This window comes from Alosa pseudoharengus, unplaced genomic scaffold, assembly GCF_046254945.1.
Source record: "Alosa pseudoharengus isolate Yale_2024_CS ecotype anadromous, Long Island Sound unplaced genomic scaffold, YU_APseudo_1.1 YU_APseudo_1.1_scf_12, whole genome shotgun sequence".
Taxonomy (NCBI): Eukaryota; Metazoa; Chordata; class Actinopteri; order Clupeiformes; family Clupeidae; genus Alosa; species Alosa pseudoharengus.
The window spans coordinates 29255943-29328031 of NW_027468587.1; the positions used below are offsets into that span (position 1 = coordinate 29255943).

The window sequence follows — 72089 nt, forward strand, 5'->3', positions numbered from 1 at the left end:
TCTAATATTTTGAGATGCTGATTTTTGGTTTTCATGACCTTTAAGATGTAATAATCTAGATTAAAACAAAAAATGGCCTTGAAATATTTCACTTTAATATCTAATGAATCTAGCATATATAAGAGTCACTTTCTGAAATAAAAATTGACCACACAACCTTGAGTACCTCATCAGTTCATCGGGCCCTAATAGTGAGTAAGTATTCTAAGTTTGATAAATGTCCTTCAAACAGCTTTGATTCATTGAGATAACTATGTTTTTTCCATTAACGATTGGCATAGAGGCAATAGGACTGGTTGGCTTTGGGGGTGCCTTTTGCTCAATCAACTTGCACTGGTAAACTTGCTTGTCTTTACCTGCATAAGGCTTCGCACGAGGGCTGACGCTTCCGTAATAGCCTTCACTGAAATACTGTGAAAACCAAGTATTCTTCATACTACACTTGTGTGTAGTATCTACTATTTTTCAGTGTGCCCACACTCCACTCACATCTACATTCATTTTTCAAACAATAATAGTATGAGTATTATGATTGGAGTAGGCTATTACGGTATTGGATGCATGAATATATTAAATTGAATAATTATACAATTTAACATAAATATCAATGTTTTTCATGTTTTTATTTGAATGAATTTCATCGATCTAGGTAAAATATGTAACTGTATTAGTAATTAGTTTGTTTTCATTCCTTTCCCACTTAACAAAATCCATATTTGTCGGTCATTTTGAAAAATGTCGGGGCAAATCTGAGGCGCCTACAATCCTAAATCCTATCGGACCCCCTTTGTAAGTTTCTCTACCAAATTGGATGCTTTTATGATTAAATTATCCATTGTTTTGAACATTTGAGCTCAACTGCTCCACTGTAAGGATCTGTTTGGAAGTGTAAAGTATTAGATCATAATTAACATAGTTCTAGGCAAAAATACAAAGGCATTTTTTTCCAGACAGTGTTCAACATAGATGAAATACTTTTGGAATAGAAAAAGCCATTTAACCTCGGCACTAAATTAACCAAATCCTCCCCATGCTACCCATACATCACAGTAAGACTGGGACTGGTTGATTATTCGTTTTATTAATCATTATAATAAGGCAACTCTGGACTGTGCAGACTCTGATGAGAGGACAAAAACAAACATAGCATAAAGTGAGACGTTGCATTCTGCTGCATACAAATGTTTAGCACGGTTCTGCTAGAACCTCCTTTTGGGTGCTGAGGCCAAATGGAACGAAATGGAACAGACAGACACTGGCGACTACTAATGCTGACTGAGAAATGCTGCAATAAATCTGTCGTTTTCACACACAAATGGCCAAGAGTACGTTGGGATAAAAATTGTGGCCGGCGCATCGGATTCCCAAAAGTGCTTAAAAACAGCGGTCTATATTCATACGAAACATAATGTACAACATTTCATCCAGCCATGAGGTCCTGCATAGTTTGACCTTCTCTCCTTCCATCACACACACACACACATAGTGAATTGTCTTTATGTGTGCAGCGAATGGGTAAAGCTATAACGCCTCAGCACCCAACAGATCTGAGATCAGTCTCGTGAGCTGTGTGTTGATTTATCTCTTAACCCCCATCCTTCTTAGGATATAGTTCCAGTTTCCCGCTCCTCCTTTAGACCAATGAGCGAAGCATGAAATAATGACACCAGAGGGACGTCTGCAGTGCGTCACCTGCAACTATCTATTAACCTTTTTTTTTTTATATACAAATGTGATACATCAGACATCCAAGTTTTAGAGAGAGGAAGGAAAAAAGACAAAAACATGCCCAAGAAGAAAGGACAGGATATTAAGCTCATAGCATGGGCTGCTTGTCTCTAAAAAAAGCTTTGAGTGTAATGGATGACCCATGTGAGACAAAAACGTACCACCACCACCTCTCAATTTCCATACCATAAACAGCAGCATGTGAAACCACCATAAACTGTAAAAATACACACACACACACACACACACACAATTATCTCTCTTTCTCTCTCTCACACACACACACACACACACACACACACACACACACACAATTATCTCTCTTTCTCTCTCTCACACACACACACACACACTCACTTACACTTTTATCATACGCAATTTCATTTCATTTCATTTTGTACAAGACCCTCACTGGTCCAACAATTTAAACATTAGCTCAGAAGCTGCCTGCCAGACTCCTATCTTTGGTTTCAGCCCAGTAATAGTCTAGGCTCTCTGCTAAGACACACACGTTTGCATGAAGAACATGTTAATGCTGCAAATAAAAATAAAAAACGAACAGGTCTCTCCAGCTGGCGGAGTGAGGAGAGAAGCTCGCCTGAGAAGAGGCAGAAGGTATGAAGAACTCCAAGCCACATACGGAGTTATAACAAAGCGTGTGGATTACCGTGAAGCCTGCTCTCCACAGCCCCTAGAGGCCCTGGGCCACACAAGCACTGCTGAATGTGCTACAGTCACAAAAGTGAAATCTGTAACAGATGATTTCAACAAAGAAAGATCTCAACCCATCAGACAATCACATCAACTAATTCCTCACAAGTTGTAAGTTGTAGTGCTGAATTAAAAAGTAGTATTATGAAACTTGGTCACACACTATTCCGGATAACGGAGTAATCCTGCTTAGTGAAATGGCCTCCTGATCTTTGTGTTCCTTGGGTGACTATTTTTTTTAATTCAGGTTAAGCACAAACTATTATTTTCCTCCTCTTTCTTTATATATTTTTTCATGGCTACAGTATGAAAAAGGACTCACGACAGAACCATGCTCTCTATGCTAAACATGTTGTCACCTATGAATTTACCTTGGCTTCAGAAGGGTAGCTTTGACAAATAATTAAACAATCTGAACTACATAGGCAACTACATTGCTTAACCTACTCAGACAAATCCAGATTTTAGAAAATGCAACCTGTGGATACCTGTATATATAAAATAACGATACGCCCATATATCAGGTCCAAATGTAAAGGTCCAAACTGGCCCAGAGTTACTGCAATAGAAACGTGCAGTTGAAACATCACAAAGGCACAACCGTCAGGGCGTACTTAATATTTGAATAGCCAAAGTGTGGCCGCACTCTAAATCACAAAGCACTATTCTGGTGTTGCCCTCCAGGCTACAACACCGGATCAGGGAACTGAGGAACAGAGAGGGAGAATGGGATGAATGTCAGCTCGACACCTGATATGATCTCAAAGAGAAACAAACATGGTCCTCCCTCTAGGCTGCTCACCAGGAAAGGCTATTACGAGAAAAACGTCCAGGATATCTGTGAGAGACATTGTGAGGCTATGCATTTGATTATGTGAAGTTGATTATCTTCCTCCACTGCTAGTAACCACAGTAGTAGGTATCAGGTTGATATGCATGTAAGCGAGGGCTGGACATGTGAGTGAGTGTGAAACTAAACTATGTGGCCTGCGCTCAGCAGCACCCAGCTTCAATCTCTGTTTAAACTATGTGGCCTCTTTCTGTCTTCTGTCTCTCTCACACACACACACACACACACACACACACATACACACACATAGCTTTAAACACACAGAGTGTAAGATCAAAATGAGCACAACAGTATGCTAAGGCAACAGGTTTAAAATCCAAGTCCAAACTGCTTTCCTTGCTGTGATGACACAGCAGGTCCCATCTCTTGTTGTCACCGCAAACACAGCAAACAAAGGTCAAGTGTCACGTGCAGGGAGCGTCCGGGGGGGGGGGGGGGTAACAATGATGTTGTTGTAAATCACACACCGAGAGATACATTCAATGGTCTAATTTTCTTTTTTTTCCACCACAGTCTTTCTCTGCTAAGAGTATATGTGCCCCAGAGAAAAAAGTAACCCCCCCCCCAAAAAAAAAAAACTAAACAGTGACACTCAGGCAAACCCCCACACAGTTTGTTTTCTTCTTTTTGCTTTAGTGACAGGGGCCATGGTGATTGCTGCAGTCGCTTTTCCCTTCAGAGGCTAGCAGAAGGGTGGATGGACAAGGCAGTAGCGTGAAAGAGATTGGTCCTGGAATGGCTCTGCCAGTGGTCCCCCAAGATGTGGGAGGCGATGGACAATGCTGGGAGGCTTACAGGAGGACAGAGACACGTGGCCATTTGATAGGACTCATCCTCCTCGCTACCCAGCACCACCGACCACACTCCCGCTGCTACTACACACAGACACACAGACACACACACACAGACACACACACACACACACACACGCTGACTCCTCAGTGGTCTGGCGTGTCCTTGCTCACTATGTTCGTCTGCTTGTCCTTTTTGGCATGGGCAGAAGTGGGGGTGTGGCCCTCAACTGGGGCATCAGCGGTTTTTGGGGGCGGGTCGAGGCCCTCCTCTGTCCCGATGTTGACCGTAATGTTGGTGTAGAGCGGCTGGTAGTCCCGCGAGACGAGCTCGTACTCCAGTGAGTTCATGCCGTCCTGTTTCCACGTCTGCCGGGTCTTGGCCAGCATGTTGAACCTTTAGAGAAGACAGACAGAAGAGATTGAGCAGGAAAACAAAAAGGACAGACAAAAACAACAGGGAACACAATGAAACACATTTACTCTCCATTCATTTATGTACTGTACATGTTAACAGAGACATAAAAAAAACGAAGACAGTAAACAGACTTTAACTAACTACAGAACATTTCAGACTCTTCTTCAGAACATTTCAGACTTTTCAGAGACCTGAAATCCTCCACATATTGTGCTGCTGAACTCCCCTCCCCACTAACCACACCACGAGTTCCACTATGTGCTCATGGCATGAGTCACGGGGAAAAAACCCGAGAGCCGGACCGTACCTCTCAGGGTTGCGCTCGTTCCCCTCGTCCAGCTTGTGCTTGATCATTTTGTACCGGCCTACGTTCAGCGACGGGCGAGAGATCGCCATACCTGCCAGAGACACTCTGAGAAGAGGAGAGAAGAGAAGAGGAGAGAGGAGGAGAGAGGAGAGGGTGATGCAGAGGAGGAGAAGATAAAGGCAACAGGAGAGGCTGATTGAGAGAACAGTCCGAGTATAGACATGCTATGATATGAAAGGGACTCTGAAACATCAAACTGGGAGTAGCAAGCTGATGTCTCAGTGGGTCTGATGTGAACATGGGCGATAGCTTCTCACAAGGATTTGAAAATGAAGAGGTCTTTTTGGAGAGAAGAATCATTACTGTTTTGTTTGATTGAACAATTTGGGTTAAACATTTCCTAAATTTGCCTATACTTTCAGCTTCCACAAAGGCTTCATCTGTAATGTGAATGTGAAAAGCTCTCCTGCTCAGACACATGGCAAGCCAACAAAAAGGAACTGACAGCTGTTCATTCATAACTGCTCAACTCTATATTTTAACATAAGCCAAGCCAAACCAATGGGTGAGCTGGATTCTCTCAGAACCTTTACATGGATGCCCTTTTACATGATGAAACTAGAGAAGCAGGAAGTAATCATGTGATCATTAGCCAACTCTGCTAAAATAACATTCCCAGCTGACCCTGCAGTTGTTTATGGTTGGACATGGGCAAATGACCTTGAGTAGGGGGTAGTGGTAGGGGCGGGGACGCAGAGTTGGGTGTGTTGATGTGGGCACTCCATTCCACACACACACACACACACACACACACACACACTTCCTCACTCACCTGATCCCGATGTCGTCGTCCTCGCCTCCCCAGCCCCAGTAGTTGTTGGGGAAACCGTTCATCTTGAGGTACTGCTGAGGAGTCAGCGCAGACACGCCCCCAAAATACATCTTATATGGCAGCCTGCCCAGAAAAAGTGTACAGAGAGAGAGAGAGAGAGAGAGAGAGAGAGAGAGAGAGAGAGAGAGGGAGAGGGGGAGAGAGAGAGAAAGAGAGAGAGAGAGGTGAAGGAGAGAGGAAGGGAAAACAAGTAGAGTATACACAAATATAAGAAAAGGGCAAGGTAAAGAGTGTGGATGCGTGTGTGTGTGTAGGGGGATGGAGAATACACAAAGGGGCTAGGCAATGAGGTATGATGTGTGCATGATTACGCCATATCAAACAAAGGGAGGCCTACACCTTCTCCAGGACAGATGACTTGTTAAATAGACATGTACACGAAAAGAACATGACACAGGCCCTCCTGTACACAGACAAACCCCAGCAGACAAACAGGACAGAATCCTTAAGAAGGATTAGTCCTGTTTATATAAGGAGGCTCCACATACAGTTCAAACAGGAAAACAAAAAACACTTAGATACAGGTTCTTATTTATATAAAAGGACTGCTAGTTGTCAATTAAAAGAGAGCTAAAGTGAGATTTCTTACGGCTGAAGTGAAAACATTCCTGCTCGATTTACGAACAGGATAATCAGTTTGAATCATTCCTGCTCGATTTACAATGCAATCAGTTCGAATCATTCGTGCCATGACTGAGACAGAGTACACAAAGGCTGCATTCAGATTACAACTTAATGTGCGATTCTGATATCCCACACCGATTCCATTTTTTCGCCTACGTGGACAACCCACACTGATGCTGGTAACTGACGTCCATCAGAGACGTTATAATGGACACATCCATCACGGCTGTGAATGGAACGCATACGTCATCACATGTGCCTTCAACAGTACGGTCAACAAAGCTTGTGCATTCCAAGGCCACACAAAACACATCTGATCACATTCAGTCAGGTGGCATGTATCTTACCTATAATCTATATAGCGCTACACGTAGGACTGTATTCCATAACTGGGGACTTAGATATGCTAATTGAGCTGGGTTCGGAAATCAAGTCTGTGTCATAAAGATGTCTGCTAAATATCAGTCAGCTTTATCTTTATGAACAACTTATGACCCCTGCCAAATAAATAAATAAATAAATAAATAAATAAAACAAAAAAAACCTGTGTCCCATGTTGGCAAAAAAACCAAAATAACCTGGGTCTCACATGGGCAGAGTCTAATGCCCTGTGAGGTGGAGGGGATATCAAGCAGGTAGAAGCACAATGTATATAGACTAATGGTCTGTGTAGATTAAACATTTTTTTGTCTTCCACGATGGTCTTGACCATGATTGACCATGTCAGATTTGGCGATCAGAGAACCCAAAATTGCCACGTCTTGGTCGTAAGATTGGCCACATTACAAGGTCATGTAGCCTATCTACTGTAGCCTTCTCGTCGCGTGTCGTCATAATCTCAGTGTCAACACGGGAGTCATAGGAGATTCCCCAAAAATTCTGACATGCTAGTCTTTTGGTTGTGGAGTCGTGGAACCTCTCAGACAATAAATTGCGGGTCGTTGAATATGTCACATTACAAGTTGCTTTCCTCCTTCGGCGTCGTTCTCAACTTTTCATATTCGGGCATGACACTTGAAATTTGTCGGCTACGACAAAATCAGGCTGAAATCGTGTAGTCTGCATAGGGCATAACAAATGATAGGACAAGAGACACACTGACTTGTAGCCGAATTTGTCCATGGCTATGGCGGCGTGCTTGGGGTAGACGTCGCAGGTGTAGGTGTTGCGGTCATCCTCGGGGATGAGGTCCACATCGTGGAAGAACAGACAGTCCCAGTCCTCCTCGCGCATGGCCTCCCGTAAGCCGATGTTCATCAGCTTGGCCCGATTAAACGTGTAGTCCCCCGCCTGTCCAAACACAGTCATGGTCACGCATTAACACATCTATCTGTCCATACACTGACTCATCCATACATATGCTGCAATACATACATCATACATACTGTATAACAAGTTGTTAATGTCAACCTAATGAAATACAAACCCTTAACTAAATAGTGAATAACTGTGGTCACAGATATCACAATCTGTGATCACAAATATATGTCGAGATTAAATTTGATCACATACTTATCGATTTACGGATGCGAACCTACACACTAATTCCTTGCAATATTCCTGTAAATCCGAGCGAGCTCAGATGTGGTCGGTACTTGAGGCTGAAAAGCCTGGGGATTAGCAAGTCTAATCCCAGCAAGGCTGATGAGAGGTAGCCACCCCTGAGAGAGGAGACATGACAGAAAAGCCAAGGGTTTTGCCCCTGATCTTTGTTGGCTGTTTACTGACACTGAGTCCAACTCTCACATGTGGCCTTGGTAATACGTCCGAGCACACATCATGCTAGGGCTGGGCTCTGGCGAGTGCGGTGTTCAAACAATATTGTGCTGATGTCATGCACCAGGATACAAAACACTTACGCTAACATGCCTGATAATAGGCTAGTGATCGCAGGCTAGTGATCGCAGGCTAGTGATCAGAGGCCTATGCCTATTCTCTGTTGACACTTCATTTGGCTGAAATGTCATACATCAATTATTACGAGGGCCATTCTCGCCAGTGCAAGTTGGGTTAAAGTGAGTGTTGTGCTCAAGGGCACAACAGTGGCAGCCATGAATCGAACCCACAACTTCTTCTGGGCACTGTACTAGCCCAGGTCTTCATCCACTACGCTAGTAAAAAAATCCTCCTCCATGTAAAGTGAGTAAAAGTAGTAGACCAACGGCCAACACTGTAAAGCGAGAGATGAAGTGTGTACTTTACCAAAGCAGGGGCCGTTGTAAGTGGATAAGGAGATTTGGAATTATGGCTGAACACAACAGGCATGACATGTGTCTATTTGCTGCAGTACCATTGGCTGGTGCCAGGAAGCGCTGTTGAGTGACTTGTGACGCAGTGTTAGAGCTCACAGCCCATAGACTTGCAGCCCTAATTCCCCCTTACTATTTCATCACTGCAGCGTGCCTCATGGGCTAGCTGCAACACGCCTTTCATCTGACTAGCTTAATGTGTTCCTCTAGCAAGCAGTGAGGGCATTAGGAAAAACCACCACACAGAAATCAAGATTGCGACATGGCCCTGATATGAGCATGGGAAAGACTGAATTGGGTTGGAGAGGTGTCTGTCTGTCTGTCTGTGTGTGTTAAAGGGACAACTCTCACAACAGGGCTCTCACCTGGTGAATGACGTAGATACCATAATTGAGCTGTTGCCTCTGCAAGAATGGGTGTAGGTAGTAGAGGAGGAACTTCAAGTGGTGTTCTCGGTTTCTGTGGGGTACAATTATGGCGGTGCGATGCCTGGCCTCACAGTTCGGAGGCTGGTAACGACCTCCCCGAGTAACAAGTGGGTTCCTTCGTTCGACTTCAGCAAACGTCAAGCCCATGGGGAAAGTGACGCGGATTGGTCCGCCTACACACACACACACACACACACACACACACACAACCACAAGTAAGGGAGAAAGGGAAAAAAAAGAACACAACATTAAGCAAAGCACAAGCTGGAAATAGACCAGGGTTGGCTTAAGGGAATCATAGAACATTAAGACTAAATGATGTAATATGAAGCAAATTCAGTGTAGAGCGACTGCTGACTGCTTGCAGAAAGGCACAGCTCAGGATAAAATGAGTCTTAAATAATAACAAGAAAAGCGCTAGCATGACTTAAGACATGCTAATGATTAGGGCTGTCACTTTACGTTCGAAAATCGATTGCACAATCGATTGGACGATTTTTGGTATATCAAACTATGAAGAAGAACAAAGCGGTTGAATGAAGGGAGTTTGCAAAAAATTAGCGTATGAATGTCTTTGTCAGGGAACATTTGACTTTTCAAAACCATAGGCCTGGTAGTCGCTCAGACAAGGAGTTATAAGATAAAGGCAATACCATTTGTGTCACCTAATGCAAGACAAAATGTTGCTTGCGTGGTTAATTATTAGGTGATTTGATGACGGTTTTCAGCGAATTGGAGTGGCTCAAAGAGATAATGCGCTGATCGGTCGGTCTGGTTCATAGGTGTGCGTATTTATTGCAGGTTCGAATCCATTTTAATGCTATAAAGTGTGCAAAATTATAGCCTTTATTTTACATGTATTTTGTACGAGTGTTTGTAGGGTAATGATCATGGGATAGATATGAAATGCGACTTCAAATAAAAACAAGTACTTGTTTGTGAATGTTTGACAACTCCTGCAGCTGTGGTGAGAAACGCGAGCATGCACAAGGAAACCAGTAGGTGGGAAAAACCAGAAGGCACACAACACCTGCAGCAGTAGCCTGCAGGCACGAAACTTCACGCCAATAAATCATCAGAAATATTGCTGGCTTGCGTCTACAAGTGTCCTCTTTACGTTCGTCCAAATGCCTGTTAGTTGTTTGTGAATTGGCCTAGACCTATATTTGCCGTTGAAAATGGAAATGTCTGTAGATTTTACAATCGATTCAATGAACACTTATGTCTCAAAAATCGAACAGGATTTTTTTTACAAAAGTGACATCCCTACTAATGATCCGGGTCTGCAGTAAGCCAGTGATCCTTCAGAGGAAGACATGGACATATTCACAACTGTAAAAGCCAAGTCACATAGTACACAGTATCTATGGGAGAGGAGAAAGGCAACCTCTCGTGTAAACTCATTTGTTAGCAATACCATGGATGTTTTCAGCTTCAACTGGCTCACTTGAAAATGGCATTTTAACCTTTTTTCATCCTCTCTCAAGTCTTATCTAAAAGATTGTTCCTTCCCAACAACAGCCTCCTTTATCCAACTCAGGAAACATGCTCCAAACGTGCAGAAGGGTGGTGCAACCTCTCGTAAATCAACACTACACTCCGGTGGCACTGAGAAACCTTAGAAACAGGAAACGCAGCGTGGACAGTCGCAGCGTGGAGTGGACAGTCGGAGCTGGATTAGAGAGAGGGCGCAAGCATTGGTAATCTAGTTGCATTTTCTTGAACCCAGAAATGTTGAGTACCCTAAAGTTTTATTGCAGAAATGTTATCTATAGGCCTAGTGGATGGAATTCAACTTGGTTGCTAAAAGTTGCACTTAAGATAATTAAAAGGGGTAGCCGTGGCCTACAGGTTAGCACTTGTAACAGGAGGGTTGCCGGTTCGAACCCCGACCAGTAGGCGCGGCTGAAGTGCCCTTGAGCAAGGCACCTAACCCCTCACTGCTCCCCGAGCGCCGCTGTTGTTGCAGGCAGCGCACTGCGCCGGGATTAGTGTGTGCTTCCCCTCACTGTGTGTTCACTGTGTGTTGAGTGTGTTTCACTAATTCACGGATAGGGATAAATGCAGAGACCAAATTTCCCTCACGGGATCAAAAGAGTATATATACTTATACTTACTTATAAAAGGTAAATAGGGTAAACTTTTTAAATAATATATATCACCATGAAACTTTCTCAGTTGATTACTTATGTTAAGATGAGAAAAAAAATGTATTGCAAGTTTTTTTCTATTTTAATGCGTGGCTGAGAATGATGACGATGAGGTCGTGCGAAGACAAAACCGAAACTTATGTTGATAAACAGAAGTAGCAACGCCTGCAAAGTGCAAATGTCAAAGAATGCAGTAGGAAAAATGACATTTATTTACAGCAAAGGTAGACCCACATGCATTGTTTCCTGACTGTTGATGCTGTTTATGGTCAGTTTGTAAAGTTTAGGCGAAGTAGGAAGTAACGTTAGGGATCTCTGATCAATATGATTGGTAAGGCTGCTGGACCAATGATTTCAAAGTTAGTGCCCATCACGATGCAAGTGTTGCAAACGTTATCCTATCGAGATCTGACAGACTCTCTGTACAAATGAAATGTACGTACCAGAGTCTGGATATTTCCAGGCTAGGTCAAAATAATTTGGGAAAACACATATACTTGGGGGTCTGAGTTGGTGAAAACCTTTAAGGAACCTAGTCAGGAGGCAGTGTTGACCTATTACATACACTATTCCGGCCTTCACCGTGCCCATATGAAGAAAAGGATTGATTTTATTGAAGTGGTTTTGGGCAGAACATCCTTTAAACCGATGAGAGGGACATCTGTCATTTCCTTTAACAGCAAGCAGCGCGACAAACAGCGCATAGGTATTGAGGTGATGAGAATACACTATGCGCCGTGCTTTTGACCATCATTATAGAGCCCAATGCATATGCAGCCAGGCAGCCTGCCATCCTTTGTAATGGCACAAACTGGCCCTGAGGTCTGGGAGTCCTGGGTATTAGGCTTCAGGGGGTATGTCATGTACAGCATGCACACACACACAAAAACACACAATAACTACAAAAGCTGTATAGAGCATGCACACACTCAATAGCCTTCACCATCTTCATCATTTGTTTCCTCATTCCCTTCAGTCTCATCATCTTCTTGGTCTTTATCTGTATGTATTGTGATTGATTTGAGCGGTGGACATCACCCCCTTCACACTTGCAACTAATTTGTTACACTCGTTATACTTCCTGACACTGAGGCCGTCGGCCCACAGTTGCAAGGGTGGTTTTTCCGCTCACAGGCGCTAGGGGGAAGCGAGACGGCCAACATTCAACCCGAAAAAAGTAATATAACCATTCCAATGACGCTGTTAAATGAAGGTAAATTAAGCGAAAAAACTTGCATATTAAGCTAAAAAAACTGCATAGTGTGCCTTTAAGTTATACTGTATAATCCTGTAAGTTAATACTGGAAATTTGTTCTCTGCATTTTGCCACATTAGGAGCACACACACATACACGGAGCAATGGGCAGCCCTTATTCTGGGGCCAGTGGAGCAGTTGGGGGTTAGATGCCTTGCTTAAGGGCTCCTCATCCGTGGATGCGGGAGAGCACTGTTCAATCACTCCCCCCACCCACATTTTTCCTACCAGTCAGGGATTGAATCGGCCACCCTTCGGTCAAAGGTCCGATTCCCTAACCAGTAGGCCACGGATGCAATGTGCTGCAGCTACAGCTGGTGACATCGAGCAGATTAACTGGAGTCCATTAGCAACCTCTCACCCAAATTTAGTGATGTCTCTGGCTCTCTCTGACCAGCAGCCTTCCACAACATGACCTGAAGATGAGCACGCAGTACTGTATGTGCAGCATCAGGTTGCCATCAGTTGGAGGAAGCCTTTTAAGTTCAGGTGGCTTTTTACTGCAACTGTAGAACTGGTAGCAAGTGTTATTCATCAACTTGGCCTTCTTTTGCCCATACAGTGCGACAAAGAAGTATCTTATAGGCATTTTTCCACCGACAGAGAACCCGGGTGTTGCATGCAAAACTAAAGTTAGTGAGATGCATGAACGGGAGAATGATTTGACAGTTGTCCTGTAAAAATGGCAGAAATTAGCTGTGTAAAATGCTAGTTCTGCAGGCTAGTGCTAGTAGTTTACTCATGGCAACAGTAATCAACTGAAAAAGTTGCATGGTTATATGTATTATTTTAAAAGTTTACCCTATTCACCTTTTAATTATCTTATTATGCTAATTATGCAAATTGCCCAAAGTGCAACTTTTAGCAACCAAGTTGAATTCCATCCACTAGGCCTATAGATGACATTTCTGCAATAAAATTTTAGGGTACTCAACATTTCTGGGTTTACTATTGGGCTTATGGGGGATGCAACTAGACTATGGGGCAAAACCGGAGTTGGTATTACAGACGTGTGGCTGAGGTGGACTCACCAATGAGGGGGGACTTCTTGGGGCAGTAGGGGAGGTCCTCTTTGGCTGGACTCCGGGCCAGGACGGACAGGTTGGCGTACACGTCCCCTCCGTTGGTGCCGTTGCGTGCGTGAGACGAAGGCTCCGACTTGCGGAAGATCCGGAAGAAGTATGAAACCCTCCGCTGGTAGCCTTCCCGCGACAGCAGCGCCATGACGACCAGCTGCACGCCCAGGAACATCACCAGGTAGCGCCATTTGGACTGTAGCTTGACCATGGCAACCGCCTGCAGGGGTCAATGTGGTCGGCGGGCACACCTGGCTCAGCTCAACTCGTCTGTGTTCTAAAGAGCCTGCGGGTGGAGGAGGTTATGGAGTGGCTTGGCGGTGAAAGAAACCAGGAAGTCACCCTATGGTGGTCTCATTCCTCTGAGAGGAGCCTTGTGCCCACTTCAAAACCCAATAACACAAGTTCAGAGAGCATGAATAAAAAAAAAAAAGCTCAACCCTCCCTACAGCTATGAGTATATAGTATGTAGTGCTGACGAAACTTGGACGAGAGCCAACAAATATAAACCAGTTGTATAGGGTCTGGAGTTAGTGAGGTCTTGGAATGTAAACCTTTTTGTTAGAAAAAACAAAAAGAAGTTGAAAGTAGATACAAAAGGCACTTGTGAGTGGGGAGTTGCAACAAGGAGTCACAAAAATGTTCCGATGTTTCTGATTGCTGTGGAATGTGCGACGTTAGTCTTGCTGTGGAGCAGAAACCTGTCAAGTTCTCACTCGTCGCGGGTCTTTCACGTCCATTTCAGTTTCATTCCGAGTCCTCGCTGATTATCCGTCACAAACCCTCTGTGGAGGCGAGGCGCACTTCACACAGACGAGAGTCTTTTTCTGGGCATCGTCCATGCTAGAACCACATCTCTCCACAGCAAAGAGTTGTGGTCTCTCAGCTGCTCACTCTTGACCAATGGCCAAGAGTCTAGCTGTTGTAATTGTGAGTGTGTGAGTGTGCGAGTTTGAACATGTGTGTTTGAGTGTGTGGAGGAAAAGAAAGACAATGAAAAAGAGGGGAAGGGATATCCAATACCCACTGCTATTGTCCCATGTTGTCGCCGTCTAATTGTAGGGTCCAGTAAACCGGCCGGACAAGGTCAGGGACAGAATTATGGGTTTCCCTGTAGAAGAGAAAAGAAAAAAGAGGGGGGGGGGGGGGGTTAAGGCCTGATGCTAAATCAAACACATGAAAACATCCATTCCTATTTAAACACAAAGCAACATTATACCAGAACTTGCCACTCATCCTCAAATTCATTTTGAAGGAATATGGTGTTGTGTCATGGAACAGTAGGTAGGTGGGTACCTCACTAATCTCAACCCAAATGTTCTTAGAAATCTGTGTCCCCTCATCCCCTACCACCCCCGCTACTACCACCCACACACACACCCCTCCAGCCCACCTCCATTGAGGAGGGCTGCCCTTATCTGATGGGCGCTGTCCCATTGGTCTTTGACAGCCAGCGCTAGCAGCAGCTTGTGTTTGTTTTCATCCCTTCCTGAATACCACAGCTCAAGTGCTCGGACGGGATCAAGCATGGGGTGGGTGGGTGTGTGTGTGTGTGTGGGGGGGGTGTTTCTTCCAACATGGCCACCTCTCAAGACTTGTGCTGTGCTGCTATTGCTTCAGACTGTTGTCTAGCTGTGAAGCCCTTGTCTGTCTCACATGGCCTCTCTGAGGATCGTGTGCATCTGTGATTACAAATCAATTAGTGCTCATTAAAACGGCCACACTCAGATCTGCTAATCCTAATCCCACGAGCGGCGATGGGATTGGCAGTTTACAGAAGAGACAGAGAGAGAGGGGGTGGGGGGTTGGGGGAAGTGGAGTGACAGGATGTAGAGAAATAGTTTGAGTGAAAGCAATGTGTGTGTGTGTGTGTGTATGGTGTGAAGGAAAGAAAGCAAGAAAGAAAAAGAAAGAAAGAAAGAAAACAAGAAAGAAAGAAAGAAAGCAAGCAAGCAAGAACGTATTTGAAGAGCACCACTGTAGCGTTACATTTGTGGGCCCATTTGAGCATTTCTGCCTAATCCCTAGTCAATCCCACGCACACTCACAGGAAACTGGTTCATTAAGCATAGCTCATTAAGATGGGAGATGGAGAGAGAGCAAGCAGTGGGGGAGAAAGAGGAATCAGTGGGGAAGGGGGGGGGGGAGAAAGAGAAGAGTGAATGAGAGGAGATATAAACAGAGCCAGCACATCAGAGACGGGAGAGAAATTGAGTAAGCACAAAAGGAGAGGGGAGCAGAAAAAGGCAGAAAGGCCAGGAGAGTAATCAAGGATAAAGAGGACAGAGAGAGAGAGAGAGAGAGAGAGAGAGAGAGAGAGAGAGGGGGGGGGGGGGGGGGGAGACAGAGAGAGATCAAGCTGGCAGGAAAATGGAGAAAGACAGACAGAGAAAGAGAGGGAGGAGAGGGAAGGGGAGGGGAGGGGGAATGCTGGGAAAAAGCCAGAGCTAATGACTTCTTTTTGTGGTTGGAAATGAGCAGATGGAGGGCTGACCCTTCAGAGCTCTCTCTCCCTCATAAAAGACCAGCTCTGCACACTGAGACAGCCCGCACTACACTTGAACATAGCATATGAGGGTGGAGAGAAATCACACACACACACACACACACACACACACCCCTTATGTAAATAACGCATAGAATTGACTAGAGGTATGCAGGATGAGGCAGTTCAGCCAGGCGGTTCCAGGACTTCCTGCAGAAATACAAACTAAGACCAGCTCTCTGGACAGCAACCTAATGCATCTGGAGAATGGAAAACACAGAGCCTGGAGCCCGAGTAGCTGCACTGTTGCGTAAGGCACATTTTTTGCTTGTGTAGAACAGAATGGAAACGGCATGAGCAGTAGAGCGGTGATGGAGAGGAGGAAAGAAAGATGTTGCTGTCGTCCATGCTTGTTCATCTCTCCTTTCTCGTCTTCCTTTCTTCACTGCTCCCCCTCTCCCTCCGCATCCCTACATGTCTCCCCCTCTCCCTCCGCATCCCTACATGTCTCCCCCTCTCCCTCCGCATCCCTACATGTCTCCCCCTCTCCCTCCGCATCCCTACATGTCTCCCCCTCTCCCTCCGCATCCCTACATGTCTCCCCCTCTCCCTCATCACCATACGCACGTCCCCTTCTCCAGCGCTCCTGTTTCTGGGCACAGTCAGCATTTAAAGCAGCAGCGCAGGCATGACTAACGCTGGCCGCCTCGGCGAGCCAAATCATGTGCAGCGCCATCCCCTTCTCCTCCTCTTCCTCTTCACTTGCTACAGGCTGCAAGGCCTCTGAGCCTTTGTCAGAGAACGCATCCTATAAATGGGCTGCCTCCGCTGCCTGAGGTCATTAATACCATACCACACACACACACAGTCACAAGCCATCTCTCGCACACTCACACACACACAATCACACATGCCAATGCACACACAGAGTCACAAGCCATCATACACACACAAGCCACAAGTCATCACACATGCTCATACAGTACGCACACACACACACACACACACACACACACACACACACACACACACACACACACACACACACACACACACACACACACACACACACACACACACACACACACACACACACACACACACACACACACACACACACACACACACACACACACACACACACACACACACACACACACACACACAAATGGACTGTGTGGTGAGTATGTTGGAACAGAAGACTTGGCATGAGAGAAGGACAAAAGAAAAAAGGCTTCTAGCCAAGCCGGCTTGGACATATTTATAGATGTGTGTCTGGCGAGCGCCTGGGGATGTGCATGTTGGATGTGGGAGATATAATCCTACATAGATAGAGTCCTACCTGAGAAATCACAAGTCCCTGGCTGCCACATGCTGCCCTAGCTAGCTCCAGTCCCCTCCAGCCCAACAACCAGACCCCAGTGGGCCAGAAAAGTAGACACAGACCCCCCCCCCCACCATCACCAACACAATCTCTACACCATCAGTCAAACAGCATAGGAGGAGGAGGAGGAGGAGGGCGTACTGGCTGGCCGACCTCCGAGTGAAGGACAAAAGGAGACAACTACGACTGCCTGTGTAAGGTAAACAGTAGCGATGGTCCCAATACCATTTTTTTTTTCAAACCAAGTACGAGTATTTACATTTGTGTATTTGCTGATACCGAGTACCAATATTTCTACCACAAAATAACTAGCATAAAATTGCAATGAATTTCCTTCTCTGCTCTAGTTGCTCTAATTATTAAACTGCTTGGTTGAATTTCCCATTGTCCTACGTAATTTAGAACGACCATTAACCGTATGTTATTTGCACACCTATGAAGTAGATCCATTTTTTTGGCCGTATCACACTTGTATATTAATTTGCCGAACTCGTTCTGAAGTTTAAATGAACTGTCACGTTGCATCCAAGCTGTAAAATGCAGACTTTCAGAACATGGCAACATTGTAGCTTATGACGGATGTGGCTTTTAGCTAGATGGATGAAAGCAGGCTAAGTAAAATAGCGATGTTTCAAAGCTAAAGTTCATCAGAATCTTGGGATACGCCCGCTTGACAACGGGAGAGATAGAACTAACGACTGGCCTTTGGCCGTAGCAACCATCCATTTAGAACTAGTAACGGCAGTTTGTCCTGCAAGTTGAGAAATTAGTTGATATGTGTCGGAAGAAATTAGTTCTACAAATAAGACAGTTTTAGCGATTAAAGCGTTTAAATTGTAACACGAAATGAACACAAGTGGCAACAGTGGAATAAGCGGGATAATGGACTGCACGGTGGTCTGTTCACAGAAATTAATGCACTTACGAGGTTTAAGTGCATCGATTCCTCCGCTTCGCGTCGGGGCCGTTTTACAACCTTGACCGTGCATTAACTTCTGTGAATAGACCACCGTGTCGTCTATTATCCCTTACATCAGGGATTCCCAAACTGTGGTACGCGAGCTGCCACTAGGGGGTACGCGAGATGAAAAGGGCAATGGCGGAAAGGAGTTAAAAATGATTAATTAATGAATACTCTAATTAATTCATAAATAATACATAATTTCGAATTGGGTTATAATGATATGGAAACATGAAATTAAAGGAAATCATTTGTAAACTCTATAATAGGCTATGTTTTCATTAAAGCGATTGAAGAGGAGAAGCGAGAGAAACAGAGCAGGACACGGGTAACGATGGAATGGGGTGGGGGACAGACTAATGAAGGTGGAGATGGAGCGCAGGGGGATAAAAGAAAGAACGAGACAGAAAAGACTGCGCAAAGAAAACAAAAGTATGATAAGGCATACAGTATAGCCCTAGGCTTCACGTGGATTGGGAGACAGACTGCCCAAAGCCACAGTGCGTGGTCTGCAGTGAGATGCTACCAAACCATTCTAATGTGGTTCTCCACACTGTTTTTTTTTTAACGTGAGAGCTCATAGACCAGTTCCACATTTTGATTATGTTATCATGTAGGGCGGCTAATTAAACAACGATGCCTGGAATGCGTCAATAGAATGTGTTACTTTTTGATGTGTTGGATGGTGGGGGTACGCGAGCCGAGTCAGGATTTAGAAGGTGGTCCGTGGGGAAAAAAGTTTGGGAACCGCTGCCTTACATAATATATCAAATAAAAGTAGTAGTAGTTATTTTAGTAGTAGGAGTATCAAATAAAATATATTTGGCTATATATCAGGCTATTTCAAACCAAAAATAAGCTGTTTACAGGGCAGCCGTGGCCTACTGGTTAGCACTTCGGACCTGTAACCGGAGGGTTGCTGGTTCGAACCCCAACGACCAGTAGGCACGGCTGAAGTAGGCACCTTGAGCAAGGCACCTAACCCCTCACTGCTCCCCGAGCGCCGCTGTTGATGCAGGCAGCTCACTGCGCCGGGATTAGTGTGTGCTTCACCTCACTGTGTGTACACTGTGTGCTGTGTGTGTTTCAGTAATTCACGCATTGGGATAAATGCAGAGACCAAATTTCCCTCACGGGATCAAAAGAGTATATATACTTATACTTATTTTGTCTCACTAAAATCTGATAGGGCAACGAAACATGATCCCTTTGTAAAATTGGTGTGGCTCCTTTAAGTTAGTGGAGCGAGTGGCTAGGCCCACATTAAAATGTAGGGTCTGGGCACTCACCGTTCGCAGTGCACAGTCCGAGGGGCGGGATAATCGGTTGTCTTTCAAATTCCCTCTGCACGCAATAGACCTCTCCAGAATAAGTCCCGCCTCCTAACTTCCGTATCCATCCAACCTTCGGTCGTCAAATGTCTATGGGAAATAACATGGCGTTTTGAAAGATCGTACCTGTCAAACTCTGTAGGTGACAAAGTAGAAAAAGCTGCTGGGCAGATTGGCCTACACACTTCTGCCATCTAGTTTCCACTGGATTTTTTTATTTTCGTTGCCGTTTAAGTAATATAGTCTATAGTATACTACTTAAACGGCACCGACAATCAAAAAATCCAGTGGAAACTAGATGGCAGAATTGTGTAGGCCAATCTTCCCACCAGCTTTTTCTACTTCGCTACCTACAGATGTTTTACCGGTATATTTCGAAACGCCATGTTATTTCCCATAGACAATCGACGCCCGGAAGTTGGATGGATACGGAAGTTACGGAGGCGGGACTTATTCTGGAGAGGTCAATAGGACAGCGCTATGAGTCCCATGCGTTTCCCCATAGACATGCGTTCCCCACCAGCGGAGCTAGTTGGCTAGTTCAAACTTTTGCCAAATTAATAAAAGCTTAACTCGTGTCACACTGTTCGCCAACAGCAACATTATGTTATTTGTTTTCAAGTAGCAGGGAATTAAAGCCAAACCGTTGCCTCTGCCATCAATCATTATGTTCAGCCCGCCTAAGACTCTATACACGATTTGATTGGCCTGATAGAAGTTTATTTATTCGAGCTCACAAGCAAACGGAGAGTTGCTAGATTTCTAGGCTACTCAATGAGAAAGGAAAAGAGAGAAGATGCTGCTGCTGCTGTTGTTGCTGCAGAGCCCATCTACAGCTTGCTGCCAAAGTAGAGTTAGTGAAGGAGACTTGCATTGTTTAAACTATTAGTCATTGAAGAAAGCAGTGATTTCTCACACAATATGTCCTCTCCCTGTTACTCATGACGTACAGTTTAAGCACTGACTTAACTTGGAGCATATAATGATCCGACTAACGTTACGATCTGGAGCAGAGACAGAAAAGTGTAACATTACTCAGTAAAAATTACAACATGTGAGTTTACAAAACGCTATACAAATTAGATGTATTTATCTACTGAAACGGAAACTCCACAGAGTTTGTTTTGTAGGCTGCTTATCCTCAACTAGCGCGAATGCAGAGCTAAACCAACACACCAGCCACGCACAACAACTACAAGGCACATTCACAGTTTAGGTGAGCTATAGTTTAAACTGAGAACCATTTGTGCCAGATACACGCAGATACATGAATCTAGCTAGTTGTTTGTTGTATGTTTTTGAAGCAACACTGATAAGCGTCGCAAGTAGGCTACATGAAAGCACAGCGTCAGTTTCTTGAAAGCAGCAGCTAAGCTACTATGATTTAGGGCAGGGGTATTCAATTAATCTTCAGCGAGGTCCAGTTACGGAAAATTTCCTCAAGCAAAGGTCCGGAGCATCATAATGTTTAACTTGCGTGTTTAGGCTATGTAGGCTATATGTATGTATAATATTAGGATGGATGGATGAAGCCTAGTTGTAGATAGATAAGACAGATAGATACATACATACATACATACATACATACTTTATTGACCCCCAAGGGAAAATTCAAGAAATAGAACATTGTAGGCCTAGGCCTAATGTTTAATGTGAAATAAAATAAGTAGCCTAAAAGGCAACATTCGAAATGAGGAGAAATAAGGCAAGATAAGAGTAATTGGGGAGAAAAACTGAGTAGCCTTGGCTATTTTTAAGATCTTAACGTGAACTTAAAATACAATTTGAGCTGAGACAAGGATGGATAGCCCACAGCTGGTTCCTTGAACCCAATAATCAGCAAGTTTAATTTATTTATTTTTTAGTTTTTTTTTATGTTGACCCGAAATCCTGGAAACCCAGGAACATCACGTTGTTGGGCAGTGAATGCATGTAGGCTTAACTAGATTGTGGTTGATCAATCATATTGCCTTCTTAAATCGGTTTACTGTTGAATGGGCCTAGCCTACCCTATGCTTGCTCAAAATATATGCTTTGTCTAGTAGAGATGCTTCAAATTGGCGCTTAAAATCGCCTGTCTCAGAATATATAGAAGAGGTCCAGGGCAATTCCGCGCAAAACTGTCACATCCATATTTAGTTGGCGTTACGGACGTGTTTTGCGTGGTATTGCCCCCGCATCGTTATATAAAGCTCTCTTCTCGCTGTCTAGCTTTATCCTCTTTGAGCAATCGATGATTTGAAAACTTACTTATCGTTAACTTAGATATCCATCTGATTGTTTCTCGTCCCGTCTCCTCTCCTCGCTCGTTTCAGGCTATCAGTCTCTTCTCCATAGTAGGCTACTTTACTCACTGACTCGACTTTATCAGAATTCACAGATTTCACTGGCAGAATACCAGTGTAATAAAGTGGTATTGGTGGGTGGTACAAGTATATGGGCCCAGTATAGGCCAGATCCCCAACGCAAGTATCGGCATCGGCCCATCCCTACTAAACAGGAAAGACCAGTCAAAAGTACAAATGCAAACTAAGAGACTTGGAATTGGAGGTCTTACGAAACAGTGCAGAAAGTGGTTGGCGTGCGCGCGTGTGTGTGTGTGTTTTTTTTTTTGGGGGGGGGGGGGGGGGTGCTGAGGAAATGTGGAATACTTGAAAACATCTGGAAAGCATCGCTGAGATTTTTGTAGCAGAGGAGAGAAGAGATGGTAAGAAGAGGGGGATGTAGCAGAGGAGAGAAGAGATGGCAGAAGAGGGGGATGTAAAAAGAGAGGGGGAAAGGGAGGGAGGAACAACACACAAAAAGAAGAGACTGAAACAACCAGGCAAAGAGAGAGACAGAGACCAGGGAGAGAGAGAGACAGACATGGGGGAGAGAGAGAGACCAGGGAGACAGAGACCAGGGAGAGAGTGTGAGAGAAACAGAGACCAGGCAGAGAGAGAGAGAGAGAGACAGAGATAAGGGAGAGAGAGAGAGAAAGAGAGACTTTTGACTTTTATTGAACCATACTATGGATCAATTACTCAACCCCCCCCCCCCCCCCCCCCCCCCGTTAATACACACAGCAAACCAGTGGTACATAATGTTGTTTCACCATTTAAAAATCAGTCTTCCATCAGCAAAATGGATCAAACCTTACCCACACACCATTTACGTCCAAACCAAGTTATTTGTAACTTGGAAGGCATATTCCACTCTGACCCTCGAATCCCGAGAGAGACAGAGAGAGAGAGAGAGAGATTTTGTTAGTATTATTATTTTATTTGTATTTTTATTATTTATTTTTTTTAACAGATATTGTATCTGTGTTGTTTTGTTATATGTTTGCTTTGGCAACACTGCTTCATTGAGTAATGCCAATAAAGCTCCATTGAAATTAAAATTGAAAGAGAGAGAGACAGAGACCGAGACCAGGGAAAGACAGGGAGAGAGAGAGAGAGACAGAGACTAGGGAAAGAGTGTGAGAGAGAGAGACCAGGGAGAGAGAGAGAGACCAGGGGGAGAGTGTGAGAGAAACAGAGACCAGGGAGAGAGAGAAAAAAGAGAGCCAGAGAGTGAAACAGAGAGGAATCCTACAGCAGGCAAAACCAGACACCGCCTGGTGTTTCTGCCCTGGAGCTACATATTGGTGAGGGAGAGCAGCTCCAGCTCGCCCCAGTCAGAAGCGCCGCCACCACCGTGAGTTCCCTAGTCTGGGCAATGTGTCAGACACATCTGTTGGCCTAGGCATTTCCTGCACCCTGCAATCTCCGCAAATCCACTCTGACACATTTCCATACTTCAGCGTAGTAAACAAATTTAGGTGAACTCCCTTAATCACATGGACAGGAAGGGGCGGGGGGGGATTGATGGGCCGTAAATGGACCTGCTAAAGCCATGAAGAAAAGTAACTGCTAGGCCTCTGATGATCTCCACTGCACCCTGGACTATCAGAAGTGGAAAGCGTGAGAGCCCACAACAGTCACCACTGCCAGAAGCAGCTTTACGACACTCACTAGGGCTGAAATCCTCTAAGAGTCCTGTGTTGCGCGGCATCCTGCAATGACCCTATAGGTCCAGACACCACATGGACTTGCATACAGTAGATTTTTTTTCTTCATTTCCTTTATAAAAAAAACAACAAAAAAAATAAATAAAAAAAACACCTACTCCATATCAGTCATCTGGTGCTTTAGCGTTAAACTTAAAGTGCTTAAAAGCAGTCGGGGTCAAAATATTCCACAGCTCCATCTGTTCCCGTTACTCAAAGCCATCTTCGGGGGAATTTCTGTGTAAAATAATTCAGAAATTTTGTCTGTGTCACTCTGCTTGATGCTGCTGACTGAAGACTCAAATGCTTTGTTAACGTGCTGCTCTCTCAGGTTAAGCAAATCGAGTGGCACACAGCCAAGCTCAGAGACATGCATTCATATCCATTGTGGTTAACAGTTTGTTCAATTCGATTGTGACCTGTAGTTCCACTCTATTAGCCTTGAAACATTTCTTCTTCTTTGATCATACTTGATGCACATCATACTGTGTGTGTTGGTCACTTCTTTTGTATTATTTTATCTCTCTTCCTTTTTACACGGTGACAGGTACGGTACACACAGCATGGGATAAAGCCGGGGCTTTCCCAGTTCAATGACTGCTACAGAATTTCATCTTTGCAAATAGGTTGATATGGTTGGTCAAAATGCAAATAGTTGAGGTCAATTTTTAAGAGCAGGAAGAAGTTCCCAGGCTGAGATTCTGCCGCCAAGTTCAACAAAGCCGGGTTGGCTTTTTCAGAGTGAATCTCTGAAAATGTAGCCCATGCTGTGAGCATTGGCGCCGGAAGTCATAATCCTGTACATTTTTTCCCGGCTTTATTTGTAAAATCATTCAAAATTACAAAAATAAAAATAGCTTGTGTAATGTCTTGATTGAAACATGCTTCTCGAACAAATGATAGCCAAAGAGAGCAGACTATCCCTGATTCTCAGCATAAGGATAGTCTACATTACAAAGCGGTCTGATTGTTGTAAACTTTTTCATGACTATGATAAACAATTCTGGCACTTAAAACACAACCATTCATTCACATAAATCATTTAAGCGTAGTGCTCGTTATGAAAAGAAAACAGCAGCTTAATATTTTTCTGCCATTTAAGAGTAAAAGGCACACCGTTCTTAGCAGTGATGCTCAGTGGCGCCTCCAAGTGTACGGCCGTAGCCTACGCACTGTGCGTATCAGGCTAGTCAGCTACGAGGAGGGAGAATTTCCCCTGTGCGTATTCACTCCAAGTTGGACTATCATTACTTCCAATGACGGAGTGGTAGGCTAATCGTGAGCAGGGGGCGCTGCTAGAAGATTTGGGCCCTATGACAGACAATAATTCTGGGCCGCCCCTCTCTGGGGGCCCCCCCATCAGTGCTAGGCCCTTAGAATCGTCCTAACTCCACCCCCCCAGCCCCACCCCCACCCCTGATCAGGAGAGTCAGGAGTAATGTTTTGACGCTCTATAAGCACAATAAATTGAATGGAGCAGAACTATCTGGGCATGAGAAAAGAAAAAATCCAAAACTGTAAGAGTATAGGCCTAATTGCAGAACAGCGGGGTGTTCCTCCTCATGTTTGATGTCAACAATTAACAATGATAAGTAGTGGTGCACGATATATCGGCCACCGATAAAATATCGGCTGATATGATCATTTTTTTACACATCGGTATCGTTCTGATGTCAAAATAGGGCCGATGTGAACAGGCCGATAATCATTCCTGTGTATTTGACGGGTGTGTAGCGATCCAAGCGTGTTATCTGTCTACACTGAATCCGTTAAATATGCCCTTCTATTGCATCATATTTCTTATTTAAAATAGCAGAGCAACAAGACTGACAGAAAGAAGACACTGGGCATCTGACAAAAGTTCTTTCAAAATTTGCGTTGTATCGCGCTGCTCTCGTCGCTTGCAGTCAAGTTGATGGCTGGCTTGCATGTCATGTCACGCCTAGCCCTACATCTCTCGCGGTAGGCTAAATATAACTGTATCAGGCAGAATGTAGTTATATGGTCGTAATAGGAATTTAATAGGGCTGTAACGATATGCGATTTGAAACTGAAATCGCAACACTCATATCCACAAACCTGTGTCGCGGTGTGAAAAGGCAGAACCGACACACCCTTTCTAGTGTCTAGCAGTGCTTTGCAGCTTACGCGGCCGCATAAACAACACACATCTCCCGCTTTACTTGGCGGTAGCCTACGTTGCTTTCATTGTAGACTTTACCAAACAGTATAAATCCTCACTCACTCACTCACTCACTCACTCACTGGACACGCGCGACTCGGCCGCAATCCAAATAAAGCATTACAATCGTGAAAGCAAGGACTCATAGAACACGACTAGCTAAATTACTATTAAATCTGCTTAGCAACATTAGCATGCTGCACATATTTGTTTAAAACTCTTGGTTTCAAGTTGACTGATCATCTCAATACCAATGTTTCCCAAAAGTGCCTATACCAAGGAGAACAAGTATTACCTTGAAACTTAAACACACATGGGGAAACTGAACAGTCCAATCAGTAGACTATAGCCAACTATGCTACTTTGTTTACAATAATTCCAGGCTTCAACCACACAGCTGAATTAAAAGAGGGAGAGTTGTAATAAATAGTAGGCCTATAGTGTGCCATACCTATAGGCTAATCTGCATAAAGTGCTGTCATAAATATCAGACATTCAGTATTCTCTCTTTTTATATCAGGATATAAAATAATACAGATATATTCTATTATATTGTAATCCTCTGGTGTTCTAAGGTAGGCTATTGAAATGTTATTTTAAAAAATGCATTTTGGAAAATATTTATTTGATTATCATTAAAATGTGTTTTCTATACAGATATATCGACATCAGTAAATATCGGTATCGGCCATAACAGCAATATTAATATCGGTTATCGGCCACAATTTTCACATTGGTGCATCACTAATGATAAGCTTCAGCTGATTTCGCCTATTAAATGACATGAGTAGCCTGAAATGTTACAAAACCGAACCTAGGCTTATTGGCAAACATTAAGCCTACAGTTCAGTCTTCGAATAAATAGCAGTGTGCTTAAAAAAGGGAATAAAGTGCAAAATCATTTTAAAGTTTTTATTTCCATATTTCAAATGTAAGTCTGCATTATTTTTTAGGCTACAGGAAGCAAAGAAAAGGAATTTAGTCTGTTAAAAAAATAAAAATAAGTGTTGACATTTTTCTCTTCAACCTCAAACAGTTGACATAAACTGCATTATTTTTCAAATTTAACCTCACTTTAAATCACTGAACTAATATTTAGTTGCAGAACCATTGTTTTTGATAAGTGCTGCACATCTGCATTGCATAGTCAACCAACTTCTGGCACCTATGAACAGGTATCTCTGCCCAGAATGAACGAACCTTTCCTTTCTGTTTTGCCCCAGAAACTGCATTTTTAATTGTCACACCACAAGTTTTCAGAGGGGATGAGGTCAGGGGACAGGAACTGTGAAATGTAGTTTGCTCATTCTGAGCAGAAATACCTGGGGGGTATTCCGGTTAAGTGACAAACCTGGGTAAGTTGTAAACCTCCTAATAAAAAAGGGCTGTATGGCTTCATTCTCCTAACAAAACAATGGCATAGGACTCTTGTTGTAGGTGGTTTACTGGGCATTGGTGCAAGTTCGTCTCAGTGAAGGTTCTCAGGTCAGGCACATACAAATACATAGACTCCTCACAGTCAACCACCATGAACAGCCTAAGGGTGATTTCATTTTTTATTTTTTTTATTATTAAAAAATTGCGGTTAAAGACCGCAGATTCAGGAACATGAACTAATAGTGTTCAGACAATTCAACAACACTCCTGACTCAAGAGCAAAAGATTCTTAAGGCCAAAACATTAACTTGTTTGCTATGGGTACACCTCGGATTCGTACAGGCAAAGCAGAGTGATTCAACCTGTATCAACTCCTTCAGGAACAATTAAAATATGAAGACGGAAATACAACAGTAGCCTTGACAACAGCAATATGAGGAGGATTAGGTTTGCGAAATAGACGCTACTAACTCTACTTTCTGCGAGACAGCAGAGACAAACCAAAGTGCTAATCTCACCTGACAGTGTTGGAGAAGTGCAAGTGTGCAGAAATCCTTTTTCATTGCGACATGTCATCTGTGATGAAAATGACAGTGTCAGCGTGGCTGCCTGAGCTTCAGGCTCTATTGTGGCCAACCTGCAAGCCTCTGTTTCTACATAACAAAGATTCCAGCAGCACTGTTTACCGTCCAACGGCTTCTCTTGTTGCTTAGAGACATAAGAGCTTTAGGTTGAATGTAAATGTAAAGTCCCAACACCCTGGTGCATTCGCTGGGTACTACGCATAAATAGAGGGCCTAGTATGAATACGAGTATGAGACCACCACTGAGGCACAGTTCAGTAGAATCTAGCAGGGTGTGGAGTTGACCTCTGTACCTTATGTTTGAAGTACTAACTACAAATGTGTTTTGTCCACAAAGGTTCTCTGGTTAGCATAGGCTATATATAAGAGCCACAGCAGCTCCACCAGGACTCCGCCTCTCCATGGAAACGCACCAGCAGCATTGGATCCCATGGGAGTTGGGGAGGTGGTGCTTCTGTGCTTGTGGCATTTGGTTCTCATGACTTCCCATTAAAACCAACCCACCCACCTCCCCTTACAGAAGTTAGGAGTGCAAACGGTAGTCTCCAGGCTCTCAGCCTGGCAACCTGAGTGTTGCCCTGAGCTCAGTGGGATCCCTGGTGAGCAGGTGCAAATGAGCTGCTGTGAAACAAACTGTTTAGCATTCTGTTTCTTTGTTTTGCTTTTGGGATAGATCTACCTGTGGAACCATCCAATTTTGCTCTGTTGGGTTAAGTCGGGGGGGGGGGGGTACCTTGTAAGCTTAAGCCAAAGCCTAATTTATAGTCCAGGCGTGACACGCTTTGCGACACCTAGCAAAACACAAATTATGTCTCTTTCAACAAGGATACAAGGAAGTTTATTGTCACATGCATAAGAAATGTAAGAAATGTCATTTTTTTGAGCTACACCTGGTGTCTAGACTATAATTTGACCTTAACTATCCACTCCCTTACTGCTGTGGACTTATTTCCTTATTCTACAGTTACTTATTACAGTGCATGAAATTGCACTGTTCTATTATCCGAAGTCTTCTTCTTCCCACCAAGTTTCTATGTCTAATTCAGCTTCAACCTTTTAACATACAAAGTTTGAACAAAGTTTCTACAAAGTTTCTAACGTAGGTCTTGAAAAGGACACTTGAGCAATGTATTTTTCACTCTTTATACTTTTTGAGATATTAACAAAAAACAAGCTTATTTTTCCCCATAGACTTTGCATTGGCACTATGACATCACAATGAGCTAATTAAATTGATTTGCACCTGTATCAACTGCCAGCTGCCAACTAGGCCCCATCAAAGAGCCAGCTAGGAACAAACAGGAGATCACAAGCATACACAAGCGTGTCCACAAGCAGCCTACATCATGGCATCGACAAAGTTGTTTGATGGGAAACTGGCCTAAATAATGAAGCTTAAGCTCAGGCAGCCTATTTATGGATTCCTATCTAACACCTGGGCGGAGTTCACTTCCTATCTAACCCCTGGTTGGAGTTCCCTTACCCAATATAATCTGTCACTTATTGACAGAGCAGATATTGAGCTAAATTTCCATGTCAAAGAATAGAAAGATAGAAAGAAATAGGCCTACATAGACCTCTGAAGTTCGCCTACTTAAGCCATCTTAGCCCAAATAAGGAAATCCGGTCTTGAGATTTTGAGATCTTGAGATTTATTTCTATGGGAAAATAACATGGGGATTTTGAATTATCGCACCTCACGGGGACAAAGAAATCGAAAATGCAGACATTTTGCTATACACAGTTTTGTCCTCTGCCTTTGAGTAGATACTGTGATCTTCGGTACGTGAAGACGGCACACTTTGATCTTTGCTACCCCAGAGCTAACTTACAATGCAACTTGCCATAGGTAGTTAGCTTCAATTAACACCGGATCTCCTTATATGGGCAAAGATGGCAGCTTTGGTTCCTTTTTGTAGGCGAACTTCAGAGGTCTATTGGTGAAATGGTGGAGGCTTGAATTTCAGTCGTCTCTTAAACCATGAATACCATTATATTGAATTCAGTGCAAAAGATAGGGAACCAGGAAATGGGCTATGGTCTAGCTAGCCAATGGACAAGTTCATTTTCATAAAGGACTTTTTTGTCCTACAGACCCAGGAAGGAAGAGGTGTGAAGTCATGCCTACCAACTTCTGCTTTTCACTGAAGTGATTATTTTTGAGCACATAAACACCTTTCATTCATTAACATCAAAGAATCAGGTTCCCTTCCTGTCGGACAACTCCTGTTGATCCCGGAATCCTTCAAGATCTTTCCCTTTGTCATTCCTCCTTAAGAACGTCAACATACTCACAGCCTTTTGTCCACTCAAGTTCTTGGAATGTGAGCTTATCAGAACCATTAAACCAATTCACCAAAAATGGTAAGAGGCAGGTGTGCCACTGTGTACCATTAATAAATCAATGACGAAAACAATCAAGGTGGATTGGAGAGCTCTATTGCATGTCACATCCCTTGGGTATTTACTTTACTAATAAAGTGAAGAAATCAAGGATATCATAAAAAGTGAAACTCAATCAGAAGGTTCTTGACATGTTCTCTTTAACAACTCTGGCCAACCCAGGCAACATCAGCACTGCCAGAATCAATAAATAAATAAGCTTTAAAAGGTTTAAAAATTCATCTCATGATCTGAAGCACCTGTGTTAGTCCAAGGGGGATATTTTGGTGAAAGCATTTGTTCACTGGGGGATACACTTGTCTTAAGCCCTCCTTACACTGACAGACTTTGGAAAGATTTGCAAAGATTTGGAAAAGATTTTTGAAAGACTACAGTCTCAGACCCTCTCACATTTAAAGACAAGTAGTAGAGTTTTAAGTCACAGACTATGATTTTGCAATGACTTGCAGGGTCACTAATTACAAGACTGCAACTAGATTCCTTTAAATTATTACCCATCGTGCAATAGATAAACAGGAACTGAAATGATAGCCTACTAAACTCAAAGTCATATTTTCGTGTTTCTGCAGCATTGCTTCATGCGTGACATCCCTAACCGATAAAGAGTTGTTCTGTCACGTGGAAGAGCCGACTAAATATGTATAAGAAATGACAAATATTATAAGAATAACAAATAATCATAGACTACAGCTGTCGCCTACTTTGCCCCTTCCTGTTTGGTGTTGGAGAGAGGTCACTATTGGTTTTTATAGCTCACATCACTATTTGCATGAGCCACGACTAGAAAGACTTGCGATAATATCAAACATGTTTGATATTGTTGTAACGGCAAAACTAGAAAAGGACTGACTCCGACTGACTTAAAACCGCTAAGATTGGCACCTTACACTTAACGATCTAGTTGACGGGAGCGCACCGCGATTCCAGTACAACTCCCATGATTTCTTCTGGGATTAATTCATGCCTTGCTCAAGGGCACAACGGTGGAAGCCAGGAATTAAACCCACAACTTTTCAGGCTACTGCATGCTAGCCCAGCTCCTTAACAACTACACTACCACTGCCGCATGGTAATCGCCCAGAACAGTGTCCTAAACCCAAGTATTTCACATCCCTGATGAAAATCCCATATGGATGTCAAATCAGACAAGGTGGCTGCATGTCTAATTATGGGTCCCAAAGCAAAGGGCTGTAAATATTTCTGTTAAAATCCATTGTCTTCATATTTTTTCAACCCTTCATATTTATTTAGTTTTACAGCCTGACACACATTAACTAGGAATCAATGTTTGGGAGTCAAAATCAATAGCCCAAAATGTGTAGGGCGAAGACAAATATGTTTTCAGTATGATTCAACCATTAAAGGTTTGTAAGACATGCTGATTGATTTTCTGTAAGACCCTATATTTGGGGGAATGCAAAAACCGTGACATTGAGGGTATTATAAACATTTGTATATTTGATATTTTTATATTGAATATTTACATATTTTACTTTAGATCAATTAGATTTCAGACCAAAACATTTTGCAGACAAACCAAGCAAAATTGGAGACGGTGTAGCAGCCATTCACTGAATTCTGTCTCACAAATCTTATCATATAGCTGGTCAGGCTTATTTTGTTTCTTTGTTTTCACTGGTATGGCATGTAACCTTGGCAAGCCAAACAAAACATATAGACTCGTTGCCATGTTCAGGGGCTTCACTTTACCATGTAGCACAGGTTACTGTATGAAAGAGGTTAGGTGACAAAACCAATCATGTTACTCAACACAGCAGTGTGCGACTAGGCTATGTCAGGCAGCCTTATTGATCGGCCGAAATTGATACTATAGACCTGTTGGCAATTGACTGGGATAGAAGGGAGATTTAAGAGTAACAGACACACGGATTATTTAAATGTAAATTGTCTATTTTATTTTAACTATTCAATAATTCTATGCATTTTGTTGGGCGACATACTCAAATAAAACTACTTGATGTAGCGGAGTGGCGATTCTTACGAGGTATAGCTGCTACTTTTTTACACGTGACAACATTATCTCCGTGTAAACATGGTCTAGACACAGAAGCGTTATCTAAACAGAAGAATATGTTACCCCTAACAATTATTGTAAAACAAGTTAGGCCAGTTCAACATTCGAAATTGCTAACATTAACGTAAAACCAAACCTCAGTCTTTCCAAAGTTGACTACAGCTGCCAGCAATCACTAACGTTAGTCCATCATTAAGACCAAATCATACAACTAATATTATCATGCGTTAGTGTCATGGTTAAGACATTCTTTTCATATTAGTTGTAAAACTTTCGTTTATTTCTAATATTTTCGCTTGACAACGCTACGTGTAAACACAGACAGACTTGCATCTAACCTAACGTTATCTCAAACAAAAAACAGAGGACAAGAGCCAACGCACGGATGTGGAAACTAACGTTACGTTCATACATGTGTAGCCTAGCGAGCTAGCGGAGTTCCAGCCCTCGATGAGAACTAGCTAGGGAACTATGGCAGCACACTGTACAAAATGGGTTATTTTATTTTGTCGATCAAGGTAATCGTTCGTCTGCCTGGCCTCGCCACTTACCCGATGTTTGTCGTCCTTTTAAGTGCCGTGGTTATTCCTCCGCACAGTTACCGCTACAGCTCCCACTAGTAAAGTTGAAAGGCGCAGCTTCTCTACTTCAGCACAGGAAGTGATGTACTTCTTCTATGCGTTCCTGGACCCGGGAGGGTGGTTACTTCAGATTTAGTTTATTTGGTGAAACACAACCTACTAATTAGGCCTACCTCTGTATTGTTTTCCCCCAAAACATAATTTATTAACTTGCGCAGGCAAGCCCAACCACGTCGTTTAGTACTTTTTTTAACCACAATCCGCTAAGTCACCGTTAACTTATTACACTGTGAACAAAACAGTTTCTTAATAACCTTTGCTCTGTCTTTGGCAGAAGGCTTTGGCGGTAGTAGGCAATCAAATAACAAGTATAACAGCTCGTGAAACACCAGCATTTAATATTCAACAGAGATCTATTCTAGAATGTTAATGTCAACTGTAAAACCACTTTCACAGAAGCAACAACAAATCAAATAAGCTAGGAATTAACTCGATTTCAATCACTTCTCCTGTTAATTAACGCCTGGAAATGTGTTAACGCTACATTACTGTTATAGCGTTTGTCGTTAAATTAAGTTATTTTACGACTTAATTTACACAATTTAGGTAGCCTACCAACTACATTTAGGCCTACACGATGTCACAGGAGTTTCCCCAGTTCCAACCGTGGCAGCCCCAACCCAAACTTGATGCAGTGGTTGCAGCTCTCTGGCAAACTCTCTGCCCTAATCATAAAGGCACCTACAACCTGGATCTGTCATGTCTGTCTTCAAATAGACCTGAAGTTTACGATGTATCGCTAGTGACTCATGCAATCTACACAAACTTCTTCGACCCTGTCACTGAACACCTGCCAATGAAAACGTCATTAAACAGGTAGGTAAAGAAAGCCTGGATCCCCTAACGAAATAGACCTGAATTAAGTTAATGATCTATCCTTATAGTGACTCATGCAATCTACACAAACCACTTGTCACTGAATCTGACAATCAACGTCATTAACCAGGTAGCGTAGGTCAAGAAAAAGTCATTTGGACACAATATTATAGTAATCTTAATAGCCTAGAGACATAGCCTAGAAGTAGGCTAGGCTATTATGGTAGCTAGGCTACTTTGGGACATAGAGTCAGGGGGAAACTTTCAAAATTAGGTTGAACCCCTTAAAAAAGGTAATCTAGTGAACATTTCTGGATAATAACATTACATTTAGACAGTGGCAATTTTTTATTGGCATATTTCCAAAATGGCCACCAAAAGTGAAAAAGAAAACATAAAACACACAAGGTACAATCATTTAAAAATAAAGAATAATGAAAAAAGACAAAATAAAAGACAAGGTAGAATAATTGTCAAGGCAGATTCAGAATTTGTAACTCAGTGCAGTTAGCAGAAAGCATCTGAGAACAGCTTGGTCTTAAGTTTAAGCTTAGATTTAGAACTGGCTACAGTTGGGGCCTTTTTAATGTCATCCGAAAGTTGGTACCAGAGCTGAGCCGCAGCTAAAAGCTGCTTCACCATGTAACAGTTCTAACAGGTTATACTTATACTATACAGGTTTTTCTCCTGAGACCTGAGAGAGCAAGAAGGTGGGCTATTGCTGAAGTATGTGTGATAGGTGTGAATGGAGTAGGTCCTGTTCCATTTACTGATTTATAAACAAGCAGTAGTTTTGGTAGCCCAAAAATGCAACAAAAATAATAATGATCTTGAATAATAATGGTCAGAGTTTGTTATTCACTTGCTATAGATCCATTGTCCTCATGTCAAGAATTAAGGAAAAAGGTCAATCAACCGCCTACACCAGAGCCATATAGAGTTGCGACAACTCCACTGACGCTAATGTTCCATTTTTTCCCAACAATGGCAGCTAATGGAATCCTCAAATAGTTCCCGGAAGTTAACAATTATTATCACCCGGAGAGAAGAAATACTCTTTTCTGATTGGCTGGCGGGTGGCCTTTAATTCTGAATAACAGGACACCGTTCGTTATCAATGCTTATGAATGGTAACTATAACAACCATAGTAGGACGACGGTTGCAGCGCTCTAGAATCTTTTGGTTGCAGGCTTCCCAACAATGGAATCAACTGTAAACAAGCTAACTGTCCATGCTAAAGTTGTACAACAAGCTGAACTAGTGAGCTTCTTTTTAAACAGAACCGCGTGTTTCCAGTGTTTACAGTGGCAACCGGGTGATAAGCGGGATAACGGCCTTCGAGGTGTGTCCAGTTATACGGCTGCGCGTCGGGGAGTTTTTGCCCCTCGCCCTCGTCCATTAATTCCGTAGGCCTATAACAGGACCCCTCGGCGGCCGTTATCCCTTACATAATAGCAGCAGTGCAGTTACAGCAGTATAGACTGTTTGAACATTTCAGACTCAGATTTACATTCCTTTGCCTCATCCGAATAATAATAATAATAACAGTAATAGTAGTAAAGTAATAGTAGGCTATCAATAGCCTAATTATAATATTAAACGATTTATGTATCGACTATGACTTTTCTGCTGCTCAGTCTTTATCAGCTCCTCATCAAATAAAATAACCCTTGCCTATCCAATTTATATTAGGCAGCACTACACCACCACGAACAAGCTGTTATTAAGTGTTTGCGTTTAGTAGGCCTACAACTTTTATGATGTGACGTTTCTTGGGCATTTAGCTTCACCATCACGTCAAGTTGTAACGTATGCGCAATGCTCATCTAGGCTATGGATTTAAGTGGCTTAAAGGCAGCAAAAGTGGGATATAGAGCAACTGCTTCCCCAAAACAATTCCTCCATAACTGTGTATTTAATCTTTTGATATGTGGATAACTTTTAGTGGACTAAACAAAAGGTAAAGATTTTGTTATCACAAGGCTTGCTGGTTCGTTATATGGCGAAGCATATAGCCAACTTTGTTTGCAGCAGTGAAGCTGAGTTTGTTGTTAACATTGTTGGCAACTGTCAGGGAATTTAACCCCAACATATAGATACAAGAACCACAACACGTAGTATGGCTTTGCCCACAAACTCTGGTACCAAGAGGAGAGCCTGCTAATGTAAGGAAGAATTCCTCACACCATCAGTCTCTGACTCTGCAGCCCAAAAGCTGTGTCTTTTATTGTACAGATGCAAACAGAAAATAGGAAGCAAGACATAGCGACTTCATTGTGACACTAAGACAGGGTGCAGTTCCTGTCTGTCTGGGTGCACAGTTAACTTGTACTCTCTGTTCTTAGAACTCAGCACAACAACATTTAACTTGAACTCTCTGTTCTTAGAACTCAGCACAACAATATTTCTGCTTACACAAATTGTTATACAATGATAATAATAATTTCCTGACAGTAACGTAAACGTTTCTTCAGTTAGGAGCAGTAGCCTACTGTTTTTTTATTTGTTGCATTCATTTTCATTGGCAAGCTAGCCTAATATGCATGAGAACCTATATAGATTTGAGGGAGCAGCATCAGCACGGTCATATTAACACAGCAGGCACTAGCCCAGTGAAGGATCGTGTAAACCCCATCCCCAGAAACCAGTTTCAAACCAAGCTTGCGCTGATATGATGCATGATCACTGATCAAATTGCTATTTTCTGACAGGATGAGCACAACCATGCAGGTTCTCTGAATCTCAAGCGCTTTAGCCTAGCATCTTAATGCTGTATTCACTGCACGGTGAATGACAAATGGTGACAAAATGCTGTTGTTTATGAGTTCATAGACTGGTTATTTATCAAGGACTATATCACGTTTTATATGTTATTATGATCACTCGCATCGCATTACCATGGGGTTACCAGGGCTGCCAACTTTTCAAAAAACCTTGGAGTGAGATTTGGTGGGGCCAACCAAAATTTTGCTGCGGAAATTTTTGTTTGGCTCATTCAGCATTATACCGTACAGTAAAAAAAACCTACATCAGTAGTTCTCAGGTGTAGGGACCAGACATGGACGGATTATGAACTTTCGGGCCCCTGGGCCCACATGTATTAAGAGCTCCCCACTAATTGTCGCATATGTGGAAGGGGGGTTTGGGGGTCCTCCCCCAGAATTTTTTTAATTTGTTTGATGTGATTTCCTGTATTCTGGTGCATTTTGGGGATGGCCAATACTAAATTCAATCAGTTTCATAGCCTACATCCTGATGTGTTGATATTGAGGCAATGATTCCATGCAAAGGCTTGGGCTTCACCTTGGGCCCCTGGGTCTGGGCCCGAACCGGTAAAGCTTTTTGTCTGTTTGGTTGTTGCCTACAAGTTCAAGTACAGGCGAGTGCAGATGCATGTAGGCTATGCTCTGCTTGTCACACACATTTTAGTAAAGCAAGCTTTGGCTAGGCTGCACATCCAGGATGTGGCTAGGCAGGTATCCAGGATGTTGCTAGGGGACAGTATGTAGGATGTGGCTAGGATGGTATCTAAAATTGGTGCCTTATTGTGGGGCAATTCTTGAACACAATTATTTTCCCCAAATCGTGCAGCCCTAGTGTAGGCTAGTTCCAGATTATAAAATGACCTTGACTAACACTACAACCAATTTCTCAATTTTAATTAGCAAGTATATAACAAACCATTTTTATTTGAGATAATGATTTTTTGGTTGCATTTTGGGCCAGAAATTACCATCACCTTGACCATTGCAATATTAACTTGACTCCCAACCTTTTCATTCACCTCAGAAATGAACTCTGCATCCCAGAAAACCTATGATTTGATAGCAAAACCATCAAAATTGACCCATTACGTGCGGAGATATGCTATTCCTATTTTTCGTCCCACTCTTTTGGCGGCCATTTTGGAAATATGCCAATAAAAAATTTGCCACCGCTTAAATTTAATGTTATCATCTAGAAATGTTGACTAGATGTCTTAAGGATAAAAAAAATGCAAAAACCTCAATCATTTTTTAAGGGGTTCAGCTGGATTTCCTCCTAACTAATTTTTCGTAAGGGTTAGGCCACTAGTCCAAATATTTTTTCTATCGTTAATGTTTAGATTATTGTTGAATTGAAAATTGTTTCCAATGTAGAGGCAGTCATGAAAAAGTTATCATTATTCCAATTGAAATCATTAGGTCTATGAGAACTGAGCTGACCAACCAAGACTCAGGTAGCCTATATATATACTGCTCAAAAAAATTAAGGGAACACTTCAATCATACACTGGATCGGTACTCTGACACTGTTTGGTTCTGTGCACAAGTAAAACTTTTGAGGCGAGTGTTTTATTTTGCAAGAGCTGTCAGACATTCTGTGAATGTAGTTTGAGAATGGAGAAAAGGGTGGAAGGTTTCAAAAAATGTGTTTTAACAATTGTGGAAAACTAAGTGTTCCCTTAATTTTTTGAGCAGTATATATATACAGGGATTAAAGTGAAAAAAAAATCGTTTGACTGAACTTTTTTCAGGCCATAAGTCATACGTAGTTCATATCTACCTATAGAGATAGCACCCCTTTTGCGGTCGCGACCTATTGGTTTTTAATGTACAAAAAGATGCAAACAGCAAAGTAAAGGGAGTATTCGCCTTATTCACACGGCGGCCATTGTTTAAACCAAAACGAGGCCACAGGGTACACTTACTATATAATTAATGCCACCTACAGGTGAATGCATAGATCATAACAATCCTATGGTTTGTGTACCCTGTAGCCTCGTTTTAGCCGCCAATGGCCGCCATGTGAATAAGGCGAATTGAGAGTGTTCTTGATTGAGATTGAGTTTTCCTGATGAACAAAACAATATTTCAGTACCATCCCTGACCATTGCTGATTAGCCATTGCTGTTCTTTTCTACTGCTGCAATATTGTAGAAAGGCTTTAACTTACACTCTTATTTAATTACTTCAGGCCAAAAGTGTTTAAAGGGGAGATTTTTTTTGTTATCATGCAATTCAACACCAAGTAAAATCTATAAAATCAAGTTGGCAAGACTTCCCATTTCCTCATCAAAGTAACGAATCAGAACATTCTAGATATTGTTCATATTTCCATTTGTTGCCTCATCCGCATTTAATGAAAACATGGTAATTTTGAGTTTTACAGACAACTCAGTTTTCCAATGAGCAGCAATACTGTGTGTGCTCATCAGGGGCGGTTCTAGGGGCGGAGCCACAGGGGCCCTGGCCCCACCTGAAATCTCATTGGCCCCTGAATGGCCCCTGTACCATAGACCTCTCCGGAATAAGTCCCGCCTCCGTAACTTCCGTATCCATCCAACTTCCGGGCGTCAAATGTCTATGGGAAATAACATGGCGTTTCGAAATATCATACAGGTAAAACATCTGTAGGTGGCGAAGTAGAAAAAAAATGGTGGGCCGATTGGCCTACACACTTCTGCCATCTAGTTTCCACTGGGTTTTTTGATTGTCGGTGCCGTTAAAGTAGAAATATATCAGTAAGAAGCACTAAGCTAACGCACGCTTCAGATGCCGCGACTCCCCCACTCAAGGTTGCATAGCAACGGCAATGTTTCATAGTTTGTTTTCACCGAAATGGAGTTTGTGACACCAGAGCCTGTCCACGGAGGTGGCACTAACCCTGCGTGAAATCATCATGTTTGATAGGTTGTTAATACATTCTGAAAACGTTACTGTTCTGATCAAGGTCATGCAAAATAAAGCTATCGACTCAATACGATTCAGCCTCTGATTCCTAGTCTGCTTATCATTATCTGTTATTCGTGAAAAAAATGTCATCTCGTCATGTCTTTAGTGTCTTCGTCGGCAATTTCTTTCTTTTTCAAATATCTCAATAACAGCCAACAAACTCGCACAGTCAAACCAAAGTTAAGTCATGTTGAAAAGAGGCTGAACCTTGCAAATGATTTACATTTATAGACCACTGAAACCACGCATGAATCACACGTGAAAATGACCATCAAGTTAGGTTGTGACTGGGTTGTGAGCAAGATCTAACGCCCTCCTCCGCCCGCATACATTGGAACTAGCTCCCGGTTAGCATTAATAATCGCTTACTACTTAAACGGCACCGACAATCAAAAAATCCAGTGGAAACTAGATGGCAGAAGTGTGTAGGCCAATCGGCCCACCAGCTTTTTCTACTTTGTCACAGAGTTTGACAGGTATGATCTTTCGAAACGCCATGTTATTTCCCATAGACATTTGACGACCGGAAGTGAGATGGATACGGAAGTTACGGAGGCGGGACTTAGCAGCTCATTGTGGCAGTAGCCCAGGCTTCACTAAGCTATGGGCTGCACCCTACTTAAGCTACAGTACGACATAATGAAAAAATACCCCTAGAGTCAGCGAGAGCAGGGGCGGAAGATGACTCACTTGTGATAGACATGGTTACTGATCCTGGAACGAATTTGATTACGAGTAAGGAAAACATGTTTGTGGAAGCCACTAGTTCAGAGAAAACTGAGAAAAAGCTGCAGATGTGTGTGTGTGGTTGGCAGAAGGTTACAAGTCTAAAGGGCCTGAAAATTCATCAAGGGAAAAAGAAGTGCTTGGTAGAGGGAACACAGGGTCCCCGCATTGATAGCTATTTCTTAAGAAGTGCATCAAGTCAGTCGGTTGAAGTTCAGCGAAAGGAAGAAACCCACAGTTCGCAGGACATCAGTACCCCTGTTGTTGAGGTAAGTTCTAGCACTGAGGCAGAGAGAGAGGCCAGTCAGCCAAGGAGGGAGAAGATTAATGGTCATAGGCCTGGGGTTAGATGGCCAGGCGCAGCAGAATGTAGAATGTGGGAAGATGTTAATAATGATTTGGTCAGTATCCTGGGTCAGCTCAAGGGGACGGCTGAAAGTAAATTAGAGAAAATGGGAGACATTATTTATAGCTATGGTAAGGAAAGATTTGGGACTATTGAGAGAAGGACAAAACGGCAACATGAGGTAGTTAAATCTAGGCGCCAGCAGGAGATAGATAAACTTATCAAGGAGAGGAGGCAGCTTAGAGAAGGAAGGTATTGACTGTCTACAGGCAGATGTAAGGGAGCGGTTAGTAGTGCTAAGAAGAGCTGAAAATATTAGGAAAAATAGGAAGAAGAAATCACGAGCCCGACTAGCATTCTATAAAGACCCATTTAAGTTTGTTAAGTCTTTATTCGTAATGCAGAAGAGTGGTAGTCTTTTGGAACCTAAGCAGAAGCTTGAGGAGTATTTAGAGGGAGTGCACAAAGATAGGGAGAGGTTCAGGGAGATGGTACTTCCTGCTGATATCCCACCTATTCATACTTTGCACGTGACGTCACAACCACTGGCTGGCGGGCAAGAACGTCGTTCTTCAGCAAGGAAATCCAGTAAATTAGTCTAGGATCTGGCCAGGACGTCGCCAGTTTTACTATACAAAAGTTGTTTTTTTGAGGTGTAAATAACATGCCAGATAGTTGTTGTGCGATTGGATGCACTAACCGCCGAGGAGATAAGCCGGGGTTATGTTTTTACCGGATCTGATAAGGAGAATTCAGAGAGAAGACAACTATGGATACAGGCTATCAGACATGAAATCGTTTCAGGAAATGGGACCTGGCAACCTTCACAGTATAGGCCCTACACGTCTGTGCAGTGATCATTTCATCAAAGGTAATTTCAACATTTGTTTGAATACAATAGGTATATGATCATGTAATTAATCGTGTCTTAAGTTACCCTGTAGTTTCGTCAATCAACACCACCAGCTGGTTCCGCGAGTCAGCTGTTTGTGTTATGAGTCTAAGCTAGGCTAACAGCTGTCGTCTTTTGCTAACAACAACAAAAGTTGTGTGATAGGTTGTTTTGAGGTTTGTGATATCTATGGTTTTCAATGAGAACCAGAGATGACCCAACAGTAGAGCTAGATTATTTACGGAGGAATTATTACTGCTCGATTATTTAAAAAAAAAAAAAAAAAACTTGTCTGCTTCACACAATTTAGCTAGTTAATCCTAGTCCCTTATGCAGCTTGCTAACAGATAGTTACTAGAAAGACCTGGAACTAACGTTACAAGACTCAATGTTGAAAATACCCAAAACCTTGTGTGGCAATAACGTGTTTTATCTATTATATTATCTTATTTTATTATTTCAGGTGCCAAATCTGATGACCCGCTCCCCTGATTGGGTTCCGTCTGTCTTCTCTCACACCCCTGCCACCAAAAGGAGGAAAAGGGAGAAAGACATGGAAAGCTTGTCCCATCATTTTTATTTTGGCCACAGAGAGAAGAGCTTCGGCTGTCAATGCCCATGATATTTAGACAAACTTACCCTAGATGTGCCTGCATAATTGATTGTTTCGAAATTTTATAGAAAAACCCAAAGACTTAGAAGCAAGAGCACATATTCGACCTATAAACATCATCACACCATGAAATACCTAATAGGCATATCCCCACAAGGAACAGTCATATTATTCATATCTAAGGGATGTGGGAGGCCGAACAACAGTTTTAGACAAAGTAGCCTAGTCCATGTGTGTTGTGCCGTTACAAATGTGGCACCCTCAATCATTCCTTCTGGTTAAATACTACAATACTACAATGTAAATATGCAATGATTTATTTATACAAACACACACTGTAAATAATAATAATAATGAATATATGACATTTTATATATTACAATAATACATGTATTACATTTTCACTTTAAATACCTTTGTGCATTGTATTTATTTGTATTCATCTGTTATTTATCTATGTATGTGCATTTTATTTATTTATGGAATAAATCTGTAATTGTCTGTCTAACAGTGCAATTCAAAATGTAGCACTTTTCATTTGTTTTCTTTGTGCACACTTGCGTTTTGCCAATTCTTGTTTGCAGACACTGCACCTCCAATTCAAAACACTAAGATCAGTAGTCTGCAAACAACTTCTGTGCATGTACAGTCTCTTACAGATTCCTGATGTACACTACATGTGAGCACACTTCACCCGGCGATACAGGTGCAGTGGCCAAATCGAATCAGTCCCTCCTTTTCCACAGCAAAGTTGTCAGAGGCGATTCATTCAAGCTGTAGGAATGATGTACCTAACATAGAAAAAGGTTTTAGTTAGATAAAGTATATCATTCACAAGCACAGTAGGCTACAACAGATATTTTTTAAAGCTACACATTTCTTTCCTTTTTTTAATTAGGTTACCATATATATTTACATGTGGCAACACGTGGGTAGACAAATCAGACGAACTGCAAGCTTTGCGTCCAGCTGGGTTTCACTTCTAAGTGACGGTCATGAAGTCTCCTGTCATAGAGACAGTTGACATAATGGATAATTTCAGATTTATGATTCGCTGATGTTATGTTTCATGTCAATCGTGTAATCTTATCTAAACGTGCTTACACGTTCGCCAGTAGGTGGCGAGAACGCGTTATCATCTGTACGTGATTTGATATGATATGAGAAGAAGATTACATGGTGAATGAATGACACGTTACTGTTGTACTGCGTCTACTTATTACTTACAGTTACTTTGCATGCATACTATCGTACACTTATCACTACTACATTACAACCTAACAGATTGCTAACAGGATTATACGCATTTCGCTGCCCCAACTGCTCTTGTCTGTTGTCTGATGCTATGTGGAGTGGATAAGCAGGTAGGCTACAATGTTGACATCCTGCTAGCCATATATCATACAGTTGGCATACGTTTTTAAAAAAAAATACTTATCAAGCTGTCATTCGCCGGCAGGCAGGGTGTACATATTCAGATGAAGACTTCATCACACGATGAAACAGATGTCACTTTGTGTAACTTATAGCTAACGTTACAAACATGCAAACATTAGCAAACGGGTAATGTTAGCTAGCTAACTAGTAACACTCACCTTTTATGAAGATATTCCTGTTTTTCACCTCCCATATGACAGCGTTGTTAACCCATCCACTCTTGATAAAAAGATAGCCATCTGTACTTTTGTAGGCTTTCATATTTTGTGCGGTGTAAGGTGACGGATTCTCTATAAAATATGTAGCAGCTAGATCTAAATATCTCTAAAGTCTGGTAGAGACTTTGCCAGCTTCAAGGCAATGAAAACATCAGCGGGTGCTGTGTAACGTTATGGATCACATGTTCCGAGTATGTTAATCTTTTCTTGATATCTATTTGAACATTTGGTGACATATGGTTTAAATAGTTAATTGATTGTAGTATTGGAAATCTGCAATTCCCCTGGCTGGCCACTGTTCGTCGCCATTTTGTTAGCGTTTCTTGCCCGCCAGGTATCCATGGTAATCACGTGACTGCAAAGTATGAATTGGTGAATTAAGTAGCCAATGCGACGATAGTCCACCAAGGTGGAAAGAGGTGCAAGAAGTAATAAAACGTGCAAGGGCCTCTTCAGCCCCGGGACCTAATGGAGTACCCTACCGGTTGTATAAGAGTGCACCAGATGTTTTAAGATTTTTATGGCAATTAATGAAGATAGTTTGGAAAAAGCAGAGTATTCCCAAGGCTTGGCGGAGGGCTGGGGGAATATTTATTCCCAAAGAAAAGGACGCAGTGGAGATTAATTAATTTAGGCCAATTAGTCTACTGAATGTTGAAGGAAAGGTTTTCTTCAGTGTGGTGGCACGGAGACTGACAAATTACCTTGAAAGGAATAAACTAATTGATACCACGGTGCAAAAAGCTGGAATTCCTGGCTTCTCCGGGTGCTTAGAGCATACCAGCATGATTTGGCACCAAATTCAATTAGCAAAGCGTGAGAAGAGAGACCTGCACGTTGTGTTCTTGGATTTGGCTAATGCTTTTGGGTCTGTGCCGCATAGTCTGTTGTGGGAGGCCTTTGATTATTTCAGAATCCCAGGTAGCATTAAAAGCCTAGTAAAAGCATACTTTCTGGATATTCAATTATGTTTTACTACAGCTGATTACACCACAGGTTGGCCACAACTTGAGATAGGAATCATGGCCGGATGTACCATCTCCCCACTTGCTTTTACAATGGCAATGGAGGTCATTATTAGGGCCTCAAAATGGGTAGTGGGCGGGGAGAAGTTGCAGGGAGGGCCACGCCTCCCCCCGATTCGGGCTTTCATGGACGACATGACAACCTTGACGACAACCGTTCCATGCACCAACAGGTTGCTGGGTAAGTTAAATAGTAATCTGCAATGGGCCAGAATGAAGGTGAAACCAAGTAAGTCTAGGAGTCTCTCAATTATTAAAGGGAAGGTAACAGATAAGAAGTTTGCTATAAATAAGGAGGTGATTCCCACAGTTCTGGAGAAACCAGTGAAGAGTCTGGGAAGGTGGTATGATGCAAGCCTTAGTGATAAATCACAGGTTGAAGACTTGAGACAGGTCACTAGGCAAGGTATTGCAAAAATTGACAAGTCGGGGCTGCCAGGTAAGCTCAAGCTGTGGTGTTTGCAGTTTGGTTTGTTGCCTCGGCTAATGTGGCCATTGACAGTTTATGAAGTTCCTCTGTCAAAGGTAGAGAGGTTGGAAAAAATGATCAACTCCTTTGTCAGAAAATGGCTCGGAGTCCCACGCTGCTTAAGCAGTGTAGCCTTGTATGGGAAGGGTATTGTAGAGTTGCCAATATCTAGTCTGACAGAGGAATTTAAGTGTGCTAAGGCTAGATTGGAATTGACTCTTACTCAGTCCAAGGACCCAGTGGTGAGGAAAGTTGCACCCACAGTTAATGCAGGGAGGAAGTGGAACCCAGAGCAGGCAGTTAAGCAAGCTCAATCAGCATTGAAGCATAGAGATATAATGGGCCATGTGCAGCACGGGCGGGGGGGGGGTCTAGGGGTGGGTGCAAGTAAACCCTTGTGGAGTAAGGCTTCTGCAGGAGAAAAGAGGAAAATGGTAGTGGAGGAAATGCATAGACAGGAGGAGGCTGTAAGATGTACTAAGGCAGTGTCGCAGGCAAAACAAGGGCAGTGGGTGAACTGGGAAGGGGTGGAAAAAAGACGGATTAAATGGAAAGATCTATGGGGCATGGAAGCTGGTAAGATCAGATTTATGTTAGGTGCTACATATGATGTGCTCCCATCTCCCAAGAATTTAAGTCAATGGTTTGGTGAGGATGATAAATGCATACTTTGCTCGTGTGTAGGCAGTCTCCACCATATCCTATCAGGATGCAAGGTAAGTCTCACCCAGGGGCGGTATACGTGGCGTCATAACCAGGTATTGAAATGTGTGGCAGCGGCAATAGAGGATAAAAGAAGAGAAGTCAATTAATTAGCAGCTAGTAAAGGGGTAAGGAAAATTAACTTTGTACGTCAGGGGGATAAACCTTGTTCCGCGAAGGCCAGGTGTAAAACCGGCCAGTTGAAAAATGGGGCGGGCTGGGAAATGAAGGTTGATCTTGGCCAGCAGATGGCGGTACCTCCACATATAGTGAGTACTAAGCTACGTCCCGACGTAATTCTATGGTCGGATTCAGAGAAGATAGTTTACTTCATTGAACTCACTGTTCCTTGGGAAGACAGAGTGGAAGTGGCCAATGAGCTGAAGAGAGCTAAATATACTGAAATAGCAGAGGAGGCAGCTAAGCGAGGTTGGAGTGCACGATTAAGGCCTATTGAAATCGGTGCACGTGGGTTTGTGGCCAGATCTGCTATTGGCTTGCTGTCTGAATTGGGCATTTGTGGTCGAAGTCTAAGGCAGGTGGTTAGTAACATGTCTTTAGCAGCAGAACGGGCAAGCGAATGGTTGTGGGTAAGGAGAAGTTACCCTTCCTGGGGCGCAAGCTAAGGTAAGCTAACTGGCTCATTTGTTTTGGTCGTGGGTAAGGAGAAGTTACCCTTCCTGGGGCGCAAGCTAAGGTAAGCTAACTGGCTCATTTGTTTTGGTTGTGGGTAAGGAGAAGTTACCCTTCCTGGGGCGCAAGCTAAGGTAAGCTAACTGGCTCATTTGTTTTGTGTTTGTGATGGACTGTGCCTAGGTTGATGGTACTTGGCTAAGGTTCTTTATGGTTTATGGTTCAGTCCGCATCAACGGGATGGACCGACCTAGCCAACTTAGACCATGCCTAGGTTGGTTAAGGGTATTTGGATGCTTGTTGTGGTAATATGGGGCAGCATGGGGCGGGGTCATCCCTATGTTCCCCGGGTCCTATGTTCCCCGGTCCTATGTTCCCCGCTACCGGGGAACATAGGACCCTTTTTTGAAAAAAGGGTCCTATGTTCCCCGCTGCTTCCAAGTAGACTGCAGCCGCACGGCAAGGCGCGGGTTGTTGTTGCTCCGTGCCCACACTTTGTTTGTGATGAGGGAAGGAGAGGGGGCGCCGCGAACTGAAGTTCTATTTGCACAGAGGCGCAGTGCGGAGCCCAGTGTGATAGTCACGTTTAATTGATTTAATTGTAACAGTAGCTGCTTGAAATAGCTGCTTGACTTATATGCGGTATAATGCGCATCGATAATTTCACAAGATGAAAAGAAGGTTCAACAGATGCTAAGAGAGACGAGTTTAAGTTAATAAAGCTAGGCTATGTTAGCATAAACTTAACTTAGGCTACCTATAAAGCATGCTTATGACATCAATAAATAAGGAAAATATTCACATAATACACACACTCACATATATCCGTTTTATTTAACCAGAAACACACAATCCCTTCAGTCAACACAGTTACAACAGATGTGCGGACCGGTGACAGCTTTTGGTGAAAAACACTTCGTTTGTGATGAGGGAAGGAAGAGGGGGCGTCGCGAACTGAAGTTCTTTGCACAGAGGCACAGTGCGGAGCCCAGTGCAATATAGTCACGTTAAATTGATTTAATTGAGACACTTAAGTCTTGTATGTAACAGTAGCTGATGTCAGTGGCAATCAGCCTAATGACACAGCCCCACCTGTTTTCCTATGATATTAGGATTGGCTCACTGTCTTGCTGCAACGGCCTGCTGTGTTTAAATCTAGCCGAGTCTGCATGGCTTCAGTCCCAAGCTTGTCATTGTCTTTGCACTTGGCATCTCATTGTTGATTCTTACTGTACAAGAGGTGAAGGAGGTGATCTAAAATAGCCTTTGGTTGAGCTGTCGGAAGAATGGGATTAATTTTAATGGAACAAAGAGATATCAAACTATACTGGGCTGTAGACCCAAAGGGACATTTTTGGATTATTGACGAGTCAGACCAAAGGGGCTTCGGAGCAACGCGCAGTCCCCCCCTGCAGCGTGCCAGCGAACGGAAAAATGAACAAAACAAACCAATTAAATATCAACTTAAAAAGGCATGTAGTTGTAGCGCGTTTCTTCTGTGAGAGGTGCAGCACGTGTGTGTTGCTGTCCTCAATTTAGTGCTGAAGCGGACAATGCGAAGTTACCTCGAATGTTAACTTTGAACTCATTATATTCAGTAAAGAAGCACTACACAAGTAAAACCATTGTAGGCCTATGTTATAAAAAATGTTCTTCATCTATTCTTTTACTCCGCTATACTCAACGTGGAAGTTAGGAAAATCGCCCTTCTGGCTTGTGTCAATATTGAACCGTGCGCGTATGTGTAGGTCTACCTGGTGTGATACGGCAAGCAACATTGACAGAAAAATACACTTTGCTACCGTTTGTGCACGAAATGTGCACTCGCAAGCATATCCCATGCAATTTCCGTGGTCAGATAGAAGGCGGGGAACATAGGACCCTTTTCTACAAAAAGGGTCCTATGTTCCCCGGTCCCATACAAATAGCGGGGAACATAGGACCCGGGGAACATAGGTACGCTCCCCATGGGGCGTAAGCTAACTGCTAACTGCTGGCTAATTTGTTTTGTGTTTGGGATGGGGCCTAAGCTAACGGGCTAAGCTAACTGGCTAATTTGTTTTGTGTTTGTGATGGGCTGTGCCTAGGGTGATGGTTGGTTGGCCAAGGTTTTTATGGTTATGGTTCAGTCCACATCAACGGGACGGACCAACCTAGCCAACCTTGACCATGCCTGGGCTGGTTAAGAGTATTTTGGGTATTGGATATTTCAATGTGGTAATATGGTGTCAGCATGGAGGGGAGTGTCTCCAGGACGCTGGTTTCACTGTTAAGCCTTCATGAGGTGTCGTGGGCCTAAGGGACCGTTCGTTATTTATAAACGGGGTCACCGGAGGAAAATAGGGGAGGGTCATGTCTTTTTATTCTTTGTTGAGGGGAGGGTCACCTAACTTTTTTTGTCTAGGAGGGGGGGGTCACCCATCTTTTGTATTAATGAAAACAGCAAAAAATCAAAGTGGCTTGTTTGATTGTTGATTTCTGTCGCCATATAACGTTCTCTTTCGTTCCATAGCTCTGTCAATATTGAACAATGAAAATAAGGGAGATTTCCCGGGTTTCTCACGCAAAATACGGAAAATGTCAACATCCGTCCCCATTAACGTTGGAAGGGTTGGAGCAACAAAGTAGCCTACTTTATTCACGCCTAACAGCCTATATCCATTTGGTCAACTTTATCCAGCCCTAAAAAAGCTAACTTTGGTTTACTTGTAGTTTACCGTGTAGCCTAGCCTAACTTTAAATAGTGTGCATGCTTATAAAGCATACTTGTGCTTCATTCATCCACACATCCAGCTCCTAACGTTTTGACAAGCATCTCTACCAATTGACCTTGTTCCTGCCCATCTCTAGCTTTGCTGTCTCCATCCTTTCTGTTTTTGTTGTTTGCAAAAAAATATATAGTAGGCCCTATTGGTAACCAGCAACAAGTGCAATTTGTTAATCGCTGTCATTCTCTCTCCTGCCAACAAAAATGTGTTACGTTCCAAGTAGCAGTGCGTAATTCTGCTTCATAAAGCAGAATACAGAATACAAATACATTGGTCATATAAATAGCCAGTTTGGTCTACAGTGTAGGCTAGAGTTGGTAAGTTATGGTAGGCCAACTTGGAGTGAATATACAGGGGGATTTCTTTGGCTCTTAGCCTGGCAGGTGCGCACGTAGACATAGCCTACGGCCGAACACTGCAAGCGCCAATGAATCGTGCTCTCACAACAACCACGTTGTTAACTTAAATAGGCCTACTGTAGGTTAACATCACTCTGAGTTCGCATTCAAGCAAGCAAAACGATGATTTGAATACATCTGTTTCTCTGGAAGGGCAAGGGGTAACAACAGGACAACACAGAGACAGGCCAGAATGCAGGACTAATGTTATGAGAGTATTACAGTAATATGGGATATTCTACGGGAAAATATTAAAACGGCAAGACAGCGGGGAAAAGTTAAAATTATAGGCATAAACCCGGAAAAAGTTGGCATGTTAGGTATTTTTCGGTCCCTGTGATTATTTGTGAAATTGTGCAAACGGTCTTTTCAAGTCATTTGAGAATGAAGGAGTGTAGCAAGCTCCCAAATTGACGCTCGTCTGAGAAATTGAGTTTTGGATAATGTTCAGCTTCGGCAGCTTTACAATGACTGAGGAAGCCTAGAGACGAGTCCATAGCAACAAGTTCATGTGTTGAATTTGTTATTACCCAGTGTGCTTTGTTGAATGGTCTCAATGTTTTATTGTTTTATTTCATGTGAATACTTACTAGAGGAGTAAATTATTTCAAGTAGGCTAATGCAGTTGCAGGAAGTGTGCATTTAGTTTCCATGCTTATTGTGTTTCCACAACAATGTTAGTGAGTAAATCTACAGAAATGGCCACCATCTTGGTGAAGTGTGATGTGTAAGATCAGAAAGGAGAGGGTGAGTTTTGAACTATTGCTTAAATCGACGTGTTTTCATAGCGCTCCATAGCGCTAGGTATCGACGATTGGCCGGGGAGGGTCATGTCTTTTTTGAAAAGACTGCTGGAGGGTCGTTGAAAATTTTCTTGCAGGCAGGGGAGGGTCATGCAACTTTTGATTGAAGCACTCAAAATCCCTCCGGTGACCCCGTTTATAAATAACGAACGGTCCCTAACTTAACGAAACATCGGTGAATGAGGGTGCCCACTTGATAACCCCAATGACATGCCGCATACTATATAGGCTACTGCTGTTGGATAGGCCATTTGTATTGTGCTTGTGACCATTTGTTGGCGGATTTGTGGGTAGTGTGCTTTTAAAGTTAAACTTGAGCAGGGGCTTCTGAATGTGTTTTTACCTTGGATTTTGGCACAAGGGATTTTAACATCTAATCCTGTGTATTAATGTAAAGTAAGTAATAATTAATCATCAATAAGTGTCAAACTTGTTGAGAGCAATGATCAGAGATGCAACTCCATTCCCAAACAACTGGTGGCAGTAATGCACCTTTTGAAGCTTGAAAGCTAAAGCACACAGCGAACTGCTTAGGTCTGCACGAAAGAAAGATAATGCTTCTCCGAATTCGCACATAGAGCTCACAATATAGTCCAGTTGACAGGGTTGGGTAGTAACGGATTACATGTAATCTGGATTACGTAATCAGATTACAAAAATCAGGTAACTATAATCAGCCCAGATTACAATGAAAAAATTGTGTAATCAGATAGTTACATTGTTGGAGATTACCTGATTACATTTTATCATGCAAACAATGCAACTTTTTTATGACAGCCTAGCTATCTTTTAATTTGACAAGCAGTTCATTCGGATGTTCACTTTTTAGACTTTTTTAAGATATAGTTAAAAACAAAATTATTCATACCCCTGGCAAGTATTGATTTTTTCTTGACCAATATGTTTGTTCTTACTTAAAATGACACTTGCACATGGCAAAAGGTTGCAAGACAATGTGGTAAAAACATGGAATAAAAAAAGCATTTTATCTTTTTTAACATTTTTATGAAAAATTGCGTGTTCAAAATTATTCATACTCTTTTTAAACAATCACCGGAAACATCTTTATTTACCCCCACAGCTCTCAAAATGGTTCATAATACCCACCAAGCCTCTTCATGTCTCCACAATGATTGTAGACTGCACCTTTTTAGCAGCAATCTGGGGTTTGAGGCAGGAAAGATTATTTGCCATCACTTTGGCCTTGTGCTCACTTTTTTGACGGATTGAGGTCCGCTCTAAAATGTTGATATTGTTCTCTGTTAACCATTTCTTGCCTTGTTTGGCTGTATGTTTTGGATCATTGTGTGGTTTAATGTTCAAATGCTGCCTTTTGGGGCAGCCATGGCCTACTGGTTAGGGCTCGGCCTTTGGGCTTGCTGGTTCGACTTCACTAATTCACGGATTGGGATAAATGCAGAGACCAAATGTCCCTCACGGCATCAAAAGATATACTTACTTACTAACTTACATACTATTGGGGCAGGTCTCTCGGCACACCTTTTCCTCCTAATCTTAATGTAGCCTCTTGTTTTAGTGTTACTGTTTACTTTGAGAAAGTCACCAGGTCCCCCATGGTTGAAAAACATCCCAAAATAATAATTTTCTCACCCCCACAATTGAAATGGACATGGTGTCATTTGGGTTTAATGCTTCCCTTTTTTATGCCAATCTCAGACCATGTCCCTGGGTCACAAAAATCCAGCGAAAGCTAAATTCTTTGTCCAGGTGTGCCCTTATAAAGGTTAAGCTGAGTTGTGCATGTTTGGAGAAGAGTGGAGAAAAATAGAATGAGAATTCTTTTATCAATTCTGTGGTGGTGTCTTTTACTTAATGGGCATATTTATTGAAGTAATCCTAAAGTAATCAGATTACGTTACATGTTTTTGGTAATCCAACTGATTACGTTACTGATTACAAAAATTGCCATGTAATTTGTAGTCAGTAATGGATTACATTTCAAAGTAATCTGACCCAACCCTGCCAGTTGACAGAAAGGTGAACCCGGAAATTTTGAGTACACCAAAGTTTTATGATAGAAATATATAGTATCGGTCCCCGGCATGCAGAAACTGCCGGATGCTAATTTGCTAATTTGGCCAATTTGTGTAATTCCGCTAATTAGCATAAATTAGCATAATTACCTATATTGATGATATTATAGGAGCTGCTTGGGCAAAATAGACAATGTTAGTATGTTTTTAGGGGTTACTGGAGATGCTGAGTCCATACCTGACATTTTTTAAGATTCAAAATCACTATTTAAACATGGTTTGGTCACGTTCTTTCTCTCATTAAGCTGATTTTGCTCAGTTTTTGGGGGCGATTTAGACGGATTTTTGGAGGATAAAAATGTTCAGTGTTAAGGAATAATTTGGATCCTAAAGTTATTTCTGAATTCCACAATAATTTTGAAAATAGCTATTCACTGGCCCTCTCCTGTGACTCACAATGGAGTAACAAAGGGAAGAACTAGCCTCTACTACTCCTCTGTCCTCATCCGTTGTCCTGTCGTCATCTTCTCCAGATTCTTCATCCCTGTCCTTCTGCTCTTTTTGCTGTGTTAATTGGCCTGTCCGCTGGCACTCTTTAGAAAATAAGGGGGAAAAAAAGTTTGTTGTGTGTGAAATCCGATGCCACGAGCCAGAGAGAAGGTCTAGGCCTTGGCGCGACCGTGGTGGAGTGGAGCGGCCGGGAGCAGCGGAGGACAGCTCTGCAACAAGACAGCAGAGGAGGGACGCCAACGTCGGTAGCTGTAGCCTGATTGTGCAGCGTGGTCTGGCTGCGATGGAGCTGGAGTCTGCTGCCCCGACTGGCAAGACGACGGAGCGGAGCGTCAGAGGTGTGGTGCCAGTTACGGTGCTCAGTGCCGGGGAGTCTGGCAGTGGAGGCTAGGCCCCGCCAGGTGTTGGAGGAACGTTGCTGTGGTGAACACTGCGAAAGTGCGACCTGATGGCGTTCGCTGGGGACGAGCGGCGACGGCCAGGTGACTGCCAGCACGCCCGCATTGGACCGCTGGTGGTTGTGGTTCCTCGGGGTGAGTAGGGCTCTTGTGGTGTGTGCACCCCACCTGCTGTGGCAGAGACTTGCTGGACTGAATGTGGGAACGCCCGCGCCGAGGACGGCAATGGCTTGTTGGGGGAGCTGTGTAGCGTGCTGGACTGTGCTTGAGATTCCCACAATGTTTTGTGCTGGGGATTCTGGGAGAACTTTGGGGTTGTTATTATGTGTGCTTGTGCCTGTATGGTGTGGCTGCATCCAACCCTATGTGTGTAAGGTGCGAGTGTTCTTGACTTCCCTAGCGTGTGCTATGTTCTGTGCCTATGTCCCTGCTCCCGACCTTTAATAAAGCTTTTGATTAGACAACGCTGTCTCATCAATCGTTACACTATTAAATCTGCTTAGCATCATTAGCATGCTGCACATATTTGTTAAAGCTCTTGCATTCAAGTTGAATGATCATCTCAATACCAATGTTTCCCAAAAGGGCATGTCCCAAGGAGAACAGTATTACCTTAAACACACATGAGGAAACTGAACAGTCCAATCAGTAGACTATTATAAGCTAGCCAACTATGCTACTTTGTTTACAATATTTCCAGGCTTCAGCCAGACAGCTGAATGTGGTAGAGTTGCAATAGAAATAGTAGGCCTAAGCTATAGGCTAATCTGCATAAAGTGTGCTGTCATAAATATCAGACATTCAGTATTCTCTCTTTTTATATCAGGATATAAAATAATACAGATATATTATATTGTAATCCTCTGGTGTTCTAAGGTAGGCTATTGAAATGTCTAGCCACCCCGCCCCTCCAAAAAAGAGGTTTGTATCAAACCGTGGGTCGCTACAGCCCTATCCTCCAAAAATCTGTCTAAATTGGACCAAAAAAACTCAGCAAAATCAGCTTAATGAGAGTAAAAATGTGACCAAACCAAGTTTAAATAGTGATTTTGAATCTTGAACATGTCAGATATGGACTCATCTCCAGTAACCCCTAAAAACATACTAACATTGTCCATTTTGGCCAAGCAGCTCTTATAATATGATCAATATAGGAGATTATGCTAATTTATGCTAATTAGCACAATTACACACATTGCCCAACATATGCAAATTAGCATCCGGCAGTTTCTACATGCTGGGAACCCATACTATATATTTCCATCATAAAACTTTGGTGTACTCGACATTTCCGGGTCCACAATGGGGCTCTATGGGCTGTCCACCGGACTAATATATCCAAAAAAGTTAAACCGATTAGCCAAACCAGAGACTTTCTAATGTGGAGACACAGCACTCAAAAAATACTCCATAGAAATGCATGGGGTTAGTTTGTCACGCCAATATGGCCGTTGTCTACACATATCCCACCCCCGTCCCACCCCTTCCTTGGCAAAACGTCGACATTTGAATACATTGAGCCAATCATGTGGTGTGATGTGAATACATTGAGCCAATCATATGGTTTGTTGTGAAGACATCGTGCCAATCATGTGTTGTGATCTCGCCGCTGGAGCAAGATTGGTGTCGTGAAGCCTTGCGCACGTGCAGTTCGACCCAAAGACTGTGCCCGATGAGTGCCCATAAAACGTTGGTATATGGCCCAGTGGAGGGACTTGCCTAAAAGGACTTTGGCCAAACTCATCAGCTGTCTCGATTGTGTCACTATAATCCAACTTTTAGACTGTTAGTCCTCCAGACGTGTTCTTTTTTTTTAAGCAAACGCCCCAGGCCAATGAGACAAGCGTGTAGCTACAACATAAACAACGCGAAACTCATGGCTGACGTATCTTCTTGAGCGGTCACTGATTGAGACACAGAAAGTTCTCAAGAACACTATTAGGTCTTTAAACATTTACACACATTAATTCATTGGACCTAATATTTGTAGTTGCCTTAAAAAAAAAGGAAAAGGTGATAGCCCCCCCCCCCCCTACTATTTTTTTCTCATCGGATCTGCATCGATCTCAAACAGGGATGGATTACTGCACGGGCCTACCGGGCCCAGGGGCCCAAGGGGTCAGGGGGCCCTGAAGCCCAAGCTATTGCATGGGATCATTGCCTCAATATCGACAAATCAGGATGTAGGCTATGAATCTGATTGAATTTAGTATTGGCCATCCCCAAAATGCACCAGAATACAGGAAATCACATCAAACTCATCAAGTGGGGGCCCTTAATACATCTGGGCCCAGGGGCCCGAAAGTTTATAATCCACCCATGATCTCAAATATGACATTTCTAAAACCAAATTGACGGAAATCCGTCGTACGACAGAGAACTTTAATCCTTGTATATTATCTATATATATTATTATGGTGTGCAGGGCTGGTTAGGCTGTTTTTGTACAGTGAAATCTCTTCTTCCCTCTTGTGGTTTAAGACAGTACTGCAACCTAAGACTGAGCTGCTTCGATTCGTGGGCAGACGCAAAGATGGAGAGTGAGAGAATGAGGGACATGAGACAGCGGAGTCAAATCCCGGCACACCAAAGTGTGCGAACCACCGGACCATACTTATCTAGACTCACTCAGTACGGGGCCTCAGGACCTATGTCCACAAAACAGTACCTATATCACATGTATGGCTATAATTGTAGATAATAGGGCCTCTTGCACATACTAATTGTAAATATACCAAGTATGACAGTGTATTGCTTCATCCCGAGTCCCCTTGTGTCCTTACTTAAGGCAAAATTAAAGCATTTGCATCCTGTACCCTACATGTTAATATGTAAGCTTATGCTCTGAATTTTGTCTCTAAACATTTGTGCAGGCAGCCACTGATCTCTTGATGTCTTTTGCTCATTGAGAGCAAAAGCTGCTTGGCCACAGTCACTCTTTTCTTTCCCTTCTCTTTGTTTTTGATTAAAGATGTGCTTACTCATAGTAATAGTTCAAATAATTTAAATAAATTAATCAACTCGGGTATTTTATGGAAAACCTCTTTTTAATGGACATAGTTATACAGTTATATCATTGTAGAACATGAAGTTCCTTCGATTCTGGCCATCCAGCTGGTCACATAAGATTCTGTAGTGTGTGTGTGTGCGCGTGTGTGTGCGTGTGTGTGTGTGTGTGTGTGTGTGTGTGTGTCACAGAGAGAGTCTCTATGTATTGAAATAACAGACCCAATGCCAGAAGAACACCTTGAGAAGTTGCATTCCGCCTCTGCAAGGTCCTGACCAGCTTTGAGTCTGTAAAATTCACACTACTTATGTATGCACAAAATGAAAACAAAAAAGAAAGACAAAAAGTGTAGATCTAATATGCGAAGGTAGGGTAGCATCACTACTTGTAGAACTCATGCTCTTGCTCATCCTTTTTGATGACAGTCTTATACGCTTTCTCAAAGTCCTTGGCCAGGACAATGTATCTGTTCTCACGTACAGCCAGCATGCCAGCCTAGAGGGGAGAGAGCAGGGAGAGGAAACAAAGTTAACAAATCAGGCATATCTGCAACACAATGCAATGCATATGTGCTCAGGATTCTTTTACATTCCTAATCGATCGTCGTCAGAATTTTGCGCTGACAAAATACCACATTTCACTGGAGCACCAGAGAAGTTGTGAGCACGCTCTGTGATGTCTTATCGCATCACTCAATGGAAATGAAAGAGAGCTATGAAGGTAGTCAGTCAGTTGGGTTAGCTGTGTGCTCTGTGTGTGTGTGTGTTCGTTGTTGTTTTGTGCATGCGGGTCAGTTCAGGACCAGTCCTCACTAGGGTAGGACTTTAATTAAAAAAAAAAAAGTGAACAGCCACACACACACAAACAAAAAATCAGAATTGAGCATTAAGATTTGTAAGCGGTGTGAATCTATGGATATCCCGACTGTTGTGCTCCTAGATCTACCACCGGTACGCTCAGGCCAATCCAAACTTTTCTCATCTGTTGTTCCTCATTGGTGGAACGCGCTACCAGTTCCTATTAGAGCAGGGACATCCCTCTCCATCTTCAAAATCTCCTGAAGACCCAGCTCTTCAGAGAATATCTCCTCTCGTAGCACTACTTACATAGCCTCGTGAGACCATTCTGATCTCGTGAGCTTCAGATTCAGCTTCAGAGCTCGCAGATCAGTCTGGCATCTTTCTGATAGAGAAAATTTGGAGCAGTTCGCCAAACGAACGTGACGCAACAAACAACGGCGGCATCCACAGATGAGCGTAGCTGTCGCGCAAGTTTTATCCGAATTAGAAAGTATTGTACTTATACTTACTTCAATTGTTATTGTCGCTACCTTATAAATTGTTTTAAATTGTTCTAGAATGTTGGGAGAATTGTTTTAAAAAGCTTTAAACTGTTTACCATGTTGCAAGTCGCTTTGGTTAAAAATGTGTCAGCCAAATGTAATGTAATCTAGCCTTATTCAATGTATCCAAGAGCAGACAAGAGAACATGCCATCTAGCCAACTGCTGTCATCTTGTAAGCAACAGTAGAAAACCTCATCTCCCAAAGAGAAGTACAACATCAATACCCAAACAATACGAAGACTCCTACCAGTGCAAAGATAACCCTAGTTAAAAGGTGATTGTTAATGCGGAAGTAAAGATTTAAGCTGCAGATAATACCAAATCCGCTTCAACTGTTTAGAGTAGAAAAGTACAAAAACAAACAGCAGCGGTCTCCATGCAGTCTCCCACAGCTTACCTCCTGACAGATGGAGTTGATATCTGCTCCGGAGATCTTGTCCGGTCGAGCCACATCTTTCAGATTAGTTAAGGAAAACCAAAAAGAGTAGTTTTTCCCCCCCATTTCTTTTAAGATGAAAAGCATACATACATGTGTGTGTGTGTGTTTTAAAAGAGTGAATAAAGTGCATAATCGCCACCATATAGAAACTAAATATTAGTTCAGTGCTTTTAAAATATTTAAAAAAATTAAGTGGAGTTAAATTTTGAAATAAATCTTAAGTTTGTCAACTGTGAGTTAAGGAGAAAAGTGTCAACACTGCTATTTTTTGAACAGACTAATATTCCTTTTCTTTGCTTCCTGTAAAAAATATTGCAGACTTGATACATCATTTGTTAATAATTTGCTTTGGAATTTTTCCATTATATTTGAAATGTGGAAATAAAAACTATTAAAATGATTTTGCACTTTTTTCACCTTTTTTTAAACTATATTTAAGCTATATTTATTTATATGTAAAACAAAAACACAATATATATATAAGAAAACCAGCCAGACACACACAGGCACAATGCGTTAAGGATACAGTCCTCTAGATCCACCTCCTCAGACAGGTTCATTTTGCTTGTGATGGTGGAGAAGATCAAACGTTTCTGACGTCTGTCTGGGAGGGGGAACTCGATCTTCCTGTCCAGACGACCCGGACGCAAAAGGGCAGGATCCAGAGTGTCTGCTCTGTTAGTGGCCATGATTACCTGTATGCCACAGAAAGTCCAGTCAAGGCCACATTTTGCAGTTAGTGGCATGGCATGTTATATGGACCATAGCTTCAAATACTCACAGTTAAATAAAAACACATACCTTCACATTAACATTCTGGTCAAAGCCATCCATCTGGTTTAGCAGCTCCAGAAGAATTCTCTGCACCTCTCGGTCAGCTAAAGCAGGAGAACGGGTCAGAGGTGAATATCCAGGCCAGAACAATGACAATCATAGCACCATGTGCAAACAAAAACAGCAGACTAATCGGATTTGTGCAAAAAAGCACAAAAGATGAATACTCAATCCCCCACTGATCTAATAATGCGCTTACTCACATTCAAAGCTACAAGATTGCACATTCAGCTCCACATGTTCAATCAGTTTAATAGCGAGAAAGCTATTAACACATGCTGAGCTTTGTCTCCATTTAGGTGCTAAGAAAAACCCGTCTCAAGTAGATAGTTTAGTGATGGCCTGTTGAATTGCACAGCCTTTCGGCCTCTACTAACTGACTTCAGGCAAAAAGTGTATGAGAGCACATTAAGGTGATGTTTACTGTGTAATTAGCCCAAGGAGGCCACAGCACAAGTGAGGGGTTGCTTATGAGAAAACTCGAGAGGCTAGCAGAATGCTGACACATTGAATCATTGGCAGCCCGCCATTTCCTGGTAAACATGCTGCCCTCTGGTGGTCATTTATTGCTCCGCTTCACTCTAACAGGGGTCTCAAACTCCCGGCCCGCCCGCGACCTGTGTCAAAATAATAATGTCATCCGGCCCTTGAGGGTATTTTTAATTGCGACAAACAACAATACTGATTAAAATAGACAATAGATCCAAGTGCGGTGACAAATCTAATTTGTACTCTCCTCCACTATTTGCTAGACATCCAGAGCTTGATTCTAACCCAAAATCGCTGCACAAAGTTCAGGAAATACTTGTATTACACGCGAGAAACACGAAGACGTGCTTTGTAATGACGTGGAAGCGATGCAGGCCATAGTCTTGCACAAATTGAAGCAGAAATAGGCCTACACCAAATGTTGAAAAAACGTTCACGTGTGATGAAGTCTTGGGTAGGCTATCACCTATTCTGATTCTGAAGGAGAATATCCTTCTGGAGATTATGATCGATCGTATAGTGATAGTCACTGTGAATGGAGGTGCATCTTTGCGTGTATACAACGGTGTCCACTAAGCATACCATGCTTATTTCGACCCTCTGCCCAACATAGCTTGGAGGTTGCAGTGGTAATCGTGATGATAGTGTCCGTAATGGACGTGGTACAGACAGCAGGGGTAGTAGAAATAGGGCTCTGAAGAACTACAAAGTCACCCGCGATAGGAACTGATTTGACCAGGATACTTTATTGTAGGCCTTGTGGTTATAGGCTAGTAATAGTTTACTATTGTTGGTATACATCTTAGGTGTTTTCCTGTTAATTTGTTATGTGGGTAATATGACAAAAAAGAAAGTACACCTGCTCAAATATGTTCATCCAGTATTTAGTGAAAGGTGCATAATTTGAGGTGCTTGCCTTTCAGTGGCAAATTAGATGAGTAAATGTACCCCCTTCATAAACTTTTGTTTATACTCAAAGATTTTTACATTTACAGTAGGACTTTATCTCTGACCACTTTCAAGCCATAGCCTTTTGAAATTTTGATATAAAAATCCAATGGTGTTGCTTTCTTAACCCTGACACCTAGTTTGCCAGGTTTAAAAAAGTTGAGGAAAATATTTTTATTTGTTGTTATGCTTTTTTGTTTGTTTTTATAATTTATATTAATATTTATTTTATCATGGTTATATTTATAAGCTAAGGTTGCTAGCACAGGTGTCTAAAAATAGATAAAAAGACTTACACTTTCTGTTTGTAGTTTTGTGTTTGAAAATACAGTATTTGAAAAAACATTGCATTTTAGGAGAAAGCCATTCTTTTTTGTATTATTCTTTAACACTGGCGTGGCTCTCCAATCGGATGACATTGGCAGAAGTGGCCCCCAGCTCATTTGAGTTTGAGACCCCTCCTGCTCTACATCCAACTATATAGTCAACATATTCAGCTACTGTGCTATAGCCATCAGTGCTGGCAGATTTCAGACAATCATGAAGCATCTACCTACAGTATGTTACTTACTACAGATTCTCCTTTGGTACTGCTCAATCACCTTGAGAAGCTCATTTGAGTTTGAGACCCCTGCTCTACAGCGTGAAAAGAGTTATCAAGGAGGTAGATGCCACTTCACACATTTTTTACAGCAGATGACGTGTATATGTCAAAAACAACTGATTAACATTTGGGAATCTATATTTGGTTTCTTTTCATATTTTTGTTTGTTAGCAATACATATTGAAGCATCTTAGCACTGTTACAGCAGTGCTTGAACTTGGCATTGGTGACTGGTAAAAAAAAAAAAAAAAAAGCAACACTGATGGTTTGGAAAAAAACACAATTTCTAAAAATTGTGCCACTCTACACACAGTCTGAAATTGCATCATGTTTGGCAACCTATCCTTACAATCATACAATATATAATATTTAAATCCCCATAATAGCATTATGTCATTATGTCATACTTATTTCCACGCCCTTCCTCCTCCATGCTTTTAATGTGTTTTAATGCATCTCATGCTCACGGGTCAATGGCACAGTTTTGTTTTTGAGGGATGCAGTCTGTACAAATTGTAAACAATGAAAAATGAACAACTACACCTACTAGCTATTCACATCCTGGGCATTTAGCCAGACATGTTACATTTCTTCTTCATACCCTGCCTATAGAAGACATTCGAGTTACATTAGTACGTTAGGAATGTCAAATAGCATTAAAACTTTGATCGTCCCCACCCCTATTTATTCAGTTCCCCAAGGTTATCTCCAGATCTAACGCCATCAATCTGACTGAGGTTTTAGGCAGCCAGGCTTACCGCCAGTCTGGGCATCAAAACGCTTAGTGGCAATGGCGTCGATCTCGTCAATGAAAATGATGGCTGGGGCATTCTCTTTGGCCAGTCGGAAGACGTCACGCACCATGCGAGGGCCCTCACCCAAGTACTTCTGGACAAATTCAGAGCCCACCACACGGATGAATGCAGCTGAGAGAGAAATAAAAACAACATGGAGTGACTCAAGCTAGAGAGATATGGTAGGAATCGGTTTTGACAACAGTGCAAGTGTCCCCATGTCCTCACTGTTAAAGCAATACCTTAATAGAAATGAACTGTAAATGCATGCATTATAAATCCTTATAATATCCAAATAAATTAATAACATATTTTACTCTACCATAGTTTTGCACACAAAACACAATTCATTCATTATAGCTTCTTTGTACTAGATGAAATCAGGTTGAATCAGTGACGTTTATATTAGATGTGCAACAACCCTGAGAGATATACGTTTCTACTGCTTTGAATACAGTAGTGGGCTACAATACATGGTTTCAATAGTCTGCTTAATGGGAGTGCCTCACATGGGCAGGTGAACTGTGTTGGCGAGTAGCTGGTTACCTGTAGTGTGGTGAGCCACAGCTTTGGCCAGCATAGTCTTCCCACAGCCAGGGGGCCCATACATCAGCACTCCTCTGGGGGGGTCAATACCAATCTGGGCAGAAAGACACAAGAGCACATCAGGACTAGCCTGGCTTCCGCCGTCTACTTACTTCCACTCAATTTCGTTTCCCTTCAGTATTGAGATTGGCACAGAGTAAAAAATCTACCTAGCCACCAAGCAACCAGCGAACAGAGGGCGTGACAGAGAGGTAACGTTACACAGGTACGGTCCCTGCCCCCGTAGCAGACCGCTTGGAATACATCAACGTGGGGAGCAAAAAGGGCTTATACTTCTTAAATCTTTGAGCAAATGTGAATAAAAGGCACAAAATAAGGTTGGTGTGAGAATTATCTGTGTGTACGTTGGATTTAGGCGTCCATTACATTTCTATTTTTAGCTCTTTCCAGTTTACTAACAGGAGTGTCACAAACAAAGTCACAGTTGCCTGTGGGTTTGGCAAGCTTAACTTTACATGTTATAACATCAACTAAACATACAGTTAAGCTGTTAATTTAATGAACCTATGCTATAAAGTTGACTAAAAAGAGGAATAAAAAAAAATCATCTTTTGGAAATTGATCTTAATGCCTTAAGTAAAAAAAGGAAGAAATATCCAACCTTTAAGCACCAATTTTCTTTGTAAATGAATAATGTATCGTAAATAAATAAATGTTCTTCCTTAAAACACAGGGGGCATAAGTATACACACACCCCTATGTTAAATTCCCATAGAAGCAGGCAGATTTTTATTTTAAAGGCCAGTTATTTCATGGATCCAGGGTACTATGCATCCTGATAAAGTTCCCTTGACCTTTGGAATTAAAATATCCCCACATCACATACCCATATCTCAGGATTGGCATGGGGTACTTCCCATGAGATCATCTCTCAATGCAAATCGAACCAGCTATTAGGCTAACTGAAATAGAACCACGGCAATGATGTGGGGCTATTTTTTTTAAAACAAAGCAGCAAAAAACAGACTTACATACATGCAAGATACATTTTGGATGTGATGATGACAATCTGTTGTAGAGCCTAATAATCCTGACCTATCAAAAACACTTGTGTTGATAGTGACTGATGTGGATATGTTGTCCATTTTCTTATTACGTCTTTTCAATAAATTATTATTAGATATTTCTTTTGAAAAGAAATACATCTATCCTCATGTTATGCCAACATATGTAATTCAACTGAATATAGGCTACAGTAAATAGAGGCTTATGAACATCTGCTGCAGTTGTAAGTGTGCAGGTTATCCCTTAACTCACAATAGCCTACATGTTTTTTTTTATATTCAAGCTCAATTATTACCTGCTGACTAATGTGAATTACTGATTGTTTTTAAAGAATTTAATACGCACATATACTCAGTTTCTTTCAGATGGCAGATGTCTTTCTGCTTCTCTCATGACTAGTGAGGCTGTAATGATTACATTATCCCAACTAAAGGGGCGAGTCTCAGCGATAGGTGCGTGATCTCCGTCTTGAAGCATATTACTTAATGGTCTTGCTTGTTTTCACACTAATAAGCAAGAAGAATGATCTATATGCTCCAAAGGGAAAAAAAACAAAACACCCATCACTGAGCAGCTCAAAATATTTAGCCTAGGTCCACTTTCAGACTTCGCAGCGAAGCCAATCACTATGCTTTGCCTGGCATTCTCACTTTCTCTCTGTATCTCATCCCCGCATGAAATAGATTTGTGGGAGATTCTAATTCACGCGCTCCAGGGGGCTTTCCGGAGACGTTGGAAGTCTACTCGTTTTTTAAGTAATGAATCATACCTGCTTACTTTGATGCGAAAATGCGTGGTTGCTATGCAAAATGCGTACAGGTTGGCAGGTCTGATTACAGATAGGACTAGCGATAGTGGTGAAAGATAACTGAACACAACAGCCAACAAAAATATCCCTTTCCTTCAGTGCTCCATAGGTCTGTGGATGCAAAATAACCTCACATATTGGCTGCAATAATATGTTGTGTGAGCTTGTGCACAATATCAGTTTACGGAGTCAGGGCTTTTTTTCAGTGCGCACACACACAATGTACCATTAGCCGATTGTCAGGAGATTTGCTGAATGTGACAGGAAATATACATTGGCTTAACCCTTAGAACCCGATTGACGCAAAGTGCGTCAAAAAACACACCCTTTCTTCTCTGTTACATTGCTCCGGAACGGTTCATCGCAGCGAGATGAAACCTTTATTGCACGACAGAGCAGAAGTGGGGCTTTCCAACGAGACTACACACGTGTCTGTACGATCAAGTATGAAAATAAAAAAAAATAATGAAATTAAATCAAATTGCATCATATTTACAGTCTATACTTCTCTGCGTTCACCTGCACACACATTACTCTAGTTTGAATGACTCGCGAACCCGTGATCACATCGATATGGCAAGCATATCAGATGAAAGAGGGGGCACAGGGCTATCCATTGGTACCATGTTTATCGATCCTTCTGGCTTATAAAACCAGAAGAAGTGACTGCAAAATAATAACGTCATGTACACAAACCAACGCTGCACACTCATTACTCTCGTTTGAATTACTCGCGGACCCGTGATCGCTAAGATATGCCACGCATGTCAGATGAAAGAGGAGACTCAGAGCTATCATTTGATACCAAGTACATCCTTCTGGGTTATAAAACAGACGAAGTGACAGCAAAATCATTTTTATATAGCTGGACTTACCCCACGTTTTTGTCTGTTCTTGTGGCAAAGCATGTTTATAATCCAATGCTATCATGTGTTTCTCTATGGCAAAGCATGTTCATATTCCGGTTTTGAGATCCTAGCAAATTCCTGCATGGCATCCAATTCAAGGCTCACATTGCATCCCAATTTGTTCAACAAATAAACACCTTTTTTGCCTTTACTTTGTTCATGGCAATGCAGTAAAAAGTTGAGAATTATTATGACTGCATACACACAGGCACGCAGGCTAACACGCAACCTCGGGTCAAGTCAGGTCAGATCAGTTCGTGTCACAGATATGGAGCGCAGAAAGGTCATTTTTCATCACTAAATAAAAAATGGCATTTATTTCCGTAAATCACACAGCAAATATTTCTGTAAATTGCTCAGCCCCAGAGTATCCCTCCAACATGGCAATTATATTGCCCGATTCAGGACAGTCTGCCCTACACAAACATGAAATGCATGTAGAGCTGTGAGCTTGCTGTGGTGAGATACATGTCGAAATATAAGAATTTTTATAATACACTTTTTATATTTTAATTCTTTAAAAATCAAAATAAAATCAATGCTAGTATTAATACATGAAATGATGGCAGATCTGAATAGCCTAGACTCTCCTGAAAAAAAACAATATATAATATATGTGTGTGGCACTTACAATGACCAGAATAAATCCTTATGAATAAAGGTAGTGAAAATGCCCTAAAAACAGCTTAGGGTTCTAAGGGTTAAACCTGCTTACTATTCCTTTAATATCAAATTAACCTTTTGTTTCTACCACACGACATGGGGAGAGAGCAACTCCCGAAGAAGGTTGGCTGCCGGGGGTGTCAGGGAGACGTCGCTCTTCACTGCCCAGCCATCAGGAGATGTTCCGGGATGAGGGTATAAACATCTAAAGGTGTATTTACAGTCGCCATTACCGACCTGTTGTTCAACAGTGACATCAAAATGATGTCGATACCTCTGGCGCGCCACGAATTTCAGCCTCGCACGGCAGCTCCTGCACAGGAGATTTTTTATTTTTTTTTGTCAGTGTCGCGTCTGGTCTTGATCGAAAGGAGAACGGACGAGCTTGAAGCCAAGATCAGGCAACAGGTGTGCCTCTAGTCATTTTTTAAAAAGTTCATTAATAAATCAATACAGGACAACATCGGGCATTTCATATAGCCTAGCCCACATCTATTGAAATAAAATGACTGTAGTCATGAAGTTTGAATAGTCGGTTTGAGAAGAGAGGGAAGTTAACTTGGCTAAGCCACCAGCGAGAGCAATTCGGAGGACTGGTTTGTTATCACAGTCATGAATTTGTAATAGTTTCCTGGAGAAGTTAATGAAGTTACCAGCAAGAGTAGAACTAGGGCCCAGGGACATGGCAGTTCAGCAAAAGGTAACGAATAGATTTATTTTCAACCAAACTATAGCTCTACTGCTAAGACCTGAAAACAATCTCTTTCCACTTGAGGAACACAAATTCATCTCTTAGCGCCAGCCAGATAGCTGCACACGCCTTGGAAATTATGCAAGAGATGGTAATGTCCCCTAGTTTGTAAATAGCAGCCACTGAAGTCTGAAGTATCATAACAGAGGCTAGTTTAGTCAATACTGCAATTGACGCCAATTGCAGTATGCAGAGGGCTCATACCTGTATTGTTTAATTTCCTTTTTCTACGGTGTAAAGTAGGTAGCGATAGCCTTTCCACAGCAGCAACACCTCTGTTCAGGAGAACACTGCAACTAGTGTTACGAGTATAAATAGTGACGCCGCTCCCGTGACGTCACAACCGAAGTGCACAGTGACCAATGCGTTGAGTATAATGAACACTTAAGAGCGGTGGGCACCAGCTAATGACCCTGCAGCTTACCAAACGGGCACCGTCGGAGCAGAGGTGTGGCAGGCCAAGAGCAGAGCAGGAGAAACACCTACTTGTATAAACTACAGACTTTCCAGAATTGCAGGCCCATCTCCAACGTTTTAGCAGGTTAGCATGTACTGCTAACCTAATTTTAGAAAAATAGTACATAGTTTTCTAGTGCATAAACCAAATAAAACATCTTATTGCAGACCTTGGTTTTAAAGCCGAACAACTGGAAATTATGATCACAGGTAGGAGTGAGAGCAATTTCTGACCTGTAACATTTTGTGACCTGTAACACATATTTTTGAATATTTCTTCATGATTTGCCAGCTTCCATTCTGTGAGTACACTGTGAAAAAACAGTCTTTGTACACAACTCTAGCTCCGTGAACTGGAAACAAAGTGGAGCAAGCCTGTTCCCCAAACCATAACAAAAGTGAGTTTTGAGCCAATCATCGAAAGGGGTAGACAGGAGTGTTGAGCTCGTTCTGTTGTGTTTAGTAATGTTTTTGGTTAAAATATTATTCTGAATTGCTTGCAACATCTTTTTTAAGTGTTTATATTTAGTAAAATGCTTTTTTACTAAGTATAAAAAGGTCTTAAAGTATAACTGCATTCTGTCAGATACCTGTTTGTAGAGTTCAAAATGGGTAAGGGGCAGCTCAACTGCCTCCCTCACTTCCTGCTTTTGGATGTCCATGCCCCCAATGTCTGCATACATCACATCAGGCTTCTGGTCTGAGGGGGACAGGGAGGAAAAACATATTGGTGTGAGACAGCTAACTCTCCAACTAAAACATGCAAAAAGAAATAGGCTTCTGTAGACTGTTTGCTACGAGTAGCCTGTAGGAGTACACACATATGAGAAACTTGGGCTGAACCTTTAAACAGTCTCTCAAGGGGTCTCAATCAGGGATTAAAGTGAAAAAAAATCGTTTGACTGAACTTTTTTCAGGCCATAAGTCATACGTTGTTCATATCTACCTATAGAGATAGCACCCCTTTTGCGGTCGCGACCTATTGGTTTTTAATGTACAAAAAGATGCAAACAGCAAAGTAAAGGGAGTATTCGCCTTATTCACACAGCGGCCATTGTTTAAACCAAAACGAGGCTACAGGGTACACTTACTATAAAATTAATGCCACCTACAGGTGAATGCATAGAACATAACAATCCTATGGTTTGTGTACCCTGTAGCCTCGTTTTAGCCGCCAATGGCCGCCATGTGAATAAGGCGAATTGAGAGTGTTCTTGATTAAGATTGAGTTTTCCTGATGAACAAAAATATATTTTAGTACCATCCCTGACCATTGCTGATTAACCATTGCTGTTCTTTTCTACTGCAGCAATATTGTAGAAAGGCTTTAACACACTCTTATTTAATTACTTCAGGCCAAAAGTGTTTAAAGGGGAGATTTTTTTCTTGTTAATATGCAATTCAACACCAAGTAAAATCTATAAAATCAAGTTTGCAAGACTTCCCATTTCCTCATCAAAGTAACAAATCAGAACATTCTAGATATTGTTCATATTTCCATTTGTTGCCTCATCCGCATTTAATGATAACATGGTAATTTTGAGTTTTACAGACAACTCAGTTTTCCAATGAGCAGCAATACTGTGTGTGCTCATGCAGGAGGTCTGCGCATTTGTAACGACAATCTGGAGACGGCGCTTTTGTCTTCAGCAACAGATTGTATAAGGTTGACAAGAGGTTGCGATATGGTTAAGGACAGGTCGTGTTGCGCTATGAAAGAACATGCGTAGCCTACTTTCTAAACGTAAAAACGGTCAGCCATAGATAAACGTAGCCTACCTCTGTCGTGGTGGCTAGTTGCACCAGGTAGGGAAGATGTCCTGAAGTGCACGAACGTTAACCTTATGGCGGTCTTCTGATTGGTGGCGTGCTAAAACGTTTTCCTATTGCATCCATAAACAATTTTCTTGCAGCGAACCGCGCAAAAGCAAACTCCTGGCACTTGGCTTGTTAGTTCTCCCCCGTTTCCAACAGCTGCCCATCTGCATTTATTTTTTAACTTTTGACACCTGCCTTCCTTTAGCAACAACGCATCCATGACAGCTAGTGGCCTTGCCAAATAGACGCACACAAATCATGACGCTAATATGCGAGGTTCTGGTAGGCCCACTGGTTATGGTTTTGTGCTATAAATTAATATTTTATAGCAAAGTTTTAAGTTGACTATTTTAATTGTATGGTTATTTTTTGTCAACATACACTCACAACCTATTGTCGTTAAAAGTGAGGCCTAAGCAAAATAGGCTACAAGGCTGTCTGTGCGTCACAAACACAGACACTGGCAGAAAAGTCTATAATACTTGTTTTATAAAACCATGTAACTATTTACCATTAAAAATAGACCTTAAATGTGGTTATTTGTAACATGCTATTGTTTTTAAAGCAAAATCGCTATGATTTAAAGACAGGTTGTAATAGCTAAGTGGGAATTTATGAAAGCATACTCGAAAGGCAAATGTTATTGAAGAAGTCATTAAAGGAATGCATCATGGTCTGAAACATTCATTAACAATGTTACCATCCAAAGATACATTTAGAACGGTGAAAACAAGAACATAACAACAAGAACCTTATTTAACAATTGTTTAGTTAAGGCATAACTTGGATAATTATAACAACGCATAACTATCCAAAAATGTTTTATCACCAAGTGAACTGTCCACGTATGTGACAGGCCAGCAGTAGGCTATGGCTGATTGTTTTCTGTGCTAACGTTACCAGTTAGCCATGAGTAGCCTATTTGTCTGACTATGTAGCATTCAGTAGCCTACACTTACCATCTTGTTTTGGAATATGATTTTTTGGAGCTGGTCTTCCTGCTTTGATAAACATTATCAGTGTATTCGCAGTGTATTTGAATGTATAAAAGATTTGAGATTGTCCTCTGATTCCATTGTACTGTTTATTTCACGAGCAAAAAACAAGCTTTCCGTTGTGTTTCTTATGTTGATTCGTAGTTTGACTGCAATTGAAAATTACTGTACGGAGGAGCTTCCTCCCTTGGCCATTGAAAACGATGTGATTCACGAGCCGCTGGGGTCCGAGGCGTTTATAATGGACTTCAATGAGGGGCTTGAGGAGGAAGCTCCTCCATACAGTAATTTTCAATTGCGATAGGGGGTGCTGTTGGCATTTTGACCTAGGGGAACGATTTTGTTCATTCAAAGTGTTAAAAATAGTAATATTAACAGTAATTTATCAGATTAGTAATTCACTTTATATATTTTTTATTTTTCTCTGAAATTTTAGGGAGGGTGTTCCTCCCTTTCCTCAATGAAGGAGCCTCCTCTGCTTTAGACTGTTAGTGAGTGTTCACAAAGCAAATGAAAAACTGTTTGCAAATTTGAAGTGGATCTGGTGCTAACTGGTGCTTACCTGAAGTGAGCATCATGATGCTGCTGTCTGCCTCAGGGGGCAGCACATCCACAAGGGCATTGCTGTGCTTGTGGAGGGCCACTGAGGCATTGGGCTTCAGCAGCTCGCGATCTATGGTGCTAAGGATGCGCACATAATAGTTGGAGCCTGCAAGGAGAGTGAATGTCAATAAAGAGACCATTACAGTTCCAGCGATAGAAAGATTGAGTGAGTGAGTATGTGCTGATGAGTGTGAGTGTGATGTGCTGTAAGTGAACACTGAACACAGTGAGTGGGAGTACATGAGTGGGGTACATTTCCTAATCCCGCATTACATTTCCTAATCCCACATTACATTTACATTTATTCATTTAGCAGACACTTTTATCCTAAGTGACTTACATATGTCAATTAGATTACAAGGGACACTGTTCCCGGAGCAACTTGGAAGCTAAGAATTGAACTCACAACATATCAGGCTACTGCACCTTAACAACTGGGTCATTTCGTGTCAAATCAGACAAAATCCAGGAAAATGGTCTCTGATTTTGCTCAAAGTTTGTCTACCTAATATACATCCATTATACATCAGATGACTGCTAGTTATCCTTTGAAAGATAATAAATCAGATTGTCAAAGGCTGCCAATGACCTTAATGCCTTTGGTGTTGACATAGCTTGTGAAAAGACAATTTCTGCCTCCGCAACATTTTCCCAAGTAAAAACACATTTCGCCAGTTGGAGAGAGGGGGTTCGCGAGACTTGGTCAATGTTCTTTTGAGGGGTGTCGCCAGACAAAAACTTTAAGAACCACTGATCCACCTCTTCCTGCAGTTATTTGGATGAATGATGAATATCTACCTGTGCGTGAATGATGAATATCTACCTGTAGTGGAACCAACAATAGCAGTGTTCTGGTCCACAGCTTCAAGGAACTGTCCAATAACAAGCGGGATGCTCTGTATCCTCTTCACCTCCTCTTGGGCATGAAGAAACTCCTTCTTAAGATTCTTCTGTTCATCTTTAATGTATTCTTCCTGCACCTCCAGAAACTCCAACTCTTGCTGCAATTTCTAAAAAAACAAATCAAGACAGAGTCTAATAACATCTGCATTGTTAACTGAGATTTAAAGCCTGTGTTGCAGGTTAAACACCACTGTTGATTAATGGGTACATAAAGCACTCAATATATGTATATCATTTAAAAAATGTCTCCAAATGGTGTTAAATGCCAGTTTTTGTTGTTTTTAGCATTAGCGGGTTTTTTGTACGCAATTCGGTGATGACGTCACTTTGGGGACTACTTGATCTGCGCTTCATTCATTTCAATGCATTTCAATGGACATCGCGGTTACAAAGTTTGTATATTTACACTTCGAATTTCGTCACAGCATTTATATCAAAGCTACCCTATGATCTACCAATGATAATAACGGTACCTGATATCAATTTAGTATTTTTTCTGAATTTCGGGAGGTCTCGTTTTGGAGGGTATATGTTTTACATTCATTCCTATGGGAAACGGTCGCGGTTACACTTTCAACATAGAGTTTGTATATTTACACTTCGAATTTCGTTACAGCATTAATATGACAACGACCCTATGGTCTAACAAAGATAACAATGTCTTCCGATTTTAGTTTAATGCAATTTTTCTGAATTTGAGAGGCCTCGTTATGAGGCTACATAATGCACCTATTCAGTTCAATGTATTATGCTTATAAC

The 72089-nt window shown here is 42.1% G+C and overlaps 2 protein-coding genes across 6 annotated transcripts in view; both read right to left on the reverse strand.

The window, feature by feature from the left end:
* Positions 1 to 1060: 1060 nt before the first annotated feature.
* Positions 1061 to 32890, reverse strand: LOC143119301 (beta-1,4-galactosyltransferase 3). Of its 3 annotated transcripts, XM_076280700.1 has the most exons (8): positions 32803 to 32890; positions 14507 to 14590; positions 13435 to 13765; positions 8936 to 9171; positions 7424 to 7611; positions 5638 to 5760; positions 4806 to 4910; positions 1061 to 4477 (listed from the first exon to the last, which is right to left on the reverse strand). In XM_076280700.1, exons 3-8 carry the CDS (start codon positions 13688 to 13690, stop codon positions 4228 to 4230), a joined length of 1158 nt encoding a protein of 385 aa, XP_076136815.1. In that variant the 5' UTR covers positions 13691 to 13765; positions 14507 to 14590; positions 32803 to 32890; the 3' UTR covers positions 1061 to 4227. The 3 variants fall into 3 exon arrangements, with proteins under 3 accessions (XP_076136815.1, XP_076136813.1, XP_076136814.1); XM_076280698.1 differs by having other exon boundaries at positions 13435 to 14590; XM_076280699.1 differs by lacking the exon at positions 32803 to 32890 and adding an exon at positions 27748 to 28310 and having other exon boundaries at positions 13435 to 14590.
* A 23493-nt stretch (positions 32891 to 56383) lies between these two features.
* Positions 56384 to 72089, reverse strand: part of psmc4 (proteasome 26S subunit, ATPase 4) — a 17710-nt gene continuing 2004 nt past the window's right edge. For all 3 annotated transcript variants that reach the window (XM_076280703.1, XM_076280701.1, XM_076280704.1), the window contains exons 3-11: positions 71251 to 71437; positions 70387 to 70533; positions 67602 to 67711; positions 62361 to 62454; positions 61779 to 61946; positions 58947 to 59023; positions 58672 to 58840; positions 58104 to 58159; positions 56384 to 56857 (exon numbers count right to left, since the gene is read on the reverse strand). In XM_076280703.1, coding sequence (XP_076136818.1) covers positions 56744 to 56857; positions 58104 to 58159; positions 58672 to 58840; positions 58947 to 59023; positions 61779 to 61946; positions 62361 to 62454; positions 67602 to 67711; positions 70387 to 70533; positions 71251 to 71437 — 1122 coding nt within the window. In that variant the 3' untranslated portion in view covers positions 56384 to 56743. The remainder of the gene's footprint in view (positions 56858 to 58103; positions 58160 to 58671; positions 58841 to 58946; positions 59024 to 61778; positions 61947 to 62360; positions 62455 to 67601; positions 67712 to 70386; positions 70534 to 71250; positions 71438 to 72089) is intronic.

Bases quoted from the DNA above. Each gene is read 5' to 3' on its own strand.
- LOC143119301 (XM_076280700.1), bottom strand. From the start codon at position 13,690: ATGGTCAAGCTACAGTCCAAATGGCGCTACCTGGTGATGTTCCTGGGC. The intron at 7,612-8,935 runs GTGAGAGCCCTG...GTGTTTGGACAG, and splicing joins GTATCTACGTCATTCACCAG to GCGGGGGACTACACGTTTAA. The intron at 4,478-4,805 runs GTACGGTCCGGC...TCTTCTCTAAAG, and splicing joins AACGAGCGCAACCCTGAGAG to GTTCAACATGCTGGCCAAGA.